This window comes from Daktulosphaira vitifoliae, unplaced genomic scaffold (genome assembly GCF_025091365.1).
Source record: "Daktulosphaira vitifoliae isolate Bord-2020 unplaced genomic scaffold, ASM2509136v1 Scaffold_4, whole genome shotgun sequence".
NCBI classification, from domain to species: domain Eukaryota; kingdom Metazoa; phylum Arthropoda; class Insecta; order Hemiptera; family Phylloxeridae; genus Daktulosphaira; species Daktulosphaira vitifoliae.
In genome coordinates, this window is record NW_026099575.1 from 7,405,472 (window position 1) to 7,461,541 (window position 56,070).

At 29.7% G+C, this 56,070-nt stretch overlaps 5 protein-coding genes across 5 annotated transcripts; all 5 read right to left on the bottom strand.

Moving 5' to 3' along the window:
* Positions 1–10,736: 10,736 nt before the first annotated feature.
* LOC126906363 (uncharacterized) lies at positions 10,737–11,350 on the bottom strand. The gene is made up of 2 exons (XM_050686939.1): positions 10,956–11,350; positions 10,737–10,890 (listed from the first exon to the last, which is right to left on the bottom strand). The coding sequence occupies exons 1-2, from the start codon at positions 11,244–11,246 to the stop codon at positions 10,858–10,860; spliced, it is 324 nt and encodes a 107-aa protein (XP_050542896.1). The 5' UTR covers positions 11,247–11,350; the 3' UTR covers positions 10,737–10,857.
* Positions 11,351–14,967: 3,617 nt separating this feature from the next.
* Positions 14,968–16,412, bottom strand: LOC126904057 (trimethylguanosine synthase-like). The gene is made up of 4 exons (XM_050682700.1): positions 15,991–16,412; positions 15,746–15,945; positions 15,231–15,682; positions 14,968–15,165 (listed from the first exon to the last, which is right to left on the bottom strand). The coding sequence occupies exons 1-4, from the start codon at positions 16,410–16,412 to the stop codon at positions 14,968–14,970; spliced, it is 1,272 nt and encodes a 423-aa protein (XP_050538657.1).
* A 6,357-nt stretch (positions 16,413–22,769) lies between these two features.
* On the bottom strand, positions 22,770–23,249 carry LOC126904060 (tigger transposable element-derived protein 4-like). The gene has a single exon (XM_050682707.1). It carries the CDS (start codon positions 23,247–23,249, stop codon positions 22,770–22,772), a length of 480 nt encoding a protein of 159 aa, XP_050538664.1.
* A 4,203-nt stretch (positions 23,250–27,452) lies between these two features.
* On the bottom strand, positions 27,453–30,251 carry LOC126904063 (uncharacterized). Its single transcript, XM_050682709.1, has 7 exons — positions 30,098–30,251; positions 29,704–29,807; positions 29,290–29,442; positions 29,018–29,150; positions 28,413–28,505; positions 28,228–28,326; positions 27,453–28,039 (listed from the first exon to the last, which is right to left on the bottom strand). The coding sequence occupies exons 1-7, from the start codon at positions 30,249–30,251 to the stop codon at positions 27,453–27,455; spliced, it is 1,323 nt and encodes a 440-aa protein (XP_050538666.1).
* A 12,205-nt stretch (positions 30,252–42,456) lies between these two features.
* On the bottom strand, positions 42,457–42,966 carry LOC126904103 (uncharacterized). The gene has a single exon (XM_050682826.1). It carries the CDS (start codon positions 42,964–42,966, stop codon positions 42,457–42,459), a length of 510 nt encoding a protein of 169 aa, XP_050538783.1.
* Positions 42,967–56,070: the final 13,104 nt, after the last annotated feature.

Sequence of the window (56,070 nt, forward strand, 5' to 3'; positions counted from 1 at the left end):
AATAAAATTTATTGGATAATTAAATCATACTAATAAACAAAATATATAGACTTGAATTAACAAAAGTATGTCCAATAAAAATACTAATAAAAACTAAATAATGGTCAAGGATGCCAAAAGAAAATATGAGTAGGAGGTCTAAGATAATACATATGAATTCATAAGTCATAATAGAAACAGAAACGTGTAAATTAAGACAGATCCAATTAATATGATATCAGCCTAACAAATTATCTTTTATTTACATACAGCATTTTGCACACATAAAGTTAAAACAGTGAATGGTGATTTATAGCAATTGTATAGAATTAATTGTCTATAGACAGACTAGCATCAGAACGGCCTTTGTATTTTGTGAGTTCAATAACTACACTTGGTCGATGTAGTTTAAACATAATGCTCACATAGGCAGTATTTAAGAGTTCAATTCAGAACAAATTCACATATCAGATATTAACTGAATCAAATCATTTAAATAAAATAAATAACATTTATACATAATATTAAACAATTAATGTCAGGGTAAAATAGACATGTTACCAATATCAATGAGTATCCTCTACATAAATGTAGAGGACCCATTAAGATGTTCACCATATCCACCCTGACCACACCCGAGGACCTGTCAGCTCACGGAAGATGAAGACAGAAAAATTTTTGTTTACTAAGACCTTTGCTTAAGTCAAATATTTCTTTGTCAAGTAAAATTATATTGTACAAAACATTACTCCAACCACTATGATCTTATGGCATAATAATTTGGGGACCAGCAAAAAGTTCTAACCAGAGAACAATCCAAAGTTTCCAAAACATCTGCTTAAGAATCATAACCAGGGCGCCCTGGNATCATCTGACTGCTCAAAATACTCTAATGCCGTAATGTAGAAGGAAACCAACTTTTCAATAGAAATAATCAGAGGCAAAGCCGGAGCGCCTTGGATTGGTACCTTATCCTAGGGATAAAGGTTATAAAAATAATTTCAATTTAAGATAACAATGATTAAAAATTATTTTTAGTTCATTTTTTTTTTAATTATCGAAAAAAAATAAAATTTATTGGATAATTAAATCATACTAATAAACAAAATATATAGACTTGAATTAACAAAAGTATGTCCAATAAAAATACTAATAAAAACTAAATAATGGTCAAGGATGCCAAAAGAAAATATGAGTAGGAGGTCTAAGATAATACATATGAATTCATAAGTCATAATAGAAACAGAAACGTGTAAATTAAGACAGATCCAATTAATATGATATCAGCCTAACAAATTATCTTTTATTTACATACAGCATTTTGCACACATAAAGTTAAAACAGTGAATGGTGATTTATAGCAATTGTATAGAATTAATTGTCTATAGACAGACTAGCATCAGAACGGCCTTTGTATTTTGTGAGTTCAATAACTACACTTGGTCGATGTAGTTTAAACATAATGCTCACATAGGCAGTATTTAAGAGTTCAATTCAGAACAAATTCACATATCAGATATTAACTGAATCAAATCATTTAAATAAAATAAATAACATTTATACATAATATTAAATAATTAATGTCAGGGTAAAATAGACATGTTACCAATATCAATGAGTATCCTCTACATAAATGTAGAGGACCCATTAAGATGTTCACCATATCCACCCTGACCACACCCGAGGACCTGTCAGCTCACGGAAGATGAAGACAGAAAAATTTTTGTTTACTAAGACCTTTGCTTAAGTCAAATATTTCTTTGTCAAGTAAAATTATATTGTACAAAACATTACTCCAACCACTATGATCTTATGGCATAATAATTTGGGGACCAGCAAAAAGTTCTAACCAGAGAACAATCCAAAGTTTCCAAAACATCTGCTTAAGAATCATAACCAGGGCGCCCTGGTACGTCACAAACATGGGCCTACATTCAGACCTCTATCTCAACACAATTAAAGAAATGGCAAGATTTTATTACTAAAGATTCTGGATGAAACTTGAATCCAACCCCAAAAGATTAATTCAAATGCTGAGCGCAAACGCCTTGCCTGGCAATCCAGTAAGGCGTCTTAAGAGAGAATGGTGCAGAGACTTATTATCTTTATAAATGATTTAATCTTGTTAACATTACGTAATTAAAACTCCTAATTATTGTACAAACTACTATACCATTATATACTATTATTATTATTATTATTATTGTTATGTATGTAATAAAACTAAATATAAATTTTTAATAGTAGGCGACTCCAATGGGAGTGACCTCACAGACTACTAATGTTAAGTATGTTATATATGTATATTTTCTAAACTATTTACTTATTGTAAAATTTTTTTTTTACAGATTGTAAATTTTATAAATAAAAGAAATANTACAGCATTTTGCACACATAAAGTTAAAACAGTGAATGGTGATTTATAGCAATTGTATAGAATTAATTGTCTATAGACAGACTAGCATCAGAACGGCCTTTGTATTTTGTGAGTTCAATAACTACACTTGGTCGATGTAGTTTAAACATNAAAAATTGATACAAAATCCATAACTTTATGTTCAGCCTCTAAAGTATCACTGAATTCAACAAATTCCTTACAAAATTTGATCCATTGTCAGTTATACACAAAATCTCTTAATTCTAAATTTGAAGTTATTGATAAATTTAAGAAATTATTCGGACGAGAACATCTTATGATTTAATCATCTTTAAGGAATAGTATTTTTAAATAACTGTTATTTACTTTCCAAAGTCAACTAATTTACTTGCTCTTTTTTAAAATAATATTTTCGGGTTATATTTCAATAAAATATGATTATTAATAGTTTTATATTTACTAACAAAAACATTTATATCACACTTTTATACCAACACTCAATATAACTAAATGACATAAGTTATAACTAATAATTATTAAATAAAATTCAAAACTAACTTTATATTAGGTATAAAGTAATAATGTTATTATTATTTGTTTCATTCAAATTGATATTCAACTAAAAAAATTACTAGAAATATTTAATTAATTTTTAGTGATTTGCAAATATTTATTACCCATTTTAGTTTTTTAATTTATAGTTACAGTAAATTTATTTAATTTTAATTTTCAATGACTGCTTTCATTTCCACAAAGGATATTATATTAAATTCTAATCCAATACAAAAATAATTCATACCTTAATTAAGTTTTATTTTTATCATAATATACAAAAATAAAAGTAGGAGAAAATAAATATTGTAAAATCATGGAACTCTACATAATTTTTCTGCGCTTTTCCAATAGTAAAGTAAATGTATTTATTACATTATTAGAGTTAATTTTTTGTTCTATATTGTGCTCAATGCTCAATATATCCAAATTTAATATGTTCTTGCTCAAAATCAATTTTGCCTCCAAACTGTTCACATGATTCAATATTCATTTGCATTACATTTTATTTTTAAAAAATGTTCCTTATTTCTGAAAGATGAAATATGTAAAAAACATGTTGAAACCATATCATGTGCAGTTATTATATCAATTTTAGAACTTTGTAAATAATTTAATTAAATATAAGCTTTTCCAAGTATATTTTTTCATAAAACTAAGTTTAAAATTCACCATTTGAAAAAGTAATTCTTGTGCTACTGAAATAATTTTTAATTTTATATTGAGAAGTTCTCTATCAGCAATTCACTATAATGAGTTTCAACAACTTCTGGCAAAATTATTTACATCGTGTCTACTGCACGTTTGTGACTTGCCCATCTTGTCTTGAAATTACTTTAGTGTTAATACTAAGCCATCAATTTTCTTTTGTTCTTCTTAAAATATTTTTAGTCATGGTAAACATGGTTCAATTTAAATGCGGGGGTGTTTAAAATAGTGCGATTAATGCCCGTATTTTAAAAAAATTGTACTCTCGCGTTTAAATGCCTTTCAAGACTTCATTTTATATGTTTACCAAAATACATATTGTATTTAAAAACATATAAAATGAAGTCTAAAAAGGCATTTAAACGCGAAAATACAATTTTTTTAAAATAATAATATATTAAACGACAATGCTTATGGCGGATTATATTAGATAAACTGTTCTAACTTTATTTTTATAAAAAAAAATTTTCCCAGAGACCAGGCTAAATCTAATCTCGCTATAACGTAATTGTGAATAACCCAGGTAAAAATTCACTGCTGTCACCAGTGAAATCCGTTCAAATAACTATATGAACTATAAAATTTATAAGGGAAACTTCTCCGTTCCAAGTTAAAACTAAAATCTAATATAATTAGTTGATTACCTTAACTTCTCGGCCGGTTTCGATTCCTCTTTTCGGGGAGCCAGTTATCACGTAATCCAAAGAAAAGATACGGGCGAAGGAGTGGCGTGTAATGCAATACCGCAGATATAAATGTATATCAGTTATAATATATTAAATATATTAAATATTTAACTATGTGTATATAATGCTAAGCCGAACAAGTTAATTATAAAAATGTATCAATGTAAGTTTATACCAGTGATAAATATTTATATATATATATATATATATATATATATACTGCAATTCGTCAGACCACACAAATTAATTGGTATGGCAAGACAACTAACCAAAAAATAAAAAAAGAAAATCAACAAAAGATAACGCAAACCAGAACCAAAAAAAAAATCGACCACTTAAGTTATACGTCGGAAACGGAACACACCACAACATCAGTAATCAATATTCGGCGGTGGCCTTATCTCGGTGTCAAGGGCGGGGAGACAACCGATTGTCATATTAATAGCTGAACGACTGATATCAAGAGAGACACGGGTGAGCGCCAGCCCAGAGTAAAAGGCGGTGCCGTGTCAACCTATTTCATTAAAACACTTAACTAAAACTCGCCGAACAGTTATTATTGAAAAAAAAGCTGAAGCTATAAGTATTACAGTAAAAAAAAAAAACTTTTCTCGGCTTATGAAATTTCTTCTTCTTCTTCCAACAGCACACATTTTACTTCTAACCGTAATTATGCCGTTAACGAGTATGAAAGTTTGATAAATAACTTAAAAATAAAATTTAATGAAACCAATGAAACTAGCAAACACATAAGAATTTTATACTGTTGCCTAAATCTTGGTGGGTTTCAAAAATTCATGAAGAGTTTGGTGTCACAGAATACTATGTGAAAAAGGTAAACAAATTAGTTGATGTTCATGGTGTTTTACCTGATATTGTCGTTCAAAAACCTGGTCGAGCAATTTATTTGAAAGTATGTAAAAAATGTTGAAGACTTATATCATAATGACGATTATAGCAGAGTAAGCCTCGGTATGAAAGAAGTCATTAAGATAAGAGATGCTGATGGTAAAAAAATTACTAAATAGTAAAGATTGATTTCGTATAACTAAAATAAATTATATGTAAATTACAAAACGAAAAATCCAAATAACAAAATTGTTTTTTTTAAATTTGCTGAAATGAGACCATAATTATTTGTACCATTACTTGGAGAAGGTGGTACACATTCCGTAAGCGTGTGCGTGATCCATTAATATATAAACTTATGATTGAAGGGGCTACATTAAATTTAGACTTAGTCAGTTTAATAAAAAGTATTATCTGTGATATTAATAACGAAATATGTATGCTCAGTAACTGTAATCGATGCCTTGGATCTGAATATCTCAAACATCAAATGCTTAATGTAGATACTACCACAATAAATGATCAAATAGTATATAAATAGTGAGGTGTATCCGTTAAATAAATGGCTAAAAATGATTTTTTTTTATTAACTGGCCATTTATTAATTGCACTATCTCTATTGTATTTTAGCTTCGATAAGAAGCTGAGAAGATATTGGCTTTACAATGATATGTTTTTTTTTGTGTCTATTACCACTTTTTCTTACCGAACCGATTTCTTTCAATGATACGTCAAAAAATCATAAAATTTATCTAGTCAAAAATATTATTCTCAAAAATTGATAAAATTTCCCTCATTCTCCGAAAATGGGGCAAACCTCCAAAATAATTATAAATTGCTAATTTTTGAAATGTTTTCAATTTTTTTTACATCTGTATTTATATACATTTTTTATTCGACATACTTTTTTTTTTAATTGAACCATTTCCCTATATACCGGAGGAATTTAAATTAGAAAAATATCTATAGAAAGTAGAACTCTTTCGACTTAACTTTTGAAATTGTTCCGGAAAGTATGACATTTTTATATATGTATCTTAAATTAAAGCTAATGTAATGTACTTCATTATGGTGAGAGGTGACGACTTGGGCCACGCAACGGATTGTGGAGTCGCCACCCTCATGGCTCCCTTGCAAAAGGAAATCGGGTCGCTAACCACTTAGGCGAGGGTCTTGATCATAAATAGAACAGCACCCGGACCATAAGTGGATTTAAGAAATTAAAAAGAAAACCAATAATATGCACTTTGATGAAACCAAAGTGGATAAAAAAAAAATTATACATACATATACTAAAATATAAAGTGTTGTAGACTATAATACGCTGATACCTGGTAAATACAACAAATAGGTTTATTTGTTGTCACCAGTGGTGGACATACTTTAGTATGTCGAAAACCGTTACCTTAAAACTAGAGAGAATTATTTAAAGGGGGAAAAAAATAAGATACACGTGAATATTGAAGATATTCACGCAATAAAAAGATTTTTGTTGGTTAAGAAAATTAAGAGGACTTTATTAAATTATTAGTTAAGTTAATAGTGGACAAAACCCGAAGGTAAAAACCACTCTGCAAATAAAGGGACAAAAGAGAAAAAAAAAACAATTATTAAGACAAAAAAAAATTGTAACCTACAACTTTTAAATATTACACATGAAGTGTCTTCCGCATCGGAACAAGTCCGTGTACTCCGGACGCGGCGGATAATTTCTGTAATCTGACCGGCCGGACCGTACTTGGGCACTGCGGGAATAATATATATATATATTAATTATAATATGTATATATTATATTATAATATGTATATATTAATTTATAATATGTATATATTAAATATACATGACACACCACTGACCAATAACCTTGTATTTATCAATTATAGCTAAAATTATATACAGCTCATAAAAAAAATAACTTTAAAACAGAAAAAGGGCTCAAAACAATATATTAAATAAAATAAAATACGATACCCAGTCCCGAATGGGACTCATCCTAAGATGGGGAAATGGCCGACGCCTTGCTGAATTAATACATTATTAAATGACACACACGAAAAAAAAAACTATTATTGGCTGCACGCACACAGCAAAATATACCACGACGGTGGTTCAAAGGGAAGAGAGCACAAAAAATTTTAACACACCGAGCGAGATATAACGACGACGACAATTACGTTTGGGAGAGGGTATCAGCTTAACAATTTACAAAATATAAAACAGATAAAAATATGAACAATATTAAAATTATACAGGTATTGACAGTGGTGGCCATTGTATGTGTCATATAGGGAACGATTATTAAACTAATAAAGAATATTGTGTGTATAGCGTTCACCTTGACAGCAACAGTACAGTTCTCAGATTACACGGCCGGATATAACGTACGCGGGCCCATTAGCAAAGCAAAACAGTAATTCTATCAATATCATAAAATTCATATTTTGTCACGTTACAATGGAAAAAAATAATTTCGGACTTTATTTTGTCTTCACGGTAAAATGGCTATCAAATTTTTTGTGTAAAAATTCTCGATTTTATTTTTTATATTTTTAACTTTATAATAATATAACTTATTGAAAAATGTATGGATCAACAAAATTTTTTTATGAGAAATAATATTTGTATCCCTTTTTCATTCAACCCACTTTATCTTAATCAGGATATTAATAAGGAAATAGCAGATCATGTAGCTTTTGGTATAATCCACTATTTTTTTAAAATTAAACACTATCTAATGATTTGCATCGAAGCGTTTTTCTTAATAGTGATTTTAATCACTGTCAGATATCATTATGCTTGATCCAACTATGCCACGTCACCACTGTACCTTGACCCTCCTGTGCTGGGTTTTTGTTAAATATTCGTGTATACTCTCATGCACAGCACCAGAAAATTTATTAGGCTTACAAAACGGTATTCTTTTGGTCATTTTGGGTTTTTCGGTATTAATTTAAATTCATTTAAAAGAGATTTAAAGATAAGTTTGTTCAAGAATTCGCACTAGTTCTAATGCTAATTCTGTAACAGTTTCTGGGTATAGAATCCTCTTACTAATTTCGATACGAAAAATACTAATAAACCGTATACTTTGTTAGGTGAATATTGAGAAGCTTCTACAGAGGCGTCCACACTAACTCAACTAGTATTTGTTTTAAAATAGTTTTATTATTCTTTTAATAACATTTTGATCATAAATCTAATAGTTGCTCTAGATATGTCAATAGTTGATGGACACATAAATGATTATTTAAGTATGCTGATTTAATTAATTGTAGAGTTTAATAGTTCTATGTTATCTTGAGGATATAAATTTGGAATTTTATCATAAATTTGTTCAATGGTATGTCTGTAAAAAAATTTTAACACGATCGTTATTTTAAGAATAATTTCTTAAAGAATTTTTTAAGAAAAATAAAAAGAAAAAAAAAAGAATAATTCAGCTATTAGATAGTAATTAAATTCTGTGTAAGTACTAATGAATTTCTGAATAATAATACATTTATTAAAATCAATTCTCAAACGGAGTGAGGATTCCCAGAGCGAGTCTATGATTATATCATACAAATGATATTTGTTGGTAACTTTTTTGTTAGATAAATTAATTATTATATTATTAAGTAATTCTTTAATAATATTTATAAATTCGGTTTTAGTAGGATAATTTATGTGTGATGTAGTGATAACTGGTATTTATCAGAATAGAAATTTTTAATATTTAAGTTAATTTTAATGAAATAAATATATTAATATTAAACTCGTGTGTGTAAAATTATGTTTTGTGTAATACGTTCAAAATTAGAACCGACGGCAAGTTTGGTATCTATATTATTTTTATATAAATAACTTAATACTAAAGATACTTTTAATAGTAGAGAAGTTACCGTGATGGGAAAAGAGTTATTGGTATTAATAAATATGAAAAGAAATTTTTGTATAAATTGTGTTTCAACTTGATAATACTCGTGACAACTGTTATCATAAACAGTGTGTGATGCTCTATCATATGTAAAATTTATCAAATGTCGTTATAACCTAACTGCATGAGTAGCCTACGCTTGTTAAACTAGTAATACGTTGTGTGTTACATCGTGTAGCTTAATCTGTGAATAATGCGCAAACAGCCCTCAACATGTCGTGGTATCCGCAGAGTAGTAGTGAGAATTTTCGTTCCTTTCGGTACAGCTATTTAAAAGTAACCATTCCAAAGTACTCCGTACACCGGTACTTTTACTTTTTTGTAATTGAGTACCTTCATTGCGACCCGTTACCAAAACCAAACCAGTATTTATTCATCACATAAACAGTCGTATCTACGCGAGACCTTAGTAGATACAGTAAAAAATTTAAATCCCTGAATACGCTTATGCATTTTACTCATCAGGTAATAATTTAAAAGTCGCGAATGAATGCTTTTCGGAAAATGTTTTAATAAGAATTTTTTTTTAGCAATATATAGAAGATGATTTTTTTATCATAACCAAACCCACTCAATTACTTACAGAATAATAATAATTTAAAATTTTTTTTTTATTATTATCTTTAGCTACACATTATTCTTGAATTATTAACTATGTAATACTTTTTAAGTTCATCCCTTATGCCTGGTAAGGGTGTCAACTTTGTTTTTTTAAATGGTAACACATATTTTTAATTTAATAAAATGTTTGAGTTTTTAATTCAATAATAAATGGCATTTGAATTTTTAATAAAACTTAATTTGTTTATTAGATATAAACATTTAAAGTTTCAAATTTTTGAGTTAATATATAGGTATTATACAGAAGGGATTACAAATACAGGTAGCTAATTGATTTTTTATGATATTGCTATCACAATCACGGATTGTTTATTATCAATTATGTCTATCAATAGATATACTTTTTGTATTGTCAGTTAGTGTGTTTATAAACTCACAACAATGTGCCTTACTACCATTGATAATAACAATGCTTTGTATCTGCTAATATCGATGTCATAAAAAACCAATTAGCTACCTGTAATTTTAATCCCTAGTGTATTATTCATGTATATTAACTCAAAAATTTGAAACTTTAAATGTTTATATTTAATAAACAAATTAAGTTTTATTAAAAATTCAAATGCCATTTATTATTGAATTAAAAACTCAAACATTTTATTAAATTAAAAATATGTGTTACCATTTAAAAAAACAAAGTTGACACCCTTACCAGGCATAAGGGATGAACTTAAAAATATGAGGTATAATCAATCATAACAGTTTAAGCTATCATATTATTAACCAATATGTTTAATAACATACTCTTTTTTTTTAATTATATATATATGCAAGATTAAAAATATCTTCAAAACAATATTTATTTTAAAAAATATTTTCAATTTTTTCTTAAAATTTTAAATCATTTATAACATAATTTCGTTAAATTATTTAACTATATAAAAAACAAACGTCTTTTAAAATTCTTAATCAAAAATTACTATTTAAAAACAGTTACATTTCTGAATTTTTAACTGTAAGTCTATTACGCCTTTCAGTTATTGTGTATCCCGCTTTAGAAAATGTCTGTTCGCACGGGAAAGAAGTTGATGGAACACATAATCTCAACAATACAAGATTAAATAAGTTAGTAAACATCATTTTCCTCTCATTCCACCATAATAAAGGATCCGACTTTCTTTCTATAATAGGCTCATTCAAATATCTATCTAACTCAATAATCGCTTCACTAGTAGGAGTTTTTTTTTGATAAAGTTACCACCTTAAAAAATTAAAATTTTTTGATTAAATAACATAATAAATAAATAAACTTTTTTGTTGTTATACCTGAGAGTCAAACTGTTTCCAAATGTCTACGGCTTCAGTTTCACTTTGACTATTATCGTTCGAGTGGTCCTGTTGTTCTATATCTGTTTGATGTATTTCTTTCTGTTGCTTTGACAAAATAAATCCAGCTACTCGTTGTGCAATCCTGTCATTAGTACGTTGATATGTAAAATGATTAACAAAACCTTTTTTTTTTAAACGCAGATCTAAAAGAGTAGCTCCGGTAATAACTTGCTGATTTTCAATACCTTGAAATTTTTTTTCGGCTTTGGTGATCATTTGGGCAAGCATTGTATGAATTACTTCGGGTAACTTATTATCATTAAATTTATCTTTAATATGACACAATAGTACATTTGTTAAAAGTAATACTTTGGATATTGACACACCTCTTTCACTACTCAGTTCAATAGTAATTTCTTTAAAGGGTTTAAAAATATCACAGTAGTATTGCATTATATCACAGTCTTCATAAGATATATTCTCAATATTATCTAAAATTGCTACTGTAGATATTATTGATTCTTTCATTCGATTACATCTCTCAAACATATCGTGCGTAGAATTCCACCTCGTAGTTATGTCTTGAATGAGTTTTAAATCCGTATAGACCAATTTGTTTTTGCTTATTTCTTAATTTACTATAAGTCTGAGAACTACGTTTAAAATGTTCAGCTATGCGTTTAACTATTTTATAGACAATTTGTATTGTATCTAATCCGCTTTGAGCAATAGTATTAATACTATGAGCTAATCAAGGTATATGACACCAATTTTTATTCATATTTATGGCAGCTGTAATATTAGCGGCGCTGTCACCTACCGCAATTTTAACTTTTTCAGTTATTTCCCATTCTTTAAAACTATTATTTAAAAAAATTGATAAATTATTTGCCATATGCAATTTTTCAAAATAACAACATCCTAGTAAAAATGACTTTAAAGTGCATTTATTTTTGTCAATATAATGAATAGTTAATGCAACAAAACTGTCATTATTAAGGGATGTCCACCCATCAGTTGTAAATGCAATATAATGAGAATTAATTAAATTCGTTTTAACTTTTTCTTTAGTTTTTACGTATAATTGTGGAAAAATTGATTTAGATAAAGTTTTTCGTGAAGGTAATTTATAGCTAGGGTTCAATAAATTAATTAATCTTTGAAATTCAATATTTTCTACGAGGCTTAATAGTTCAAATTCTTTTGCAACCATTATCCCAAATTGCTCGTCTATAAGTTTTTGTTTAGACAGAGAAAGTGGTCGATTAATAAAAGAATATACACTTGTATGTGTAGGACAATTCTTTAATATATTATATATATATATTAGACGACGTTGATAGTTGGTCCGAACTAATTACCTGTTGTTGTTTTGTAGATATATCATCTGGTTCATCTAAATTTTGATCAAAATCAACGTGTTTTCTTTTTCTAGCTTCAAGTTGAACAATATGTTTTCTTTTTAAATGTTTTAGAAGATTAGCTGTTGAACCTCCCTTATAAGAAAAAGTATTAGTGCAGTATGAACACTTGGCTTTTTCATCACTTATGACCGAAAAGTGTTTCCATATTACACTCGTCTTTTTATCCATTGTATGTACAAAATATAATTAAATAGCAAACTTGTATATTACTTTAATCGATAACTGAAAATACACGCACGGAGTACCTAAGCGTTACACTACACAGATAGAACAAAAACAATAAAATGAAGGACAGAATTGAAAATTATAAAAACGATAAGAGATATAAAAGGTATTTTTAATATAGTTAACACAAGGGAGCAGCTCATAGAAGAAATCAATTCAACAACAAATCGTCGATAAAAAACTAATGAAACGAAACTAATATCAAATCTTTTTTTTCTTTTTAATATCTCATAATGCTCAAAAAACCTGACTTCATTAAACTTACACAAGCTGGGTTTGATAGTATATTGTATATAATTTTGTAAAATATTATTAATATTTAATTTTAAATGCATAAATAGTTGTATTTTAAAGTAGTGAATTAGGTACTTATTTAAAATTAAAGAAAATAATAATTAAACGATTAAAAAATAAATAAAACATCTTATGCATAGTTCTTTGCTTATACCTATTTGAATAATTTGGCTATAAGTTATTAATGTATTTAATGCAATCGAAAAATACTCAAAATCATTAAAGTACCGACGGCACACAACAGTAGAGTACCGCCTTGCACGAGTACACTAGACTTGTGTCGACCACCGCAGTGCCCCGACACCGATGACTAGAAGACAGAAATAAAGTATAACACATAGTTACAGCACTTCGCGTGACGACGCCGCCATTATTTAATCACTTTCCGGTTACGTGAATGGTGCCTAAAGCAGTTGAGCGCAGGTGGACTCATGCTATTAGATTGTATTTAGAATTGCTCTAAATGTTAGGCGTATTGGCCCTCAATCAATAATATTATGTTATTTGTCTTTAGTAGACATGTTTATTCTATGTAACAAAAAAATAAATAAAATTACTAACGGTGAATAATTAAACCCAAACTGATTTGCTTTATTCTAAAAAAAAAAATAACTTACAAAAATAATAAGAAATATAGAAAGGGAATAACTGCTACGTCTTTCTCCCTTGAATTGGTTCTTACAAACTAACGATCGTTGAAACTACAGGTAATCCTCATTCTCTCTCAGCCCGACAGGTAGCACCGATCCTCACTGACTTCAAGCTAGGCAGTTGGTCAACCGGTCCGAACTACCTGTCTCTATGTTCGCCGACACAATTAAAAATTCGTACAACTTTACTTTGTTATTTATTTATTTTTTAACTCTAATTGAGTATTCTACTACTATTCTATAATATTCAAAATATGTTGGTAACATATTATTTAATAAATCATATCTAAAAAAAAAAATGATTTTGGATTTCACGTAAATTTAACAATGGATTTTTACAATTATAATCAATATTTATAACACGTTCAATTGAGTAAATTTTTCAACATTTCTTACATTGTTCATTTGTTATTTTGAAGCGAAACTAAGAAGGTATTAGTCTTGTGATTCTGTAATTAACTAAATAATTTGTATGGGTTTCAGAATTTTCAATCTAATTTATTAGAAAAGAGACGATTCTAAGTGTTTCTATTTTTATTTATCCTTATGTGGTTTAAATAATTAATATTTAAAACATTTTTATTGACTACTAGCGGCTAAATTTTTTACTAAATAAAAGGTTAAATATATTAATCAAATCCAACATCTTAAAAAAACTTAAAAAACAACGGATGTATATTTTAAAAACATTATGATTGGCATTAAGTTTGACATGAAAAGTATCAAAACAATAAGATAATTGTTATTTCTAGAAAATAATTTTATTTAATTTGTATCAATTATCATTAATTTATTCAACAACCACTATAAGCACTAATAAATGTTCTAATAATTTTTAAACAACATAAATAATCTTTTTAAACATTATTTTAATAATAAATCAATGAAATATTTTCAAATTAATTTGTTGAAAAATAACTAGAATCATTTGATTTTTTATAATAATGATTTATTATAGAATACAATATAACAAATATTTTGAGTTAAACAATTTTAAGAAATAAAGTATATTTACTTATTTATAATCAACAACATAAATTCAAGATTAATTTAATGTAGTATTTACAGTAAAAATATTAAACATAAAACTAAAATCATTAAAAAATTGAATTCAAGTTATATAAATTAAGTGCATAAAAAAAATTATATGTTTTATAGTGAAATTTATATAATGAAAATACAATTATTTAAATTTACTTTTCAGTAAAATATGTCATCCGACAGCATGCTGCGGCAAAAATTTAAGAATTATAAGGTATTTATATTTATTTAAAAATCGGTAGTATGTTTTACGTGAAAATTAGAATATTTCGAAATTTGTATGTGTCTTTTATCGGTATAATGTCAATAATTAGAAAAAATCAAAATGCAAAGCAGTACTTAATTGAAAAATAGTGAAAGTGATTGAATTAATATTTAACAATAATAGTAATCAGCTGATTCTGGATACTTCAAGAATTTTTTATTAGTGTAAAGTTTGTTGTCGTTGGATAAGTATTTAGTGTTCATATTGAAAAAGCGGCCGAAAAACGCAGTGATCGAATCGTGTCTATCGTCAATATAATTATGTTGAATTTCCATGTTTAGATCGAATAGTTTGCCAAATTGTATCAACTAGAAAATAATTGATCGACATCAACTACAATTGTGATTTACTTATAGAAAATTGATTTATTTACCTCGTTTCGACCTGTAGTTTTAGGTATGTGGAGTGCTACGTTGGGAGCAATACTTCTCAACAGGTCGAAGAGTTTTTTACCACCTCCTTCGTAGTTGCTACACATATGCTTTTCAAGGCTGTAAACTTCGTGTTTCTTATACGAAGGGCCGCCCCATGGAGGAGACGTCACTATGACCTGTGGCTTATATTTTTTTAAGGATTCTGCGATTTCAAAGAAATCTCCCAGTATAAATGTAATCTTCTCTCTGACTCCATAAATCTCAGCGTTTCTTTTCGCGAATTCCAATTTATTAGCATCGTTATCCACAGCGATTACTTGTTTGTATCTTTTGGCCAATTGGATGACGTTACCACCAGCACCACAAAACGGATCCATAGCGACGTGTAGGCCTGGACATCTTAACGCTATGTGTGTACTTAAAATTTCAGGACAAACTGAATAAAATGATTCTAAAAAAAAAAACGTTAAATAAAGTAAAACAGTTAAGTTTGTTGAAATAATAATTTTATTACCATTGTCCATCATGATTCCTTCGTCGAATTTTGAAAACAATAAGTACCTCTTATCCCATAAATGTTTTTTAATGTCATTAGGCCGAGTTCTAATTGCGGAATTTTTGTTGTTATTATTTTCTCGTTGTAAATTTCCATTCATTTTAGTCTTTTCCAGGCCTTTTGGAGTAAAAAGTTCAGTTTTTTTACATAGCAACGTACTGTTAGTGTTAGATGTTATAATATTTTCTCTTAATTTTTTAGACTGTATTCTATTAAATATGAGTGAATTTTCTATTAAGGTGCGTTTTTCTTGATTTGTAGTAATTACATTTCCTGTCACTATTTCACATGGTTGTGTTGAATTATTGTTTTTTGACTGTATTAAGTCTGAGTTGTAAGAATTAACAGCTTTTACAGGAGTCTCTGTAGGAGTGTTAGTGGTCTCTTTTTCAATTTCATTATTCATTAATGAAATATTCGTATTAGTGTTTGAGGGCTCTTTTTCGGTTTCAATTATCGGAGTTCTCGTAAATTTATCTTCTATGAGCGATTCTTCTAAATTTAAATTTTTTGTCAATATAGGTGTGTCCAAATTAATAGGATGTGTAGTCAAAACTGGGCGGCAATTATTCATATTAGATTCTACTGGTTTTGTTGAAGTAATTTTCTTCATAAAAAGTTTCATCTCTAAAAAAGTCTGCAGCGACACAACTGCCAACGCAATAAACATAATATCTCTGATTACTTGAAATGGAATTATAAAATATATCACCAACGTCGTTATCACGAAAAACAAATGCGAATCCATATTTTTATATAAATATATACACAAAAAACTTAAAAATTTTTATTTATACTTAGAGAAAAATGTAACAGTTAAAGTGTTTAAAATATATACGTACTCATTTATCACAAAAAATAACTTAAGCAAAAATCACCAAACGGTGTCGATTTAAACAGCATTTTTTATCCTATTTATACAAAAAAAATTTACCTCGTTTACATATTATTTAAGCCAATTAATATAACAAAACATTTTTTAATTGGCCAATAATTAAAACAATTGTTTAACAAAATGTGTTATTTTGAACTACAAGTCTGCAACGTTTGTCTTCAATGAGTACCATTGATCTCATAGTTAACGTTTACAACCAATACTTTCTTTCCTAATGAAATAATATAAATACATTTGGACTACTCAATTTCTCTATACATGAAATTATGAAATATTTACAATTTTTTTAAAACTCCTGTAAAATTCAAATGCAAGTATTTACTATTATTTTTATCTTTATTCTACATTTTAAGTTTCTTTTTAACAAACTATTTAGTTGTATTTAATTAGTCATAAATTAATTTTGCAATAATTTTTACAAAATTATTTGAATTATTGAATTTTAAAACTTAAAATTACGATAAATTTGAACACTGGACATATAGAAATAAAATAGAACTACAAATAAAATGTCAGATCATAAATGACCATGGCAGTTATTTTGCCTAAGTACGCCGTTTCTAATAATTTTACTTTTTTTTAAGAACGTAAAATAGAAAAAAATTACTTTAATTTAAATCAAATAAGCAAATTTAGTGTCTTAGATGATTGTGGAGCTTGTCTCAATTTATTTTTATGATTTTATTGTAACGTCTTATTGTTATGTAAAACTAAGTATTTTTAATTTAAATTCATAATATGAATAAACTCAAGACAGATATTTATTAGTAATGTTTTGAATACCTCATTTACAACATAAAAAATAAATAAATTTATATTTTAACACTATACTTTGAATAAATTTACAAAAAATAAGTTTTATTTTATTCAAAATGTATTTTTTTTGAAAAAATATCATTTTCTTAACAGTTTTTTGCAAAAAAATATCAAGTTGAAAAATAATTTATGATCACGTCTTAATTGCATTATTTTATATAATAGTCGTTTTGTTTTGTACTAAATGAATCGAATCGATTAACCAAAATCAATATAAATATTAAAAAAACAAAATAGTAAGACAAAAATATGTCTAAATTAATTTTTATTTTAATTTCTTCGTCTCGTCGTACAATTCACATCCAAAAAATATACCATAAATGAAAATTTTTAATGAATTATAAGAAAAGTGTTCTTCATAACATTATTTAATATTACTATTCATATAATTATTTGAATAAAATATCAGTCATATTTTTCTATACAACTAAAAATTGAAATAATAAGTGTTTACTAATTCTATAATTTTTTTTTTTTTATTGCTATGTAATTACAGTGTTTATATGGCGATTATTATAGTAAAAATAATTTATATAAATAACGGGAAAATAAATAAAGGCAGCATTTCATAAAAAAATAGTTATATTTAATTCAAGTTAATGTTACTGTAAAAACATTTATAGTTAATTTTACCTCTAAATTGTTAAACGTAAATTGTCTTATTGTATTCGTAAGAAAATTAAGATCAAACTAGTAAAAAATAATTAAAAAATTGATACAAATTAAAATGTCTACATAAATATAATTATTTTTATTTTTATTTTTTATTCAGAATATTTACAATCTATACAACAAAATGATACAATAAGTAAATTTGATTTAAATTGATAATTAAAATAACATGAACTATTATGATTGGGAAATGACTCATTAGTCCCACCTCTAGCATGTTGTTTAAGTTAGTCTTTAGTTATTTAGTAGATCTCTATTCCATTGTCGTTTTAGTATGCGAGGTGGTTTTGAGGGTAAAGTATTTGTTGACATTTTATTAATTAGTTGGTTTCTATGTGATAATAAATTTTGATGAAATCGTTTGTAGTACATTACTGCAAGTTCTTTTACGTTTTGTATTTGTAGGTCTTTATGTAAATTTATGTTTGTTATGTACCATGGGCATTTGGTAATAAGTCTGAGTGGTATTGATTGAAGCGATTGAATTGGCTTTATATTTTATGGTTTTGCAGGACCCCAGATTTGGATTCTATAAGACCAAACTGGGCATATTATAGATTTGTACAATAAAAGTTTTGTTTTGAGTTGGAGTTTTGAAGTAAGGAGAGGACGTAGGAGGTGTAGTCTGTTTCTTGCACTTTTTCTTTTTTCTATTAGATATGGGCCCCACGTCAATCGTTTGTCAAGCGTAATTCCTAGGTATTTGATCTCTTCTTTTATAGATATGGGAATATTGTTCATAATAATTTGAGGACATTCTTGTGGTTTGAAATTTAGAACGAAGGTGATTTGAGCAGATTTATCTTCATTGATTTTTACTCGCCATTTTTTTGCCCATAAGTCAATAAGGTTGGCATGATATTGTAGTGAAAGACTGGCTGCGATTGGATTATTATTAATTGATAGTACAGCTGTATTGTCTGTGTATGTGGCTAAAGTTGTTTTATCCGTTTGAGGAATATCGGCAGTGAATGCATTATAAAGGTCTGGGGATAAATCACTTCCTTGAGGTACACCTGCATTTATTTTTTGGTATGATGAGAATTCATTTCCTTGGCGAACGACAAAGTGTCTGTTTTCCAAATATGATTTTATTATGAGAAAATATGGAGTTGGTAAATAATGTTTTAATTTGAATAGTAATCCTTCGTGCCAGACCCTATCGAAGGCCTGTGCTACGTTCAAAAATAGACCGATACAATAATGTTTATTTTCAAGTGTTGTTGCAATTTCATCAGTTAATCGGTGTATTTGATGTATTGTTGAATGTCTGTTGCGAAACCCAAACTGGGACGCCTTGCCATTCTATCTCTGCTTCTCTACGGCTCTCTGGAATTCTCAACCAAGATACAAAAAGTGAATGTGCGTGTGTTTATGTTTCATTCTTTGTTACAATTTATATAAAATCTGCACTATTTTTACCCTCTTTCGTAATTACTGAAAATATTATACACCTTATTTTCGGTCGAATACTTTTGGTGATATAAATATTCTAACACATATAAAATATTGGTGTTTATTTATTTCTTTTTATCTACATATATATATATATTTAAGCATACTAAAAGGTTACATGACTAGATTGCATTGTGTTCTATTACTTATTGAAGCGCCTCATCCTGGCTGGACAGAGTGTTAGCACAATAATATCATAGTTAATACTCCAATTAATTATAAGCATTCTAAAAAGTGTCTCTCCACTTATCGACTAGCTAGTCTGATCTCAGCCACAGTGCGGGCAATCGGAGTGTAGGACACTAGTATAATCTATTGTGCAAAGAACCGAAATTGAGCTCGCATCTACCCTAGATCACTCTTTGGACGACTGAAAAGACGTAGGCCACTTGGAAATAGTTTGTTGCACAGGACAGTTATGTTGTTTAGAAGTTCATTATTTGCTTTATAAATTATTAAATAATAAATATATTATGGTAAAACACCATATACAAGGTTAAAGACTATACTACATAAATATACAAAAGGGTTTTACAAAAACAGAGTTAAAATAAACTTAGATTTCACCTTGGGTAGATTTGATATAGAATTGTACTAGAAAAGTAGTTACGCGCGAGTTAATAATAACCTCTTAAATTTTGCCTTACTTACTGCACACTTGGCTTATTTGCACAAGCGTTCATACTCCATTCAGTCTTCTCTTCTGCCATACTTTGAATTGCTTTTTCTTACTTTTTAAGATTTTTTGAACGTCCTCATTCCACCACCAGGTTTCCTTGTTTCCTGGCATTCTACTACTCTCACCAACAATTTCCTTTGCAGTATTCTTTACACAACTAGAAAATCTATTCCACACATCATTTATGTCTCCCTCAACATTCCACACCATCCTCTCTTTTACCATCTTTACAAACTCTTTTTCATTTTCCCCTTTCAATTTCCACCATCGGATCTTTGATTTTTTCCCTGTGGTTCTTCTATTTTTGTTTATTCTCTTTCCGATACACCACAACTCCATTACCAATAGTCTATGTTGTATAGTTACTTTCTCGCCTGGTATAATTTTACAATATTTTACTCGCTTTACGCTCTCTATCTTCCATACAAAATAATCGATCTGTGATCTTTTCATCCCACTCTTATATGTTATATAATGTTCTTCCCTCTTTCTAAAATAAACCATAGAGAGATCATACGATACTGCGAAATCCAGTATTTTTTCTCCAGTCTCATTCTTTCCACTAAAACCATACCCTCTATGTACCCTTTCATATCCTCTATCATCTCATTACATACATGTCCATTCATATCTCCACCTATAACCTTATCCTCATTGCCAAGTAGGACTCTAATGCTGTCACTTTTCCTAGCTACTTCAACTACTCTATTTTACTCTCTACAAATCATGATAATATGATAACTATTTTATTTTAGTTTAATATTTTTAACTTAAAGTTTATATTTATAATTATTGTTATAGAGTAAGTAATTATCTGTATTATTATTTCCGTACTGTACTGTTTGCCCTAATGGGCGTAATCATCATCATCTTTGATGAAATAAATAAATAAATAAATAAATAAATAAATAACAATATAACACTTTGACAGGCTGGTTAATAGATTCTTTGCTATTATATCACACGTAGCTAATATAGAGAATATGTAGTTATGGTGGCAAAATCCAATTGTTCCCTAGTCATCAACTTAGTGTGTGTAATTTATATATATATATATATAAATTACATTATTCTATATTGGCCGTCACATTACACAAAGTGAAACGATATTGATAATTAGTTTACACATTGCATTTTCCCAGTTGAAACGATTCACTTACTGCTGCATATAATATTTTTAACAAATATTAAATATGTTGCCGCCATGTAAACGTTTTCCCATCGCTATAACCAAAGCCAACTATAATGAGATCAACACAGTAGGGTGAAGTTTTTACGAAACTTTTGATTTTATGCATCAATACAATCTCAAGAGTGTAAAAGAGAATTGAATTTTTATTTTTCAGTGTTGTGATAATGACTTAATTATAAATAAACACTCTTTTTATTATAATCAGACCTATACTACAAATTTATCTGATACTAGTGCTAAGTTAGACTGTAATCCTGGATGTTTTTCCTATATTTACCTTGATAATATACTAGAAAAGAAATTTACAAACAATTTTGTTCTTACAGTTTTTTTTTTCAAAATCAAAATTTATCACTAATTTGGTTTTTGTATACCAAGTTGTTGTCGGCCTTCTCTCTATATCTGCATTACCGCCGCTATCTTAGCGTTTTTCTATTTAACATATGAATATATCTAATTCCTGTTACCCGTTACAACCATGATATTGATAGTAACTACTATCATAACATAAAACTAAAAAGTGAAAAATAAATATAATTTAAAAAAACTAAAAAAACACACTTTTAAAGCACATCGAACTAAAAAGTTACAAATAATTTTTAAAATAAGCTTAAAATAATTATGAACAAAAAATACTAGTATTATTGTTATAAAAGCGTGGGTACTTTGTGCCATATTTTTCGTATATTGAGCGCCTAATGTAATGTATGGAGTCCAAAACATTAACTTTAGTTGAAATTTGGTCGGTACTGTCCATGTCTCTCAAGTACAGCTTAACTAACTTTTTTCGGTACTTTTGTTTTATCACTTTAATGATACCCTGATCTAGGAGTTGTAACTTAGATGTAGTATATGGTGGAAAAAAAACAAGTTTTATATTGGTAGTGGTGATATCTTTAAGGTGAGCCGGACAATTGTCGATGAATAGAATAATTTTTCGCTTTTGTTTACCGAAAAGTGCATCTAGCTGTTGAATCCAGTTCATGAATAGTATTCCTGTCATCCAAGCACGACTTTGAGCAAGGTATTCACATAGGAACGTACGAACATTTTTGAAACAGCGAGGAGACCTACTTTTTCCAATGACGACCAACTTCAATTTATGGGTGCCGATAGAATTTGTACATATTAAAACCGTGAGACGTTCCTTGCTCAACTTTCCACCATGGCATGTCTTATTTTTAAAAACAAAAGACTTATCTGGCATAAGCTTAAAAAATAATCGGAATTCATCAGCGTTGTATACATTATCAGGAGCATAATCACGCAATAATTAAGGCTTCGCGTTATTTTTCCAAGAAGCTTTATCATCATTATTAACAGATTCAGCCTCACCTGAAATTTGCCGGTAGACAATGCCATGACTACTCCGAAATTTATCCAGCCAATCAGCCGATCCACTAAATTCGGTTAAGTTAAGATGTGTGGCAATCTCCATTGCCTTTTTCGTGATTACACCTCCATTTATTGGATAATTTAAACTGCAAGCTTGTTGAAACCACTCCAATAAAAGATTTTCCAACTTTTCATACTTCCCGTGTTTTAATTTTTGTTGTTTGCTGCCACCTAACATGCTGCTTTGTTCTATTTCATGTATGTTTTTCAATAAAGTTTTTAAAGTAGAAGGAGGTATCCCCAGTTCATTAGCAATATCCTTTTGTTTTTTTTTCTCAATTAATCCTTCATCGTACTTCTTCAAAATGTTAAGTTTGCCCGAAATCGATAGCCCTTTACGTTTTATACCACTAGCCATAACGAAATGACGGTTATACACATGCAAACAAACAGCACTTACTAAATCTCATAATACGATGAAATACAGTAAAAATGTTATAATAAGTAATGTTATAAATAGGTATAGCGATAAAATAAAACGATAAGAACACGTATAATACTAAAAATTCTATTTTTATTCCACAAAACCACTAAAATTTGTCGTAATAAACTGAACAAAAGAGCGTTTTACCTGATTAGACAGAAAAACTGAGCATCTTAACAGTTGATTTTTATATTGACTAGTATAAGAAATATCTAGGGACCGACGAATAACAGCGTCTTGTGTGGGAAAGCGCCTTAAGTGAGTTTTACTATATATAAAAGTGTCAAACTTTCCGGAAAATTTTCAAAACTCTAGTTGAAAAAGTTAATTTTTTGTAAAAAAATTGTCATTTTAAATCAATTCCTTTGGGCAGGTAAAGGATTAGATTTATAAAAAAAATGTATCAAATGAAAGCTAATGATATCATGCATCTATATAAAAAAATATTATATTGGTTTGGTTATTTTTAAAAAAGTACATACGTACCGGGCAAACACAACGAAGCGCCCGACATATTGTTACGTCACCCAACGGACGGACCCCCTGTTGACGAAGACGCCCTGGATGACAATTTGTTAGGCGCGCCAATGTCTAGTCTGCCGACAACCGATGCCACTCGATAATATCTACTCCATTCCCGAGGCAAACGACGCGATCTGTGACCGACCGTTCACGGGGAAAGGGGGGTACGAGAGTGGCAAAACAACGACCAGTTTCTCTCTTCGGTCATAAAAAATTAAGCGCGCAACTCACCATAGCGAACGAAATACCGGACGTGAATTTTTTTTGTTGGACGGTATTTTGCGTATTCGTATAGGCGCTGACACACCGGTAGTCGTCCCCACTGACAAAGTTCAACATATAATTTAGCGGTACCACGACGACCCCCTATCTTGTCACCTCGGATGGAGAGAAACGCATCGAGCGGTCAAACAACGATTCTACTGTAAAGGGTTAAGAAACGCCGTGCGCATGTACGTAAAATCGTGTCACATTTGCGCGTGCACCAAGCCCTTAAACAGGCGCCCCGAAGACCCGATGGTCAAGTGCCAACCCAGACAGCCGTGGGAAGTAATCAGTATCGACCTGATGGGACTGTACCCTAGAACACCAAGGGGCAAGACGAACCTATTAGTGGTAACTGACTGCTTCAGCAGGTGTACCGAAGCGTACCCCATAGGCGCGCCTACAACGAAAACGATTATAGACGTGTTAGAAAGGGAGTTTTTTTCACGCTACGGTTACGCGCGAGTAACTTTAAGCGACAACGGCCGAGCGCTCGTGTCCAAAGAAATGATCGACGCGATAAATCGGTGGGGGACAGAGGCTTGGACTACACCGATATACCACCCACGGGCTAATGCAGTAGAACGCAAAAACCAAGAGTTAAAAAAGGGACTTTGCGCTTTATTATCTGAGTCGAGTCGTACATCTTGTGATACAAAACTACCACCTTTGTTGTTCGCACGTTGGGGGGTCGTCGTCGATGAGGACCTTTCCCCCCCACAACCACGACCATAACACTGCGGACAGTAACGACGTCAATAACACCACCAGCATCATCAACAACACCACCAACATCAACCACAGCAGTGACGACAACGCCAACAGCTATCGTCAGCAGGCCGTCGGGCGTTTACGTAGACAAGGTGCTGGTGGATCCAGCACCAGCAACGACACCAGCCACCACCGCACAGGAGGAGCAGCCGGAGACGCCGATGGAATTGGAGGACGACGGCCTAGTATGGGATATGGACCTGTTCCTCTCAGTAAGTATTGCGGCTTGTTATTGTGTTATACGACTTTAATATATTTGACTTAAGCACCGTACCAATCGTCCTTTAGAGTACAGCGGCGGCTTGGTGGAGGGGTATTTGACACGGCTACGGTGTTGTCACCCGTTTGACACCCCGCGGTCGTGTCAGCTCCTTATAATACGCTTATTAACCAAAACAATGACGTAATACAGGTAAAAAAAAAACTGTAGCAAATGTACCAAAAGCTGAAAGCGGATCGGTTCTGCTGTCTACAGCGATGGATCATGTGGTAAATACACAAACCGGTAAGTCTTGTATGGCCTGAGCACTGCTAGATTCTGGTTTGATGTCTAATTTTATGACGATACAGTTGGCAAATGTACTACAACTCTATCAAGAAAAAACTAATCTCACCATCTTCGGAGTTAGTAATTTTTTTGTTAATTTATACTCGTAGAGATAGCGCGATATATCTTCTCGAGAAATTTATTTAATCTATTGTAAATAAAATAAAGGAGGGTTGATTGCCATACCATCTCTAAGCGAAAATATTTAATGGGGCTTGGGAAAAACCTAGACTGGCTTAAAGTGACATCATTGAAAATTGGTAAGTATTAATAAAACTAAGAATTACATGCATTTTTAAATTTTGTTAAAAAATTATTCAATTTTTATTATTATTATTTTAAGAATTAACGTGTGTAAGAACATAGATTATAGATAAATTAATAAATTCTATTAATTACAATACAATATAAATTAAAATATACTATAATTTTATTATTTTAACTTACTTTTAATTGATTAAGTAATCGTGAAAGAAATCAAAATTATCAATTAAATTACTTTGACTGACAATGATAGCATACGATTAACCGGTGAGGCATCTACAAAAGTTTTAGCGATTACAGTGTACAAAAGAGGTTAGTGGTGAGCATAGATTGTATTTTGAAACCTAAAAGGTATTAAGCCCAAAACTTCAAGACAATCAATCACTAAATTTAATAATTTATTATCCTTTAAATACCAACATATTTTCTTCTTATAAAGAGAATTAATATAAAATTCATTAGTTAATTAATTAAGTAGTGGATTAATCAACCGTATTACTAGAATTCGGGACTTAATGAATTATAAAATTTATTATAGTTATTTTATTTTATAACATTGTTTTTATTTTTATTATTAACAAAACACGAGGAAAGTAATGTACGAAGAAAAAGAAATTTCAGAATTAGAAGATATACAGCAATTACTGGTTGAAACTTAATCTTAAAAATAAAATGAAATTATTAAGCCCCCCAAAAAAATCCTTATTAGATGATAGTAATAATGTTTTATTCAGTAAAAGTTTAAATTTTATTTTTGAAAAGAAGAAAAATTGTTTTTAGTTATGAAAAAGTAATAAAAAAATATAAACACACTTATGATCTTTTTTTTATTATTATTCAAAAACAAAACACTAAAACTATAATACTACAGCCACACACTGATATTGATAAAGCTGGTTATTATGTGTTCAGCTCCTGGGAACTACTTAAGAGTTTTTAATACTGTTCGCCAAATCTGTTAAGTATGGATTCATTAAAACACACCCTACACTAACTATATTGACAGCCTTAGTATTTTTAAACGGTGACAGGACATTGATTTACTGTTAATGTAATCAATGGCGTAACCGGCAACTGATTTTTTTTTGGAAGTGAGCTATAATTTTATTTTGATTGCCAAAAACTTTTTATTCTACATAGCTATTTAAAAAATTTTAAATGGGAGAAAAAAGAAGTTATGACTTTTATTTTTTAAATTGAATATTGACGGTTGAAAAAAAAAATTATTGAAAAGAATTTTATTTATATTTTAACTAATGAGTTTTAAGCTGCTAGAAAAATATATAAATAAATTTAGCTCAATTACTCCGTCTATTTGTCGATAATAATAAAAAATTACTGAAAACAAATTTTTATAATTACAAATTTAATTATAAATTTAAAAAATTTGTGAAACTCTTAATGAATCATCGATCAATTAAAATTAAGTTATTATTATATGTAGATAAATCCATTAACTTTAAAATTTGTAATTGATCAACTTTTTCATTTATTTTTCTTATAATTGTTTCTTATATGGTTTTTGTATTCACACAACATAGCTATTTAAATATAAAATTATTTGATTTAAGATAACTTTATATTAATATATACATTTATTTAATAAAGTAATGTAACAAAAAAAAATTACATAAAATAAAAATTACAATAAGCTTCTAAAACGTAAGAAAATATTAAGAAGTATAAGAGTGAATTAACAAAAATATCAATTTAATGTGAAAATTAGGAAATTTTATATAAGTCATTTAATCAATTTCTTTCATAAGAAATTATAGAAATAGTTGGCCAGCTATAATTTCTTCTCTGTGTCTTAATCTTACAGAAGGCATAAGACTTGCATTTATAGGAGTTGTGTCTCCTCGAGCCATTTTTTCGGCTAGCTCGACCGTAAATGGACCACAGTCATAACCATTAGTTTGACGAGTCGTCTCACCGATTTTTAAAATCCACGACGAAGCTGCTCCCTTTTTATCCATCTCCCAGTCAGTTAGATACTCTTTCAATACCATAGGATAAGGACCATCATATGACTTAAGACTGTCATAAGATGTCACAGTTTTTTCGGGTACGTTTACAACAGTCAATATCCAATGTTCGCCATACACATTCATTGGCACAAAAAGTAACTTAAATGAATGGATATCTTTTTTAATCCATCTTCTTACTGCTGGATAACCTCCTCGAAGATATGCTGGTATAAAGTCAGTAACGACTGAATGAACTTCGCCATTGGACCTTTTCACTATCAATTTAAGATAATCATTAATTGTGTCCGAAGTGTACCAAGATTTAGGAGACTTAAACGAAAGCGCGTTATACTGATCTAGTGTATTTGTGTTCGTATCATGCGTCACTTCTACAAGAGTAAACATATATAAAAACTTCTCATAATTTACTTAAGCTTGCTAAATTGTTTAATATGAGTTAAATTTTTCCTAGGTCTTGGAATATAAGATTAATTATAGTTAAACAAAATATGTGTTATGGATGTTTCTATGTGAAATAAATATTAAAGAAATCAATAAAAAAGAAATATTAATTTACCTATTTCTTTTTCCGATATTTCATCAATTTCGACAACAGACACGGCAGGTAATAGTTCATTCATATTTGAAACCGAAACTTCAGAACTAACTTTAGATTCTTAAAAATTAATGTTTAAAAATAGTACTTAATTGTTACAATAAACTAATGAAAGGTCAAATTTAAAAAATAAAATTATTGTGTACTTTTTATGATTTTCTCATCTTTTTCGGATGAATTTCTTTTTAAACTTGAGCTTTCAGAAGTGTTACAGGATAACTCTAGTAGTTGCTCTTTTACTTCAAATTTTGTGGTTTGTAAATAAATAATTTTATCTTCTAGAGTTTCTTTTATATTATCAGTGGACACGTCTGGTAATGTAACGTCGTCGTTTGACGTTGTCGTATGAAAAAGTTCAGAACTAATTTTTGCCTCTAAAAGTATTTATGTTTTAAAATATAAGAAAATAATTTTTTATAAACATATATGCAGGTTAATATTTATAAAAAAAAAAATAATTTTGTACTTTTTATGATTTTTTCATCTTTTTCGGATGAATTTCTTTTTAAACTTGAGCTTTCAGAAGTGTTACAGGATAACTCTAGTAGTTGCTCTTTTACTTCACATTTTGTCGGTTGTTTATCAATTATTTTTTCATCTAGAGTTTCTTTTGTTTTATTATTAGGCACGACTGGTAATGTAACGTCATTTGAAGGTTCATCATTAGCTTCTAACTCTTTAAGCATTAAGGGTTTAAAGTATATAATAATTGTTTCAATAATCGAAATTTAGTTTAAATTTTTTTATGTACTTTTAATGACTTCATCATGTTCTTCGGATAAGTTACTTTTTATGTGAGGACCACCATTATCATTGGAAGATACTTCAATGGGTTGCTTATTTTCATCGCATTTGTTATGATGCAAGTGATTCTTATGAAAACTCTTAACGAATCATAAGAACATATTAAATTATAGGATAAATTTTAGTTAATTTATTTAAAAAATCTACGTTAAGTCAAAAGAAATGTTTAGCATACATATATATTCTATTAAATATAAAAAAATGCAGAATAAAATTTACTTTTCCTAATAGATATTTTGGTATTGGCGGTGCTTTGTCATTATTTAGAATTAGCATGCAACTCTTTTTTGCTGGTACTGATAGTTTTTCTTTATATTTTCCAGTTTTTTCATTCTTAATAAGTGTTGCAATATCTCCTCGCTGTATCAATTTCTAGGCGTAACCAATGGCAAATTAAAATTAATAAATGAAATATAATTAATATTTTATTATTATCTTCCATAATATGTCTCTTTTCTTTAAAAATCTTATTGGAAATCAACAAGATTAAGATATTAAAATAGAAATTTTTTAATATTTTTTACTAATATCTCGACAAAACAATAAATTTATACAGCTGCTCTAAATAATAACAAATATTAAATTATTTCTACTAAATTGTAAGTGTCGATATATCTATACAATTTTAATTACCACTTTTTCTGCAATAATTTCATCGCTTTCCAGTTGTTTATGATAGGTTCGTTTTTTTGGTTTATCTGTTTCTGTTTCAGTGTTACTATTTACACTAGAATTTGCTGTTAAGAGAATATTATTTTAAAAGTTATTAATTTAATAGTTAATTTTGAAAATGTTTACGGTGAAAAAATGCATTGACGTAGATATTATATCTACTCTAATGTTTATAATTTACTGTAATAGTGAATAATACTAAACATTTTTTAACTACAATATAAAAATAATCATTATTTATCAAAAAAAGAATAATCTTTTTTAATTTCTTGTTATATTTTATATCTAATCGTTTTCACGTCTCTTGATAATTAGTTTAATTAATCTTAATAGTGTCTAGAGTTATTAATTTCACCTTTAGACTGTCTTGATGTTTGGGGTTCTTCTGGACTATCTACGACTAAATTGGAACTCAAGAAACGACGATTCCAGAATTCTGCAATTCTGCGTTTCACAACATTCATATTTGTTTCATAAATATGACTATCCGTATTGTTTTCACTTGCCATATTAATAATTAGTTTAATAACTGAATGCTTACACGAGATGATAGCTTATTTTGACGAGCAAACACGAAGTGATCCCAATGTCAACATAGACAACGTTTATATATGATAAAGTCATGATTGTCATGGAGAGTTAATTCGTTGAATTCTTTTATTATAAGCCACTTAAATATTTGAAAATTAAAAATAATTGTAAATCATATTTCATATTGTTCATCAAAATCGGCACAGCGAGAGCTGAGATTGAATGGTAACAGACAAATTAAATTAAACACATTTTAGTAAATATGATACTTCACATCGAAGTTAAAACTATTATTTTTTTAATGAACTCATAATAAATGTAGGAACAGTAAACAATTAAATAGTATAGTAGTTATCATTGTACAAATCTTTAAAATCATTTATTTTTTAAGACTCTAGTTGAGTTTTATTTTTCATTTTATTAAAATTTAATTAATTCCGTCATTAGCTGCATTTTGATTTTTTAACTTTGCTTCTTAAGTATGAAATTTTGTCATATTGGAACTGATATATTTTATTGTATTTTAAGAAAAATTATTACATTTGATTTTACCACTATAAAAAAAAATCAATTTTATATACTATATTTAAGTTTTAACTATATTGAAATTATTTACAAGTATGGATCAAAGTTAAAAAAGAACAGTAGTTTTTGTTGTCCTACTCTGACAGATAAATTGTACTTTTCATTAAAATCTTGTATTGAACTGAATTTGTAGAAATGTTAATAATAGGTGTATAGTCTTCCTTACCCAAAGAAGGAAAAATGTCAAAATTTGATAAAATTATTTTAGGATTACAAAATTCCATTAATTCTGATTAAAATGGTTTAGTATTAATTATGATCTAGTGTATGTAAAATATCATTGTGCCAGTTTTATTTAAAAGTCTTCTAGTATTTAGGCATCGAGTCTAAACAAATTTTATAGTTTATACGAAATAATTGACAAATTATTGATATTAAGACATTCATGTAGCTAAATTGCATAGCTAACACGCCGTTCCATATCACGATAATAAACAATGGTTTAAATTAAATGGGTATTAAACAGTTTATTTACAAAATTTTGAATTAACATACTTTTAAATAGTATTGATATTAATATTTAAATAAATTCAGAGTTTTATAAGTTTTTTATTTACAATTACCATTTTTGAAGTGATCTTACCAATTTAGATGATTTTTTAAATTAATTTTAATTTTCGAATTTAATCTTAATTGTTTGTTTTTAACTTAACTAATTATTAAGTAATAAGTAATACTATAGTGTATAACACTGCAGTAATACTTAAGTACATACTATAACTAATAAACATAATAATTCTCAGTGTGACAGCATTTAGATCCGTTATTGGAATGAGACACAGTTCAAAACCTGTAAATGGAGATAATGACAATAATTATGATGAGTCTGATGATGAAATTCAACTAATATTTTATATTCAATATAATATTTCAGTTTTGTTTATTTATTTAAGATAATAAAAACCTAATACTATATTATTACAATTAGTAGTATATAATTAACATTATATCACAAAAAAACTTTATAGGTAATCCAACCCAACTGTTTGATGAAATCATTAATAAAAATTTTTCTTGTACATTTATATATAGTTGGTTGAGAATTTAAGATATTAGGGTAATAAAGATTTTTAATATTTATTGGTCGATCATATTTCTAAAATACAGTCATTTTTTTAATACCCGATTTTCAATTTTATAACTTTTGTAAAAAGTTCAAAAATGGCTAAACTAAAATATTTTGTTAATTAAATTGAGTTTATTTATTTAAGATTATAAAACTTGAAAAATTTAGACTATTAACAAATGTTTCAATATTTGAGGCTGCAATTAAACTTTAAAAATAACTTGCATATATTCTATGTATAGGTAAAGAAATACTTTTAATCTCATCATTATCATATTTCTAATCTAAATTTTTCAGATTATTAAAAATTGATATAAATTCCATAACTTTATGTTCAGCCTCTAAAGTATCACTAAATTCAGCAAATTCCTTACAAAATTTGATCCATTATCAGTTTTACAAAAAATTCCTTAATTCTAAATTTTAAGTTATTGATAAATTTAAGAAAATATTTTGACGAGAACATTATGTTTTAATCATCTTTAAGGGATAGTATTTTTAAATAACTGTTATTTACTTTCCAAAGTCAACTAATTTACTTGATATTTTTTTAAATAATATTTTCGTGTTATAATTTAATAAAATATGATTATTAATAATATTATATTTACTAACAAACACAATTATATCACACTTTTATACCAACACTCAATATAACTAAATGACATAAGTTATAACTAATAATTTTTAAATCAAATTTAAAACTAAACTTAGGTTAGGTATAAAGAAATAATGTTACTTTTATTTGTTACATTCAAATTGATATTCAATTTAAAAAATATCTAGAAATATTTAATTCATTTTAAGTAGATTATCAAATAATTATTACCCATTTTAGGTTTTATATTTATAGTTACAGTAAACTTATTTAATTTTAGTTTTCAATGACTGCTTTCATTTCCACAATAGGATATTATTTTAAATTCTAATCCAATACAAAAATAAAAGTAGATCAAAATATGAATACGATACATTATTGATAAAAACTGTTTTGGATAGTATATCTTCTAACCTGAATATTACTGGATTATCTAGATTAGGACGAAAATCGGGTAAACCGCGTCCAATAAAAGTTATCTTTCGGGAACCATCTGATATATTTGTTGTACTTAAGAATAAACATAAACTGCGTACTTCTCCAGTATATTGATCTATTCGTATATCTCCGGATCGCACCTTAATGCAACGATATCATCTTCGTGATGTTTTATTTAAGCTCAAGGAACATAAAACAGCTGGGGAATCAGATTTAATATTAATGTTTGTTAAAGGTATTCCAACTATTTCAAAAAACTAGTAAGAGAGCCAGCTCAATGAAACTTAAAATTTTACTATCAAAATGTACGTGGCCTTAACACCAAATTAAATATTTTAATGCAAAATGTTTGTTTATCTGAGTACGATGTTATCGGTCTGTGTGAAACATGGTTATCTACAAACTTCAATACATCGAAATTGGGTCTCTCCAATTATACTACCTATCGCTGTGATCGTAACCAAAACACAAGTAATCATTCCAGAGGTGGTGGTGTTTTGTTATCGGTTAATAATAAGTTCCATTCTCGCGTATTACCTGTACTAGCCAGTCCAGCCGAACTCTTATTATTATAGTAACGTCATCCCCAAACAAAAAACCCATTATCTTAGTGCTATACTATAACAGTATCACAACAACAACAATAATAATACAAACGGCCGGCATTGTTGACGTTCATACGCGAACACATAGCGCGTATTCTCGCGACCGACGATATCGTATTTCCGAATAAAAAATCAAACAAGCGCTGCGTTTTATTTTTGTTCATTCTCGCGAAATACGGTAAAGGACGTTCACTATGTCAGGTAAAACTTTGTCTCAGATGAATCGTCGGGAACTATTGCGCGAGTACCCTTGTAGACAGCTAAATGGATCCACGATGAAAAGCGATATGCTAGCCGTTTTGGAGAATAGTTTACGCAGCAAAGGGCTAGACCTATCGAACGCATTACGCAGGAAATCCGGTCCCTTTCACACAATATTACAAGTCGCGATTTAAACAACGAGATCATGCTAAACCCGTTCGCCACCGCACAGATGACGCGAGGAACAGTCGACACAAATCGTACTGATTACGCACACTTGCCGGAAAAAAACCGCGTAACGTTAGAGCCGAACAGCATGATCCAGAATAACGCGGCTTTACAACAACGTTTAGCGAAGATCGAAGAACACGAGGCGCTCCATATACAACGATTAGCCGGCTAGACCACGCACGCGTCTCCATTACTACCTCGAGCGAGCACGCACGAAGCAACTGTCCATTCAAACGCGCGCCCACAACATACGAAACATTTCGGGCGAAACACATTCGTGCCACCGATACGCGATTTGTCACCGTCCTCGTCAACCCACTCATATACACATTTGGCGACTGTACCGTATAATAATCCGCCAGTTTTACGCCCTCCGTCTCCTGAGTTCACGGGAAAATATGAGGAGGACCCGAGGGAATTTCTGGAGCAGCTAGAAAACCCCTTACTCAATCCGGTATTCTTTACGATTTGTGGGTGAAAACCGGGGTACAGTTTTTAAGGGACACGGCAATTACTTGGTGAGAGTCCATTAAGTTGAACAACATGTCCTGGCGCCAATTTTCATGGGAGTTTTTCGTGGCGTTCGATAATAATAGCATCCAAGCCGAGCTAGAAAACGAACTCATGACATCACTACAGGGGCGCAATCAGCGTGTGACGGAATTTATTATACATAAACAACGTTTAGCGATGCGCGCACGCCCCAGTTGTTCCAAGCAGCAGATCGTAGATCGTGTAATTAGTCTTTTACGCGACGAATATTACGGCAACGCGAAAATGCGAAGTCCGCGTACTCTAGACGAATTGCGCGTAATTGCGAATGATATCAACAGGCCCTTACGCACGGGTAGACTAAAAGCCAACTTAAAGCCGAATGTACCACCGCCTGCGCCTCCCCAACCACCGCAAGTTTTTCGACAGCGGGCGAGCGCGCTTAACGCGGAACGCCCCCCCCCCCCCTGCCGATATTGCGGAGCAGACCACTGGCACAGCAGTTGCCCTAATAGGCCGACTGTTTCGGGAAACGGGCAACAGCCACGGAGAAATTAGTCCGCTCTTCTGGCTTAAAGACACAATTCCATACGGNCAGCCATGGAGAAATTAGACCGCTCTTCTGGCTCAAAGACACAATTCCGGTTGACCCACAAACAAACACACAACACAACGCGCAGCGCGAACAACCAGTTCGTTCGTCGCCGATAATGAAATCGAGCGCGTTCTTCTCGGCCTAAATGACGAAATTTTTAACGACCTTCCACCTCACCTCGCCCATTCACCGGGCCATCAACTACGACTACAGCCCCTCACTCAAAACGCAGAACAAGCTGTAGCCCTTTAAATACACTCACCGCATCCCCCACCCACAGTGAGGGACAAAATACAGTCCTCAAGGTTTTTAAACAAATTAATCATACGGTCGAGAAAACAAAAGCCCCTGTGTTATACGATCTTTTGAAAGTGTTCCGGAAAGTCTGACACTTTTATATATATCTTAAATTAAAGCTAATGTAATATACTTTATTATACAAAAAAAAAATTTCGGACTTTATTTTGTCTTCATTGTGAAAACAGACATCAAAGTTTATAAAAAAAAATACGATTTTTGTAAAAAAATTCTTTTTTATATTTTTAACTTTATAATGCTATAACATTTTAAAAAATGTATGGATCAATATAATTATTTTTTATAGATACATGATGTCTATACCTATCAGTTGGTATATTTTTTTTATAAATCTAACTTTTTACCTGCCTACAGGGGGGGGGGATTCAAAATGACAACTTTTTCACAAAAAATTTACTTTTTGCTACACGTGCCCGTGCTCCAGGCACCTGTAGCATCTCGGACCCTTGTCTCCAAGGATCCTCAGCCTGCAGGTGACCCATCCCACACGAATACGTGGGAGACCTGCGAGGCGGGGGGCCTGCCTTGCAGGCACCTCCACCCGAGTGTAACGCCCTTTGCCGCCGGACCACAATGGGCCCGATTTCCGGCGGCACCTTGTCCTCTAGACGGCGGAGGGCGTCCAGCAGTGCACTCTGCACGTCGCCCTGCTCCGTCTATTCCTCCACGTCCAGGAGCATGACGGGCACTGTCATCACCGTACGGTGGACGCGCACGTCATGCTCCTTAAGGGCGCTCTTCAGGCTGTCAGTCTGGGCGCCCGATCCCCGGACCTCCAGCAATACGGCTCCCGTACGGATCCGCCTGGTGCCCGCCAATTGGAACCATTTAAAAAATATTTTATGGTTTTATAAAAAAAATTGCAACAACAATGATGGTTACCAATTATTTTTATTCCAAATAAGAAACGAGTTGATTGAAAAAATTAAAGAATGTTTAGTTAACTTTGGAGCTATAAAATTCAATTTAAAATTAGAAGCCACCTACCACATACACAATCAGGATAATACAAATGAAAAACGTTCTTTTAAAACTAGTGCTGTGGAATTATTTAATGCTAGCGATATCGATGAGATAGTAGATACACAGTTTGAAAAATTATATGATGAACATGAAAATTATGCAGGCAAAGGGAGTAATTATTCGTTTAGAAATATTAATGGATTACTTCTAGGTGTTTACAAATATACTCCACTGTCTGCTAACTCATATATTGAATTATCGAGGGATATAAAAAATAAAAAAGCCGTGATAAATCCACAAAATATTGACAATTTATGTTTTAAATGGACAGTATTAGCAAAAAGCGTGAAGGGAAATAACAAAAATATTGTTGGAAATAATTATAAATTATTGAAACATGATTATGATTTTACTGAAATAAAATTCCCAACGCCTTTTCATGAAATTAAAATATTCGAAAAAAATAACAAAAGTACATCTATTAATGTCTATGGGTTGAATACCAGAAATAATAGTGTCACAATGAATATAGAACATTTAGTATATTCGTTAAAAGTGGTGAATGAAGAACAAGAGAACCATATAGAATTATTACTAATACCCAACACTGTTGGCGGTAATCCTTATGCAAACATTTCGGATTTCGGTAAATTAGTTCAGAGTCAGATGACTAAAAATACATCAAAAATGATTTTTTGTAAAAGATGTTTTTTAGGCTTCAATTTCATAGTTAAAAAATATAAATAATATGGATTTGAAGCTTTAAAAGAGCATAAAAAATCTGTAGCGAAAATAAAACATTTTTACCGGTCATACCAGAGGAGGGTTCAACATTACAATTTGAAGCGTATGAAAAAATGCAGGAGCATCCGTTTTCAATATACTCTAACTTTGAGAGTTTACTCGTAAAATCCAATAGAAAAATTGGACATAGCACAAATGTTATTCATAAACATATGCCTATGAGTTATGGATTTTTAGTGAAAGCGGCCGACAGTGTTCCAACAGAACTTCTTCAGCGTTTTAATATTCAAACTAAACCTAAAATAACCTCTATATATTTTATATATAGAGGTGATAAAAACAGTAAACCTGAGGATATTATTGCGCGTTATGTTAATGATATTAGTAACGAAGCATTAAAAATCGAAGAGCTTCTTAAAACAAATGTGCCAATTTAATGACGGCTGAAGAGATTATGAAACACACCATGAAACAAAATTTTTATTTATGTAAATTAGAATTCAGTGAGATTAATTGTAAAGTGGCGGACCATAATCACTTGAATGGTAAATTTAGATACACTCTGTGTAACAATTGTAATCTTAAACTGAAAACACCAACATTTGTTCCGTGTTATTTACATAACATGAGCAACTATGATGCTCATTTTATTGTAACACAATTAGGATTAATTAAAAATAGAATATCATTAATACCATCAAGTGAAGAAAAATATATTAGTTCTTCGAAGTATGTGTCGAATAAATTCAGTATAAGATTTATCGACACATTTAGGTTCATGGCCACTAGTTTAGCCTCACTGACTGAAAATTTACATGCTGCTGAAAAAAATCTATTTGTAGAAACAGCTAAAGTTTTTTCAGCAGACGAATTGGATTTAGTTACACGAAAAGGAGTATATCTACATTCATTTACAGATAATTTTGATAAGCTAGATATTATACAATTACCTGAAAAAAAAAACTTTTATAATGAGTTAACAGAAACTCATTGTAATGACACTGATTATGAACACACTCAAAAAGTCTGGGAACACTTCAAATTTAAAAATTTAGGTGAATACTGGTTTAAAAACTGATATAACATTATTGGCTGATATTTTTACAAATTTTAAAAGATTGTATTTTGAAAAATATAAATTTGAGGCATCTTATTATTATACCGTCCCAGGACTTTCTTTCGATGCAATGTTACTTCATACAGGAATAAAGCTCGAACTCTTGTCTGACTATGAAAAACAAATTTTTATTTCAAGAGGCATTATAGGTGGTTTAACAGCATCAGTATTGAAATATGCTAAGGCGAATAATACAAAAGCGAAGGGTTATGATGATGCTAAACCCAGGTCTGAAATTATTTATTTAGATGTAAATAATCTATACGGATATGCTATGTCGCAATTTTTGTTATACGGTGGGTTTAAATGGATCGAACAAGACCAAGAATCTGTATTGCAAAGAGTTCGCGAGTTGCCTAATGATTCACCCATAGGGCTCGCTTTAGAAGTGACTATTGCATATCCTAAAGAACTTCATGACATCCATGATGAAATTCCATTCCTTCCAGAGACCAAATGACCTCCTAACTCGAGAAATAAAAAATTACTTACGACTTTAGAAAGAAAAGAAAACTATGTTGTACATTATTTAAATTTAAAGCAAGCCATGGCAAATGGTCTTATAGTTGAAAAGGTAACATTAAAAAATTAAAATAGTATTTATATTTAAATAATAACAATGATAATAATTACAGGTGCATAAAGTGTTAGAATTCAATCAGTCCCCTTGGCTTTATAAATATATTAAAATTAATACAGTAATGAGACAGGCTGCTCAAAATGATTTTAAAAAAGGTTTTTTCAAACTCATGGTTAATTCTGTTTTTGGTGAATACGAAAATAATATTATAGCTAATTACTAAATTATATTAATATTATATATTTTTTTTATTATTAAGGCAAGTGTATAGAACGTGTGGAATTCAGAAAAAAATGGAGCTAGTAAGCGATCCAAAACATGCTGCTAAATTAATTAAAAAACATACTTTTAATCATTGCGTATCATATAACGAAAACCTATCTATATTTGTTATGGACAATAAAATTATTGAATTCACAAAACCCGTATACATAGGATTCTGTATCTTGGAAATTTCAAAAACTTTGGTGTACGACTTCTAATATAATTTCATGAAAAAACATTTCAAAGATCGAATAATGCTTATGTATGGTGATACAGGTAATAAATAATAATAATAATATTAATCATAATAATTGTCTAAAATGTGATAATTTATGATTCAGATTCTTTAGTGTATTATGTACTCACTAAAGATTTTTATGCGGAAGTCAAAGAGAACCCGGAGTTATTGAAACATTTCGATACATCGTCCCTACCGCCAAACCATTCTTGTTTTTTAAATTGTAACGTAACAAAATATGAATTTTATGATATAGATAGATTCACTGTTTTGCTTTGCTAATGGGCGCGCGTACGTTATATCCGGCCGTGTAATCAGAGAACTGTACTGTTTCTGTCAAGGTGAACGCTATACACACAATATTCTTTATCAGTTTAATAATCGTTCCCTATATGACACATACACTAGCCACCACTGTCAATACCTGTATAATTTTAATATTGTTCATATTTTTATCTGTATTATATTTTGTAAATTGTTAAGCCGATACCCTCTCCCAAACGTAATCGTCGTCATCGTTGTGTCTCGCCAGGTGTGTAAGAATTTTTTGTGCTCTCTTCCCTTTGAACCACCGTCGTGGTATATTTTGCTGTGTGCGTGCAGCCAATAATAGTTTTTTTTTTCGTGTTCGTTGTGTAAAAATCATGTATTGATTTAACCAGGCGTCGGCTATTTCCGGGCCGAGATCCCCATCTTAGGATGAGTCCCATCCAGGACTGGGTATCGTATATTGTTTTTTTATTTTTATTTAATATAATGTATTGAGCCTTTTTCTGTTGTAAATTTATTTTGTTATGAACTATATATGGACTTTATCATTGCTGTTTATAAAGTTATTGGTCAGTGATGTGTCACGTACATTTAATACATATATATAAATATTATTCCCGCAGTGCCCAAGTACGGTCCGGCCGGTCAGATTACAAAAATTATACAGGAGTACACGGACTTGTTCCGATTCGGAAGACACTTCATGTGTAATATTTAAAAGTTGTAGGTTACAATTTTTTTTTTGTCTTAATAATTGTTTTTTTTTTTCTCTTTTGTCCCTTTATTTGCAGAGTGGTTTTTGCCTTCGGGTTTTGTCCACTATTAACTTAACTAATAATTTAATAAAATCCCCTTAATTTTCTTAATCAACAAAAATCTTTTTATTGCGTGAATATCTTCAATGTTCACGTGTATCTTATTTTTTTTTCCTTTAAATAATTCTCTCTAGTCTTAAGGTAACGGTCTTCGACATACTAAAGTATGTCCACCACTGGTGACATCAAATAAACCTATTTGTTATATTTACAAGGTATCAGCGTATAATAGTCTACAATAACACATTATATTTTAGTATATGTATATATAATTTTTTTTAATCCACTTTGTTTCATCAAAGTGCATATTATTGATTTTCCTATTATTTTTTATGTTTTTTTTTTTCTTAAATCCACTTATGGTCCGGGTGTTGTTCTTTTTATGATCAAGACCCTCGCCTAAGTGGTTGGCGATCCGATTTCCTTTTGCAAGGGAACCATGAGGGTGGCGACTCCACAATCCGTTGTGTGGCCCAAGTCGTCACCTCTCAAAATTTACTTAAAAGAGTACCAGGTTTATGGTCTGATGAGTGTGATGAAAAAAGCTTGTTAGAATTCATAAGCCTTCAACCGAAAGCCTATGGTTATGATGTTGAGGGTATGGAAAAGATTAAGGCAAAAGGTATACGGGGACATGTAATTAAAAACCATTTAACCGTGGACGACTCAAAACAATGTTTGTTTGCTGATGAAGATATCGTTACATCCGAAAAAATAAATAAAGCTAAAGAAGCGGCTATTGTATGCGATGCAGAGGTTATAAAAAATATTCATAGCAACCCAACAGGTCCGGTTCCTAAGTATAGTACATATACACCATATAGAGAAAATACTTCAATCAGGTCGTTTAAACATGATGTGTTTACTATAAAAACAATGAAAATGACTCTGAATCGTATGGATGACAAACGTGTTATTTTACCAAACCGAATAAACACGCATGCTTACGGTTATTATCGGCTTAAGTACGTATTTTAATCATTATGAATACTATATATTTATTAATATAAACGTATGTTGATATATTTTAGCGACCTTTACTATAGTGAAATAATGAAAAATGAAAATGGAAAATAAAAATGAAAAATAATGAATACAAATTTTATTATCCATTACTAAAGTACACATAATTTTTATAATTTCATAATATAATGTATTAAATGTACATATTTTATGTGATAAGTATTTTTATAAATACCTATAAGTTTTTATAAAATGCGATTTCCCTAACTTGTTTAGTTTAAAATAAAATAATTATTGTATTAAATTATACTATTATTTAAAATAAATAAGAAATAATAAGAAAAAAAAGTTGATTAGTTTTTATGACCTTCGAACATCACCGCTAAATGGATTGTATTGTAATATACGATCATGAATTATCAAACAGTAAGCTGTAGTGGACGGTGGAAATTTGACGGATGATTCAAAATCAATTCTTAAGTCTGTGGTTGAGGCTTTCACGTCATCTTTTTGACGTGTACAATCAATGCAAAAAAGAGGGCCATATTTTAAAAATTCTTCTTTATTGAATAAAGGTTTAGATTTTTTTCTCTCATAATAATTTTGTTGGAAATTGATATAGTTTTGATAGATCAAAGTTATTAATTTTTTATCGAAATTTTCATTAAAGTTCTCATAGGGGTACTCGAATGAATTTAAATGCACCTTTAGATTAACTAGAGAGCATGAATCGAATTTTTGTGTGCGATCTCCCGATTCACTAGATTTAGCCGTATGAAAAGCTATTATTGTATAACGCGGTCTGTCTATGTTCCAAGTTGATTTAACCATCCAACTAGTTATCTCTGTAGGTAACTCTGGATAGACACATAGATTCCAATTTCTAAACGCACAATAAATATCTTTACGGTTTTCAACAATTTTCAACAGTTTTAATTTTTCACGGTCATTAACCCACACGACTGGTAATTTCCATATAACTTTTGTTAAAGTAACATTAGATTTTAAAAGTTTTTTGCCTCATCGTTAGCCCATGTAATACCATTATTAATTGTTGCTCTCAACACTGCTTTGTCATTTAAAGTTCTATTCATTATAAGCTAATGATTAGTTTGAATTAATCTTTTCCTATAGTCTTCGGCAAATCCGAATAAGTGTGTCAATGGAATACATCCCGAAAATTTAAAGTCCGTACTAGAATAATCGTTGAACGTTGAGTTTGGATCCCAAAAAGCGTTCTGAAGACTATTTATATAATTCAATGAATAAGAGCAATAATCTTTCATTAAACTCGTTGTTCCTGGATCTTTAACTTTTTGAACTTCTACTCCATTTATTTCGTAAGATATTGTATCAAATAAAAAAGCTAATCCATTGTTCGCAATACCTATTTTACCCACAGTCTCTGATTTAACTTTTACTTCACCTTCAATGTATATAAAGCTTTCACAAAATAGAGTGTATGCATCGGTATTTTGTACGGCTATTCGTATTTGATCACCGTTTGATAGTACTGTAGTTGAAAACGGTAAATAAGAACGATAATGTAAATCCTCTATAGGCGATTCATCCGTATATTTTTCTAATATATTCAGATAAAATCTATCCATTTTTTATTTTTATAAAACACCTAATGATTTTAGAAATGATAAATTGTTTTTGGTTAACTTATCCTCTATAAAGCAAGAGGATGATTTATTATTAAAATTAAATCGATATATAGGAAAAAATAAAAAACAATAGATTAATTCAGAGCAATTAGATAAATTGTATGGACCAAAACTAGGGGATAAAGGAGAAATAATATCGTACGGAAAATCAAGAGATGTAATTTTTGATTGGGAAAATGGTTTGCTCTTTATAGACAACAATCCTTATCCACTAACACGAGGCTTAATTCAACTTATATTTAATAAACATCCGGAAGATTATAAAAATGAGGACTTAGAGGTTTATAAACTAATTCTTATAACAACATCAGCTCACTTGAAAGCCGATAAAAATCATATAAATAAAGGCGGTAAAAAATATAGTAATATTATAGGTAATTGTTTACTACTGGAGGTGGGCTTTCTAAAACACTTTTACAAAACTTGTGACGTAAAAAATTGACCTATCATTAATAGTACTATTTAACACATGAGTTAATTAAATTAGTTATTGTGAACATCATATAATTAAGTGTAACTGCTCGGCAATTGGTAATGCGGTGTTATTGTCTAGAGAGTATTAATTTCGTGGTGAATAAAAACTAATTTTGAACATTATAATTCAGTAATAACATAATTAAATTTTCCTAAATAATGCAGTCGCACATTCCCTTTTTCTATTTTATCTGTTGTACAATCGTTCATAACAAAATATCATTGTGATAACAAAACGCCCAGCTGACCACTACAGTACTGTCAATTATTCAACCGGTCCCGGATGTCTGTCAACGAGGCATACACTGATGTCGGCGTTTGTTTTCCCTTCCGGTCCATGTGTGTCGTCGCCGTCAAGTGGTCTGGCCGATTTGTTAAAATGTGTTTTGGCCGGTCGTTTTGATTCTATCTCCAGCCTTCTACTTAATTTTATTTTTGCGTATATTGAACATCTCATGGCTGCCTAACTGTTATTTTTGGTCCTGGCGATCGAGCCATGGGTGAAGATTCATTTGTTGGCTACGGCCTGGACGTCATGACAATATAATTTGGTAACTTTGTACCGCATTCCCGTTTTTCTTTATTTTTGTCCATTTCATTGTTTCCTCTATTCGTGCATTGTCACGAGGTTTCTATAAAAATGACATTAATATAATGTAAATATTTTAATATGATTATTTTATCTGATCTCTTGGCATATTTGCTCATTGACTATTGGTAAATTATTGTAAAATATCATTTTCGNTAAAAACAAACATATCAATATAATTTTTTTTTATATAGACGCATGATGTCTTTACTTATTATTTGGTATATTTTTTTTATAAATTTGACTTTTTACCTGTCCACAGGGGAGGATTTAAAATGACAACTTTTTCACAAAAAATTAATTTTTTCAACTTAACTTTTGAAAGTGTTCCGGAAGGTCTGACACTTTTATATATATCTTAAATTAAAGCTAATAAAATATACTTTATAATGGTAAAAAAAAATTTCGGACTTTATTTTATCTTCAGGGTGAAAATGGCTACCGAATGCTATTTTTGTGTGAAAATTTTCGATTTTGTATTTTACATTTTTAACTTTATAATGCTATAACTTATTGAAAAGTGTATTGATCAATATAATTTTTTTATGGGAAATACTATTTTTTAATAATCCCTTTTTCATTCGACATACGAGGGTGAATCAAATATTAACGGGACTTGATTTTTAGAAATTTTGTAAGTACAGTAACAAAAATTATGAACATACTTTATTTTTCTATATAATCTCCTTTTCTATTTACACATTTTTCCCATCGAATTGGAAGCTTTTTGATTCCGTCATCAAAGAATGAAACTGGTCGCGTCTGTAACCAATTGCGCACGAACGTTTCTACACCTTCGTCGTCGTCAAAGCGGTGACCTCCCAGTTCTTCTTTAAGTGGTCCAAACATGTGGTAGTCACACGGAGACAGATCAGGACTGTAAGGCGGATGTTCCAATGTTGCCCAATGAATTTCTTCTAATTTTTCTCGGGTTAATGCAGCTGTGTGGGGCCCGAGCGTTGTCATGGAGTAAAATTGCACTTCGTATAGGCATGTCTCGCCTTTTTTGTCGATAGGCTAGTTTCACTTTATCGAGAAATTGGCAGTAGTACGCAGCATTAATTGTACGCCGTTCATGGAGAAAATCGATGAGCAGTATGCCTCTGCAATCCCAAAAAATCGTCGCAAGAACTTTACCGGCAGAAAGACGAGTCTTGGCTTTCCGTGGTGCTGCTTCTCCAGGTTTTCNGCGTGGTGCTGCTTCTCCAGGATTTCGCCACTCCATGCTTGCCTGCTTAGACTCTGGGGTATAATGGTGCACCCACGTCTCATCACAGGTGACAATGTGTCTCAAAAAATCATCCCCCTCAGTTCGATATCGTGCCAGAAGTCTCTCACACACTGCAAAACGGTTTGCTTTTTGATCTTCCGTCAAGAGGCGAGGAACCCACCTTGCCGACACTTTCCGATACTCCAAATCATCTGAAATGATGGATTGGGCACTCCCAAACGATATTCCGACATGTGCAGCAATTTCCGATATTGTAAGGCGGCGGTCTTCTTCAATCAACTCACGGATCGCATCAATGTTCTTCTCAGTGATGCTTGTTCGTGGTCGGCGTGCATGGGTCTCATTTTGCACTGACTTTCGGCCACCGGAAAATTGTTTGTGCCAGTCGTAAACTCGGGTCCTTGAAAGTGTTTTTTCAGCGAACTGTTTGGTCAATCTTCGCAAAATTTCAGCAGGTTTTACGCCCTCCCGCGACAAGAACTTAATAATGATACGTTGCTCAACAGACGTGTGAACTTCTTGCTCAGACATGATGCTACTGACGGCCGATCTGTTCGGACGAGTCAAACCAACTTACTCCCCTCCACTTCACATTCCCACTCAACATATATCACGATGTCACGTTGCTCACTTCACCTCAGAAGCGTTAAAAAGAAAAGTCCCGTTAATATTTGATTCACCCTCGTACTTTATCTTAATCAGGATATTAATAAGGAACTAGCAGTTTATGAAGCTTTTGGAATAATCCACAAATTTTTTTAAATTAATCACTATCTAAAGATTTGCATCGAAGCGTTTTTTTTTGATAGTGATTTTATTCACTGTCAGATATCATTATACTTGATCCAACTATGCCACGTCACCACCACTATGCCGCGACGTCCCTGTGCTGGGTTTTTGTTATGTTGAATGTAATAAAACCTCACATGTGTTGGACCAATCTAGACGTGCTTAGCAGTCTCAAGGCTCGATATAAAAGGCCTAGATCCATATTGACCGATGTCAAGTTCTTAGTTTGAGCATTATTGCAATGATAACCATTTTATTTTATTCAATATTGGAAAGTACGATCCTGTCCCTTGGTCAAATCGAACATAGTCAATACAGCAGTGTCAGAGATTATTTTCTCTCTCATGTCCCTTTTATTGTATTTGTCCTTTAGCTCATTTAATAATTTGTAATAATTTTAACTGTGACTTGAAATATGTTATATAAAAGAATTTGTAATTTTATTTTATTTTGAACATTTGTAACTGACATTTATTTTATTGTACTTTGGGCATCATTATTTTATTTAAACTCATTATATAAAATAGAACATCATCGCCTATACTACTTGTCTACTAGTTTTTAATTCCTTTTCCCCTAGAGTTAAGGTCAAAACTTAGTAAATTAAAACAACAAATGTGTCAGTTATATTTAAAATTTCACTATGCACCGGTCTGGTAGAGCCTCGGCTAGTAGTGAATCCAACTTCGTTTGGGTTTATGTGCTTCATCGGTGATAACCTCACGGTTAGTTATCGGTGAACGTTACAAACTATAAAGAAACGTATACTTTTTGGGATGATCCAAACCAACTAGTGTCAAGGTTGAAGTTACTTCTGTCTTCAAAAAACTCTGGTAACCCGGCTTAGACAATGAAATAATATCGATTTTCGAAGAACTTTTAGAAGCCGGATAAATTAAACAATTGCCTAAACATGTCTAAATCAGATATAGCGTTTGAATTACACAAACCGGGTAGAAAAAATTTCCCTAGGAGAAGGGTTAACGTTCAAGGTGAAAACGATCTTTGGGAAGCTGATTTAATAGAAGTTATTCCTCTCGCAAAATTAAATAGGGGTTATAAGTATATACTTTGCGTGATCGATTGTTTCACAAAATATGCTTGGGCGGTTCCGCTTAATAATAAATCTGGAAAAACTGTTACCAAAGCAATGACTAAAATTTTAAAATTTATAAACCACGGCTTTTGCACACTGATGGAGGAAACGAATTTTTTAATTCACATTTTAATGAGCTTGTAAAAAAATATAAAATCAATCATTACTTGACCTATAGTACAATTAAAGCATCTATTGTAGAACGTTTTAATAGAACATTAAAAACAAATATGTATCGTGAATTTACTGCTATAACTTTTCGAAAAATGTATGTATCAGTACAAATTTTTTTGTTCTAAATATATTATAAGTACATCTTTCATTTGACATACTTTTTATTAAAATTAGACAATTTCCCCTTATATAGGGGGTGTTCAAAACTTCATAAATTGTATAAAAAATAGATTTTTTTCAACTTAACTTTTGAAAGTGTTCTGGAATAACTGCGTCTTTAAAACATATATCAAATCAAAGCTTATTTTATGTACCATAAAATGAAAAAAAAAATTTGTTCCGACACTTTATCTTCTATGTGCAAATGGCTGTCAAAAACTAAAAAAAAAGTAATGTTTGCGATAAAAATCACCTTCTATCGGAATGTTTTTTCTACTTAAAACTCCCATAACTTTTTCAAATATTAACAAATCAAAATAATATATTTTTGTATTGAAACCTTAGATATTTCCCTTTCATTTGATATCATTTTTTTTGAAAATCTAACACTTATTCTGCTCACAGGGGAGATTTAAAATAGCAACTTTTTTACAAAAATTAACTTTTTTAACTTGACTTTTGAAAATGTTACGGAAATACTGCGTCCTTTAAACATATGTCAAATTAAAGCTTATGTCATGTACTATAAAATTTTAAAAAAAATTTGTCCCGACGACCTATCTTCTATGCACAAATGGCTACAGTATTCAAAAATATGCTATTTTTGTGTTAAAATCCTGGGTTTTGTATTTTATTTTATTTTAAAATATCTTATAAGAGCAATACACTGACTTTCATGAATATTTTATAATTTAATTGACAAAAAATAAAGTTCATAAGACATAAGAAATTAAGCTTTTATTTATTTTTTTAAAGTCAAAAAAGTAATTTTTAAATTTCAGTTAGCTTAAATAGCCAATTTTATCATGTCACGAAAGCAACGAACAGTTGCCGAGTCGGGAACACTTGTGTCTAATACGCTTACGGTACAAAATTCAAATCCGTATGCAGCAAGTAATATTTTGCATTTTTTTTTGAGTTAGAATAAAATTTTCAAATCATTTGATATTTATCTCATTTATATTCAATAACTTCAATGAATATAAAGGATCCTATCACTATAGTTTTCCCTCGTGAGAAGAAATTTATATTCATGTTAATATTTATTTACTATGTGGTTCTTTTTGTGGCTACGATTTATTTTGCCAACCTTCACTAGACCTACTATTTCAACGATACGTCAAATGATTACAATTCGTATTTAATTTAAGTTATTACTCTTAAAAATCGAAAAAATATTCCTTATTCAAATAAAAAGTAGCTTAACCAGATTTTTCCATACAAACAATTAAAATTATTAATTTCTAAAATTCTTAAAGTATTCATTGTCGAATTAGATTTGATATGATAACAGTATTCAACTTCAAAAATAAATAATTTTACATTGTAATTTATTAATTTTTTAACTTTATTTGTGTGTGCTACTACCAGTCTATAATTTTTTTGTAACATGTTGCTATATAAATCATTAATTAAAAAAAAAATGATTTTTAGTTTCACTTGAATTTAATGATGGATTTTAACAATTATAATCAAATTTTATAGTAAGCTCAATTGAGTAAATCTTTTTAGCAACTTTTTTTTTATTGGTTTTTTTAGATATATAATCATTAAAATGAATTAAATTCTGAATATTTCCATTGTAGAATCTTTTTAAACGCCAAAAGTTAATTAGAAGTGATTACTATGATTTTTATTTAAGTGATCTATTACGATAAAAATATAAAAAAATCTAACTTTTCTTATAAATGTACTGTAAATAGTAATTATAAAATTCCCTGATTGCATATTAATCTTAACACTTTCTCTTTTTTCTATTTAATAATGTCAATTTCAAACTTGCAAGTTGAGCTAAATGTTATGGTAATAAATTCATTTTTTTTTTTTTTATTAAAACTTTCACTTTAAAGGACAATAAAAAGTAGGTTTAAAATGATTACTTTTAACATATTAAAAATCAAAATCAATAATAATTTGAAAACAATTAATTTTAAAAATTATACAATATATAATTAAAATAATTACTAATCTGGGTATAATTAAGGAAATAGAAGTTGATGTTGCTTTTGTAATTATCTATCAATTTAGAATTAAACACTATCTACAGATTTGCATCGAAGCGTTTCTTATTAGATTAAATCTATACTGGACCCAACTATGCAATGTCTCCACTATGCCTCGACCCCACTGTGCTGGGATTTTTTTTTTTTAAATAATAGCTTCTGATTTTATAAAGATATTTGTCTACAATAAAAATGAAATATATAAATATAAAGACAGCTGGATGATGGTAACTGGCTTTAGCTTTTATAATTAAGGTAAATAAGGAATATTGAAAAAATGTAATTTGCTTTTAAAAAAGAGATTTATTTAAATCAATAATTATTAATTTTTTGACAATATCCTTAATTATTAAGGATATTACTTAAGGTGTTAATTTATTAAAATTTTCGTAAAAATAATAACTCTTTATTTACTAGGGTGATTGTATTTATATATAGTAAACATTCATTACAGTTAATTTTTGGTTACAAATTTTTTTTATTATTATAACAAAAACAGGGTTTTCTACTTTATAAACATATTGTTATTGTTATTTATTGTTGTTGTTATTTATTGCTCTTGTTAAATATGAAATCCAAAGGGAAAAAGTGCGGATGTTTTCTCGCAATATGGCATTTTTTAAAAGGAAAAAAAAATAAAAAAGATAAGATAAGTATACCGAACTTAGAAGAAACACAAAAATCAGAACAATTTTCGGAGCTTAAGTACCACGAAGGAAAAAAATTAGATATTGTCTCTACGGTATAATAATAAAATAAAAGTAAAATGTGAATTACACCTAGCAAATTTTCTAGGATGGAATATTCGATAAACAATTAATTAACCCATCTCAACCTATACAAATATTCCGCCCAGCAGAGGAAGATGTAATTAAAAATACTAAGGAAAATGGTTTGTATTTTTTTTTAACTGAGTTTGATAGTCCTGACATTTATATATTATAAAACAATATGTATTATACCGTAAATAAAAGGACTACTTACTTTTGAAAATAGATAAAAATGTACCTATTTAGATACAAGTGCTTCCAATATTACAAGTACAAAATATATAAATGTATGAGCTACGAGTTTTGCTTTAATGTTTATGTATTGAAAACAAAATACAGTTGATTTTCGACTATTTTTTGAATTAGGAAAGACTTTAAATTTTAATTACAAGTATTTCAAAGTTCTCAATTCTCCAGCTTAACAATAGTAAATATTGCAGCCAATGTAGAATATTTACAAAATTATCTTATATTTTTTAGTATTTAAATAATTGTCGTCTTTTGTAAAAACATATGTCAGGCATTTTAAAACACAAACGAGTATATCTTATTTCATTATGATTTTATGAGTCTGCTAATTTTTTACCAATATAAAAAATATGTTTTTAAGAATTATTTATTTACTTGATACTCTTCGCACTTATTATATTACCTTTAAAGAGCGCGAAGAATCGAGTGACGGTTATGCATGTTAAAATTTATTAATGTCACACAATTAATTTATTTTAACCAACAGTATTAACATATCAATCCTTGGTAAGTAGTATAATATTTAATTTAAACTTTTTTATTTTTAACCATTAATCTTATGTTTTTAAAAGGCGATGCAACATCGGACCGATTGACAAAACTCGAAGGTAAAACATTTTTTGACGTTTTTCTTAGTTGGGCAATGTGTAATAAATTTATATCAATATTTAATTTTATGTTTAGAAATAGTTCGTAGTTTAACATTAGAAGTGGATCAATTAAATAGAGTTTCTTGTTATCCTGGAAAAAAAGACATAAAAAAATCTAAAGGAAAAAGTAATTCCTTAAAAGTATTTTAGTATTGATAATATTTAAATAAAATTTTTTAATAAACATACAATATTTGTACATATAATAATTTGTCTGTGTTTAGAAGGTCATAAAATATTTGATTTAAATACGCAAAGAGTGATGATACTTGAAGGTAAAACATTGTTCTATGTGATCATTAGTTATGTTGATATTACCTTAATTTATATTAAAATGTCACTTTATAGATGATTTTCAGTTTTTAAAATCGGAATTAATCGAGCTGAAGAAATCTTTTAATAATTTTATACAAAAGAATGAAACAAAAGGTAAATAGTAACTACAATTGTAAAAATAACTTTATTTGTATTGTTTTAGCTTTAAAAACATTGATAAAAAACTGAAGGTGCTTTTTATTTACATTTTAAAATGTATTCATAATTGATTTTTTTTATAACTAGAATAAAATATTAAAAAGGGAAAATTTTTATGTGCCTGATTATTTACATTTTTGTCTTTTATGACTATATATTAACACATATGTAAAAATATATATATATTTTATAATTACTTTTCATTCTTCTTCTTCAATATTAACGGGCACGAGGACCATTCTGTCAAACAATCAATCCTCCAAGTCTCTCTATCAGCTGCTTTTGTTTTCCAATTCGAGCCTCTATTTAACGATTCTACGTCTCTCTTAACCACGTCTTCCCATCTTAAACGGGGTTATCCAAGAGGCCATTTTGCTTCTGGGTTCTCTGTCAATACCATGTGCAGTAGTGGATTTTGACTACGCCAGGCGTGACCAGCTCACTGTAACCTTCTACTCTGAATTATATATAATATGTTTGGATGATGAAAGAGTTCCTCTAATTCTTTGTCTTTTCTTATTCATCCGTCAGTTACCTCGTTTTTTACTCAACTAAAGATCTTTCTTAGAATTTTCCTCTCCAGAATAATCAATTTATTGTTTTCCGTTTTTCTTAATCTCCATGTTTCTGCCCCGTATATAATTATTAGGTGTAATAGTGTAATCTACAATTTTATCTTTATTTCTTTCGACAGGGACCGTGACCCTAGTATCTTTGTGAGTTCTTAAAGACATTTGTTTCTCGACAGGATTCTTGTTGCTACTTCTTTTTCAGTTTCATTTTTTTCGGTCAATATTAGTAATTGTTTGACTCGATTGAATTCATGGTTAACCACTCTTAAGGAAGGATATATTCTCGTACTATCTCTTCTCCCCATCAGTATGTATCCAGTTCGTTTATTTCCTTCGTTTATTTGTAAGTCAACCTTTTTCGTTGCCTCCTCCAAACAGCCGAATAGTGTTCTCATGCTATCGTGTTATTTATCCACGAGGACCAAATCGTCTACATCCTTCCTATAACACATACAACGGACATCCCTTCCTGGGGTCCGATATTAGTTTCCCTTGTAACTTTTTCTGATACTAGATTAAACAGAACAGGTGACATAGAGTCCCCTTGTCTTAGATCTGATTTCACTTTTATTGGGTCGGTTTTAGCTTCTCCTACTATTATTTTAATGAATGTTTCCACAATGTCTGTTTCGACTAGCTTTACTAATTTTTGTGGGAAGTTATTTATTAAATAACTTTAAATATAATGAATATTTATTAAACTTTTGCTTTGGATATTGTCGTATGCCTTCTTGGAGACGATAAAGAGTATATGCATTTCTTTGTCGGAGAATAAATATTTGGTGCACCGTAATCTTCTTGGTCTAAAGCCTAATTACATTTCATTGCATATTGAAAGTTTATTACACAAAAAAATTAAGAATTAGAAAAAAAATACTAATAATTAAGAAGATAATAATTAGCATAATTTTAATTATTAAAACTATGACATTTTTTTTAAACTAATTAATATAGTTGACTATATAATTTAAGTCAGCAAAAATTTGAAAGTTTCTTATATAAAATTATTTTTAGATAAAATTTTTGTGACTAACTTTGTGAATAAATTGTAACTAAATTAAAGATAAAATTTTAATTGATTCATAACAATTACTGATAATTTTTTTAATTAAAACATCAAGCTTATTTATCAATTATGATGTCTGATTTATACATAATCAATTTGTATTAGTCCATACTATATATTATATGTAATCTATTTAGTTTAATATAATCTAGATATTATTTAAGAAAAAAATTGTTACAGTAGTTATTCCACCACCGCCGCCGCCGCCACCACCACCTTTTTCATTCATACCTCGGCCACCACCAATGCCTTCTTCATTAAATTTTATGCATAAAGGGGATGGTGATGATGTAAGGTTACAAAAAGATGCTCAAATAAAAAGTAAAAAAATATTAAAGGTAAATGCTTTATCTACTAATTATTGAGTACTCTAAACAAATCACTGCTAAAGTTTTTAATTCAATACGAAACATAAATTTTTAAAATACACTCTTTGTCTTAGTTTTAATACATGAAAAAGGTTTGTAAATAATTATCTGATTAATGACTGATTTTGAAGAAATGAACTTGTTAATTTCAATGATATCCTAATATAACTTGTATCACATTTCCCAATAAATTAGCTCATTTTTTTATTTCATGTAGCCAGGAAATAAACAGAATGACAATTTAATAAAAGAATTAAAAAAAGGTGTAGTATTAAAAAAGGTATTTATTTTCATAAATATTTAGTTACCCTATAAATTTCTTATTTTATATTTTTTTATTTGAAGGTTAAACGTATAGAAATAACTAAGCCTCCAGAGGATGAGAGTGAACTATCTAAAATATTTTCTTTAAGACGGATTAAGGATACCGGCCAGTTATAATTAATCCCTCGCTTTGCGCAAAGAACTTCACAGTAACAGATCGGGCCAAGAATATCGGACATAGATGGCCCGGCCCCTGTTTCTTGTGTATTACATTAATTAGCTATAACTATATTTTGAGATGTTTTAGTATTTAAGATACAGATAATTAAAAAATAACAATTGTACTTATAATTCACTTGTGTAATTTCTATATATGTATAACTAGGCTCCGCCTCAGACCCGGAGCCCTACGAGCCTTACGCGCCTTCGCGTAAGACTCTTTGGGCCGTCATCATGAGTAGGCCACTGATTCCGGTAGGGGTACCCGGCTACGCCGGGCACAATAAGTGTTTTGCAGAAAAAATATTACATCAGAATCAGTGTAACAAAAATATATTAAAACTGTTATTATTAAAATCAGAAAAATTCAAAAAGAGAATATAGTAAATTGTATTGGGTATAAGGTTGACGTTTGTAAATGAGGTATTCCCTTTAGGCCTATTCAAAAATTATTTTAGTAGGTTATTTAATATTTTTTACTTTGTTAAACATGTTAAGAATTTTTTTCGCTAAAAATTAAAGTAATGATGAAAAAAAGTACATTAGGTCCTTATTTATTAGAAGCTGACTAAAAAAATATTGATAGCACTGGTTCAAGAGGGGCCAATATCTCCCTTAAATACACCCCTGGTATACACAAAAATTATTAATATTCTAATTATAATAATTAAAAAAAAATTTAGCAGGTTATTATACGTGAGACTATGTAAAAAACCCAGCACAGGGAGGCCGCGGCACAGTGGCGACGTGGCATAGCTTTATCAAGTGTAATGATATCTGACAGTGATTAAAATCACTACCTTAAAAAACACTTCGATGTAAATCTTTAGATAGTGTTTAATTTAAAAAAATTTGTGGATTATTCCAAAAGCTTCATAAACTGCTAGTTCCTTATTAATATCCTGATTCAGATAAAGTATGTCGAATGAAAAAGGGATTATTAAAAAATAGTATTTCCCATAAAAAAATTATATTGATCAATACACTTTTCAATAAGTTATAGCATTATAAAGTTAAAAATGTAAAATACAAAATCGAAAATTTTCACACAAAAATAGCATTCGGTAGCCATTTTCACCCTGAAGATAAAATTAAGTCCGAAATTTTTTTTTCACGATAAAGTATATTACATTAGCTTTAATTTAAGGTATATAAAAAAGTGTCAGACCTTCCGGAACATTTTCAAAATTTAAGGTGAAAAAGTAAATTTTTTGTGTAAAAGTTGTAATTTTGAATCCCCTTTTGTGGGCAGGTAAAGGGTCAGATTTATAAAAAAAATATACCAAATCATAAGTAAAGACATCATTCGTCTATATAAAAAAAAAAACCCAGCACAGTGGGGTCGCGGCATAGTGGGGATGTTGCATAGTTGGGTCCAGTATAGATTTAATCTGACAGTGATTAAAATCACTATCATAAGAAACGCTTCGATGCAAATCAGTAGATAGTGTTTAATTCTAAGAAATTGGTGGATAATTACAAAAGCTACATTATCTGCTAGTTTCTTATTAATACCCTGATTAAGATAAAGTATGTCGAATGAAAAAGGGATTATTAAAAAATATTATTTCTCATAAAAAAATTGTGTTGATTCGTACACTTTTCAATGAGTTATAGCATTATAAAGTTAAAAATGTAACCAACCCAACCCAACATCAACTCCTATTTCCTTAATTATATCCAGATTAGTAATTATTTTAATTATATATTATATAATTTTTATAATTAATTATTTTCAAATTATTATTGATTTTTAATATGTTAAAAGTAATCATTTTGAACCTACTTCTTTTTGTTCTTTAAAGTGAAAGTTTTAATAAAAAAAAAATGAATTTATTACCATAACTTTTAACTCAACTTGCAAGTTTGAAATAAATATTATTAAATAGAAAAAAAT

Coding starts and splice junctions, on each gene's coding strand:
- LOC126904103 (XM_050682826.1), bottom strand. CDS start 42,966: ATGGATAGATTTTATCTGAATATATTAGAAAAATATACGGATGAATCG.
- LOC126904057 (XM_050682700.1), bottom strand. CDS start 16,412: ATGAAACTTTTTATGAAGAAAATTACTTCAACAAAACCAGTAGAATCT. Junction 15,683..15,745: donor AGGAATCATGATGGACAATG/GTAATAAAATTA, acceptor TTTTTTTTTTAG/AATCATTTTATTCAGTTTGT. Junction 15,166..15,230: donor AAACTACAGGTCGAAACGAG/GTAAATAAATCA, acceptor ATTATTTTCTAG/TTGATACAATTTGGCAAACT.
- LOC126906363 (XM_050686939.1), bottom strand. CDS start 11,246: ATGCTTGCCCAAATGATCACCAAAGCCGAAAAAAAATTTCAAGGTATT. Junction 10,891..10,955: donor GGAAACAGTTTGACTCTCAG/GTATAACAACAA, acceptor TAATTTTTTAAG/GTGGTAACTTTATCAAAAAA.
- LOC126904063 (XM_050682709.1), bottom strand. CDS start 30,251: ATGGCAAGTGAAAACAATACGGATAGTCATATTTATGAAACAAATATG. Junction 29,151..29,289: donor CAAAATATCTATTAGGAAAA/GTAAATTTTATT, acceptor TGATTCGTTAAG/AGTTTTCATAAGAATCACTT. Junction 28,040..28,227: donor AATATCGGAAAAAGAAATAG/GTAAATTAATAT, acceptor TTACTCTTGTAG/AAGTGACGCATGATACGAAC.
- LOC126904060 (XM_050682707.1), bottom strand. CDS start 23,249: ATGGCTAGTGGTATAAAACGTAAAGGGCTATCGATTTCGGGCAAACTT.